The following is a 72,089-nucleotide window of genomic DNA, read 5'->3' as shown; positions in this document are numbered from 1 at the left end:
GGATTGGATCTACTCTTAAATGGGTGGTGGCCTAACCTGATGCTCTCGGTCAGAGAAGGTCGACGGCGACGAAGGTCGTTGGAGAAGCACGGAGGTCCCGTCGAGCGAAGAGATCTTCGACGGCGGTGGAGCTTGTGGCGAACGGCGAGATGATCGACGATGATGCAGAGTGGTCAATGGCGGCGGACGGACCGGCTGCAGTGCGAAGCTGGACGACGGCGAAGGCCTATGGGCGGCGCCGAAGCTTCTCGGGCGAAGGCGGAAAGTACGGTCGGCGGCGGAGCCCTCGGGAGGCGATGATATTTCCTCGCTGTGATAATGGGGGGAGATTGACGAGACTGGTAGGTGGGAAGCGTCAGTCCTGTCCCCCCCCCCTTCTATTTATCAGGGCGGGCGCTAGAATCGAGGCGCCGTGAGCGGGAACCTCCGGGGAATAAAAAGATTCGCTATAAATGCGTTCCGAAGATTTTGGGATAACGATGCACTGAGATCCGTTGGGGTTATGTCAGTCTTCCCGAAAATCGAGGGATAAGAAGAGGCCAACAAGAAATGGTTTGGCGACTTAAAGAGTTTTCGGTGCCAGATGGCGGTTTACAATTTCTGACGTATGAAGAAAAATGAGGAATGAATCGCCTTCAACTAAGCGGAAGTATTGGCGTGAAAAAGAAGTTCAAGTCAATTTGGGGCCTAATGTTGGGGATATTACCTGTTAATGACCCGCCCTAGTTGGGCCGGGTTACCAATCAGGCGATTCACCCAAACTATTATTTGGGCCTTATCCTGGCCGGATCAAGGTCGTATGACGGTTTGTGATTTCTAGAAGGTCTCCAAGCTTTGGAAGACGACGATTTAGAGACCATAGGGGTCACGATTTGTAGGAAGGAGAGCACCCTTGTAAACCCTAGGGGTTCGACCTGTATATAAAGGCGAGTCCCAGGGGAGGAGAGGGTAGGTTAGAAATCATCAAGTGCTAGGTTCGGCGAGTTACGCCCTCCTTGTAATCGAAACCACATCAATACAAACCAAAGCAGGACGTAGGCCTTTACCTCCTCACGAGGGGCCGAACCTGGGTAAATCGCCGTGTCTCTCCCGCTTAACCCCTTTGAGTCACCACCAAGGTGTGATGGCTCCAGTACTAAGTCCTTTCACGAGGACATCTACCGTGACAAACCCACGACAAGTCCCTTAAGTTTGTTCAAGGCCCGGTTGAGAGGAGTGTCCCACTTGGGCCTCATCAACGAAGACAGGCTTTCGGCTGCAAACTAGTGTTGCTTCTCCTGCAGAAGGAACGTGAACCGTTTACGAATGTGCAGATGACTTGATCAGAAGCTAAATGCAAGGTGGTAAAAGAATAGTTACCTATATTCTAATCAATTTCCTTGTGATCGGATCCGTGTAAAAAACCTTATTTTCCTTGTCCCACTTGTAGTGGGCCCTGATGAAGTCGCACTCCAAGGGGTTGGTGAACTTCGCGAAGGGGTCTAGGAGACCCGCGGCTTCACGTTTCGCGTCCTCCTTATCCCATATGTGCCTTTTGCCAAGGTAGACACGACTTTTGAGGCGTTGGTTCCGCGTGTTTCTTTGCTGAAGGCTCTTGAATTTCGCAGCCTTAGCCTTGGTTGCCTCAGTGGCCCAAGTGTCTTTGAAATTTTGGAACTCATCTTCCGTAAGTGTCAGTTTTCCTCCAGAATCTTGGACACGGGTTCCTCAGCCTCAATAGCTCGTTTCACCCTCCCTTTCCAGGAGGCCAAATCATTGTTGAACATGCCCATGGCGTGATTGTTAATCTTTTTCATCTTCAGATCATCCCACCGTTGTTCTATGTTGTCATCCCGGTCGGAGAACTTGAATCTCTTGTGCAACTTCGTCAGGAGCAACTGCCTCAAATGTTCTTTGCTCCTTATGTCATCGTCATTGATGCTCGCGCATTCCCGTAGGATGCATCCTACTTGGTTCCCATAGCACTTGCGAGGTTCTTCCGGCTCTAATGGCTTAAACTTGCTAGGGGCCATCTTTTTTATCACTAGTTGTCCGGCGTCGAGTTTGTTAGGTTTTCGTATCCTCACTAGAAGTAGCGTGTTCGAGGAAAACGCCCTACTACTAACACCAGTAGCTATAGCGCTTTTTTGAAACACGTGCTTCCACTATTGTTTTCATTTTTCCTTTTTCTTTTATTTTCTTCTTTTCTTTTCTTTTGTTTTTTTTTCTTCTTTCATTTTCCTTTTATTTTCTTCTTTTCCTTTCCTTTTCTTTTCTTCTTTTCCTTTTCTTTTCTTCTTTTCCTTCTATTTTTTTCCTTTTTTTCCGAGAGCTGGAACAAAGGGAAGCTGATACAATGTATATAACTAAGGCGATATATATTGCATCATGTGAACAATAATGGTTAAGTGTGATACACGAAATAGGAACATATATATTACATCATTCGACCCATAGTGGTTAAGTTTGCATACAAAATAGGAACATACATATTACATCTTTTGACCGATGATAGTTTCTCAGCTTCAACGTTTTCATTTTTTAGTGAGCTTCTTTCTCTTCTTGTTCGTTGACGAATAATTGAGCCCCTCTTGTGAATTTTCCTTTTCCATGGAGTACGTTCTTTCTTAGGTAATGTAGTATCGAATCTTCTTTTGATGTATACTTCATCGTCATCGTCATCTTCCCTCATTGGGTTGTTGTACTGGTCGTAGTCTTCCTAGTTGGCGACTCCATCCATTCCAATGATGTTCCTTTTGCCTCTCCTCATGACAACACGGCTGGGATTTCTCAGGTCAGTTATGAAGAAGCATTGTGTCACGTTCTTAGCGTGTATCCATGGCTCATTTTTTGCGATGGCGTTCACGGTAGCGCTCTTGACGTCGGGTATAGTCATGGTAGTGAAATACCGGTTTTCTATTTCGACATTCTTAGCCCATCTGACACGGAACATCATCGCGTTGTGCAGTACAGAGTAGTCAAGCTCCCAGATCTCCTCGACCCTTCCATAAAATCTCTTCGTTGCGCCGTTGTCGCTGCCGTTCATGCATTCCATCGTCACCCTTCAGTTCTGAAAATCATTGTTCATATCTTTGGCCTCCGTGTCGAATGTGTATCCGTTGATATCGTATGCCTGATAGGTGATGAGGTTACGCGAGGGGCCATGTGTTAAGGTGTGATGACCCACAAGTATAGGGGATCTATCGTAGTCCTTTCGATAAGTAAGAGTGTTGAACCCAATGAGGAGCACAAGGATCTGACAAGTGGTTTTCAGCAAGGTAATCTGTGCAAGCACTGAAATTATCGGTAACAAGTACTTGTGTGGTAAGATGATTCGCAGCAAGTAGCAAGAAGCAAAAGTAACAAAGGTGCAACAAAGTGGCCCAATCCCTATTGTAGCAAGGGACAAGCCTGGACAAACTCTTATAGGAGGTAAAGCGCTCCCGAGGACACATGGGAATTTCTGTCAAGCTAGTTTTCATCATGTTCAAATGATTCGCGTTCGCTACTTTGATAGTTTGATATGTCGGTGGACCGGTGCTTAGGTGCTGCCCTTACTTGGAAAAACCTCCCACTTATGATTAACCCCTCTCGCAAGCATCCACAACTACGAAAGAAGAATGAAGACAAAGTCTAACCATAGCATTAAACTAGTGGATCCAAATCAGCCCCTTACGAAGCAACGCATAAACTAGGGTTTAAGCTTCTGTCACTCTAGCAACCCATCATCTACTTACTACTTCCCAATGCCTTCCTCTAGGCCCAAATAATGGTGATGTGTTATGTAGTCGACGTTCACATAACACCACTAGAGGAGAGATAACATACAACACATCAGAATATCGAATGAATACCAAATTCACATGACTACTTATAGCATGACTTATCCCATGTCCTCAGGAACAAAAGTAACTACTCACAAAGCATAATACTATTAATGACCAGAGAGGTATTGAATAGCATCAAGGATCTGAACATATAATCTTCCACCGAGTAATCCAACTAGCATCAACTACAAAGAGTAATTAACACTACTAGCAACCTTACAAGTACCAATCGGAGTCGCGAGATGGAGATTGGTTACAAGAGATGAACTAGGGTTTGGAGATGAGATAGTGTTGATGAAGATGTTGATGGTGATGAGTCCCCTCCGATGAGAGGAGTGTTCGTGATGACGATGGCGACGATTTCCCCCTCCGGGAGGGAAGTTTCCCCGGCAGGACGACCCTGCCGGAGCTCTAGATTGGTTCTGCTCAAGTTCCGCCTCGTGGCGGCGGCGATTCCTCCCGAAAGCCTCCTCTTGATTTTTTTTGGAATGAAACCCTCCTTATAGCAAAAGAGAGGGGCCAGAGGGCTAACAGGGAGCCCACAAGCCCCCTAGGCGCGGCCAGGGGGGTAGGCCGTGCCTAGCAGGCATGTGGCCTCCTGCTGGCTCCCCTCTGGTACTTCTTCGGCCCAGTATTTTTTATAACTTCCAAAATAAATCCTCGTTGATTTTCACGGGTTTTGGAGTTGCGTAGAATAGGTATCTCAAATTTGCTCCTTTTTCAATCCAGAATTCCAACTGCCGGCATTCTCCCTCTTCATGTAAACCTTGCAAAATAAGAGAGAAAAGGCATAAGTATTGTACCATGAAGTGTAATAACAGCCCATAAAGCGATAAATATCAACATGAAATCATGATGCAAAATGGACGTATCAAGGCGTATATGAGCAATCCGCCCTTAGAGCTCTCTTCCGGGGGATTAGCAAGAATATGCTCTTTGAACCAATGCAGGAAAGTGGAGTTGTGCTCTCTACTAACTTCAGTGTCCGTCATGCATACTCCCCGGTCACGATACTTCTTGGGGATAGTTTCTTTGCGCAGTGTCACGAAAGGATCAACCTGGTCTAGGTTTTGTAGCACTACCAAGTTTTCTCTGACAAAGTCATTGCGTCGATCTGAGTAGGCCACATGCAGTTCCCTGCGACCGTTGGAGTGACCTTCTCCTTCGAGCCTCCCAACGTGCTTGTTAACGGGCAAACCAACACCAATCGGCTGGTCTGTGCCATATAGAAAATTCTCGCATAAAGAGATGCACTCTTGTGTCAGATAGACCTGGACGATGCTTCCATCCGGACGGGACATGTTACGAACAAATCCTTTGATGACCCCATTCATCCTCTCAAACGACATCATGTTGTGCAGGACTGACGGCCCCAGGTCTATTATGTCGTCCACAATACGGACACACAAATGTACCATGACGTCAAAGAACTCGGGCGGGAAGTACATCTCAGGCTCATTTAGTATCACAATGATCTCTTCTTGTAGCCTTCGGAGCTACTTCACACTGATCGACTTTCGAGGGATGACATCAAAAAAGTTGCAGAGACCAATAAGCGTGTCACGGACGTGCTTGTCCATTATCCCTCTAAGGGCAATAGTTAGTATCTGCATCATCATCACATGAAAGTCATGGGACTTTATCCCGCTGAACCTTTTTCTTCTTCGTGTCTAGAAATATGCTTATCTTCGCACAGTAACCGGAACTAACTTTGATTCCGGTAAGGCACTTGATGAATTGATCGATCTCAGCCGGACTTAAGGTGAAGCAAGAAGGGGGGCAATAATCCTCTTCCTTTACTTTCTGTCCCTTCTTCTCCCGCGCCTCTATCTCCGTATCTGTCTCCTTTGACTTTTTACACGGCGGCATGTGCAGATCTGCCCTGATTTCCAAATCTTCCAAGTCTTTTCTTGCCTTCGGCCCATCCTTGGTCTTATCCAGCATATTCATCAGTGTCGCAAGCAAGCTCTCAAGGATATTCTTACATATATGAATTTTATCAAGGCAATGAGGCGTGTTGAGTTTGTGTCGGTACTCCAAGTCCCAGAAAATAGACCTCGCCTTCCATACCTTCAGCAGCGGCTCTGACGCCTTTTTATCGTCTTTCCCGACACGGGGCACTCTTCCCAGTTTTTCAACACCTCATCGATTTTGGCGCCGCTCCGCTTACGTGAAGGTCCTCGATTCTCAGCCTGACCATTGAATCGATCTCCATGGTTTTTCCATGGTCGTATTTCTCGAGCCATCTTCGATGCCCCATATACACGATTTTCCCACATCCTCCATCTTTCGTTGACGTTAGCTGCTGAGACGTCGTATCATCCATGCACCGCATCCATCCGCAATATCCATGGCACACCCGGCCTGCGACATATCCGTAACCGAGATAGTCGTGCACCGTCATGATTAGTGTGGCTCTCATATAGAAATGCTCACCTTTGCTGGCGTCCCATGTCTTGGACGGTGTTTTCCATAACGTGTCTAACTCCTCTTGAAGTAGCCCCAGATACAGATTAATATTATTTCCCGGTTGTTTGGATCCTCGAATCAGCATGCTCATGTGTATGTACCTTGACTTCATGCACAACCAGGGGAGGTTGTACATCCATACAAACACGGGCCATGTGCTATGGTTGGTGTTCTGGTTGCCAAACGGATTCATGACATCGGTACATGCGCCGAGCATGATGCTCCTCGCATCACATGCGAAATACCAATATTCTCCGTTGAATGCTCTCCACTGGCTTCCATCCGCGAGGTGTCTCAGCTTCAGATCATCTCCATTGTCGGGCTTTGTCTTCTCCGCGTGCCAACTCATGAGCTTTGCTTCCTTGGGATCTACAAAATAACGTTGCTGACCGGGAGTGATCGGTAAGTACCATACAACTTTCTGGGGAGATTTCTTCCCGGCCTTCTTGTATCGAGAAGCATTGCACACCGGACAGCTGGTGTTTTCCGTGTGCTCCTTCCGATAAATTATGCAATCGCTGATGCATGCATGGTATCTAACGTGCGGCACATCAAGAGGGCACATGATCTTCTTGGCCTCATCCACACTAGTAGGACATAGATTCCCCGCTGGAAGAACATCCTTTAGATACTTGATAAGCTCATCGAGGCTAGTGTCGGTCCATTTTTTTTAGCCTTCATCTTTAGGAGTTCGAGCGTGAAACTCAAGCGGGTCACCTCGGGATCGCAAGCATCATACAATGGAGTGTTTGAGTCTACCACTAGTTGTTGCAGCTTGACCTCCTCTCTAGAAGTAGCTCTGTCAATACTCGTCTCCTTGCGAAGCAGTGCTTGAACATGAGGGTCCCGCAAGATTGAACTTAGTACCGACGAAGTCTGCGGCGTGGAGTCCATGTTTTCTTCGCCGCCATGTCCGTCCCCATCTCCACCGCCATGTCCAGCCTCTTCCCCGCCGCCATGTCCGGCCCCTTCTCAGTTGAAATTATCACCCATCTCTTCGTCTTGCCCCAAGACATCATTGTTTGCCCCATCGGCGCCCTCATCATCATCATACTCATCTTCAATTATCCACCGAGTATAGCCATCCATGAAACCAGTCATGAGCAGGTGCACCATCACACGACCATCATCATAGACCACTCCTCCTTAGCATCTTTGACACGGACATGAAATCTCAGTTCGGTTATTTTCTTTCATGTCCTGCATCGCCGACCGCAACCACCTCTCCACCATCGTTCCACTAACCATCATGAATGCATGCACAGTAATAATAAACAAACTGATTCTAAAAATGCATGCATGCATCAAAGTCATACAAAAATTCGGCATGACCTTCCCTAAAAATAGGACATATAGAGTTTGCCCGCAATTCGCCGAAACGGAAATAAATCGACATTTGGGCAAAACATAGGCAACTCACAAGCACAATTCGGCGGCAACTCATGCCACACACCACAGTTTCGATCACATCCTTTGATTATGTCATATCGCACACATACACATATTTCCATTCTTGCAAAAGCATAAATTTTTAATCACCTATCTCGAGATCGAGCACGGTGATGATGATCTCGATAGGTGTCGCCACACACAACTATGGAATGATCAAAAGTGGAAAAAGCAATTCTTGACAAGGCTAGATATAGTTAGGGAGGTACATAGGTCACTTCACTAAATGCCAGATCTACCTAGCTAGCTAGTTTGGGAGGAGAGAAGTTCAACTAGTGGAGGGGGAAGGAAAAAGAGAAAGGAGATGCATTAATGGAGAGGTGGTGTAGTTAGCTAGGAGTAATAAAGAGAGAGAAAGATAGGTACAAGAAGAAGAGTAATGGGGGAGACGAAGTGAGGAAGAAGCAAAGTGAGGGAGAGAGGAGGTGGGAGCTAGGGGGACGTGAAGGAAGAGAGGATGGGGAGGGGGAGGGGAGGAAAAAGGTGGTGGTTGCGGTTTACCAGTAGCGCTGGTTGTAAAAGACGTTGCTGCTAGTATGCTAGCAGTAGCGTGCTTCCGGCAGACGTGCTACTTCAAACCGGGCCCTCCATGTGGTCAGGTTCAAAATTAGCAGCAATGCCCTCCACAAAAAGTGTGCTACTACTATTGCAGTAGCAGTAGTGCAGTTAATGTGGACGCTCTACTTCTAAACCTCGCTTGGCGGGAACGGTCGGGCAATTTTACTAGTAGCGTTGTTCTAGCGAGCCTCGCTATTGCTAATTCTGTAGCAGTAGCACCTCTTTCTGACGCGCGCTGCTACTAATTAGCGGTAGCGCCCATTCTTGTCCACCGCTACTGCTAAGATTCTGTGTATAAGGTTTTCCCTAGTAGTGCAAAATCAGAGAACAAGGAAGATTTGGCTACACAATTGTTAGGACATATTTCCTCCTAAGTGATTTTGGTGATTGATGATAGTACCTCTATGGACTAACCGTGTGCATTGAGCATTTCAGATAATACATGGCAAGGCACAAGACGATTCGCCGCCCCTAGGTGGTTTTGAAGCACGTTGGATTCTACGGTTCTCTTTGGTGGTTTTGAGTCGTAGGAAAACCGTACTATAAAGAGGGGTCCGCGTTAGAAAGGATTGGGTGGAATAAACACACACACACACGCACACTTTTTATTTCTACCACCTTTTCCTTGCAGCAATGAAGCTCCCACATGTTCTCTCCCTGTCTGTGCAAAAAGGTCCAGCATTTAGTACCGCTCACTGAGCGGTAGTACCGCTTCGGGATGGTAATACCTCTCTCTCTCTGAGCGGTTGTACTTCGTCAGACTTTTTGTGAATACTTTTCCAGTGGTGGTAGGCCCGGTAGTAGTGTTTTTACTACCGTGGCTATGTGCCTACCAAGCGGTAGTACCGCTTCAGGCCTAGCGGTAGTACCGCTGGCACTAGTGGTAGTACCGCTCCCTACCAAGTGGTAGTACTTCTAGGGGCAGCGGTTGTACCGCTACCCCCCAAGAGGTAGTACCGTGATGCGGGTGTTGTAAGTGGGGGTAACGGTTGGATCTGTTCCCTCACTATATAAAGGGTTCTTGCACTCCAAGAACCCGTCCTTTGACCTTCCAAGACTCCATTGTTGCTCCTAAGCTCATTCGTGCCCGATCTCTCTCCCTAGCCAATCAAACTTGTTGATTTCCTAGGGATTGGTTGAGAAGGCCAAGATCTACACTTCCACCAAGAGACATTTGATTCCCCCCACCAATCCCTTGCGGATCTTGTTACTGCTGGGTGTTTGAGCACCCTAGACGGTTGAGGTCACCTCGGAGCCATATCCATTGTGGTGAAGCTCCGTGGTCTTGTTGGGAGCCTCCGAGCATTGTGTGGAGATAGCCCCAACCTTGTTTGTAAAGGTCCGGTCGCCGCCTTCAAGGGCACCAATAGTGGAATCACGGCACCTCGCATTGTGTGAGGGCGCGAGGAGAATACGGTGGCCCTAGTGGCTTATTGGGGAGCATTGTGCCTCCACACCGCTCCAACGGAGACGTACTTCCTGTCAAAGGGAAGGAATTTCGGTAACACATCCTTGTCTTCATCGATTCCACTTGCGGTTATCTCTTACCTTTACTTTATGTGTATTATTGTTGTTGTGTATTAATTGCTTGCACTAGTTATCATGGTAATTAGCATCATATAGGTTGCTCACCTAGTAGTTAATTTAGAGAACCTTTGTGTTGCTTTCTCTAACTTGTTAAGGAGTGCTAAATATTGATAGTTGACTATTCACCCCCCTAGTAAACCATATTGGTCCTTTCAATTGGTATCAGAGCCCGAAGAGTATGGTTGACGTTGAAGAGGGAGTCAGTGGACCATCCGAGGCCGTGGCCTTCAATTTGATCACAAGGGACGACTTGAATGAGGCTATGGCCTCCCTCAGGTCGTCCTTGATGAACGAAGTCAAGTCCATATTTAAAGAGTTGCTTGAGGGGTTGAAAAATTGTCCCGAACCGGCGTTGGTGGTTAAACCTACCAACACGGAATCGGAGGCCAATTCCACCAAGGAAGAGGCCAAAGGTATGCAACCTTCTTCCCCTCTCAACAAGAATGGGACAGGAACCTTTGCCTCGGTTCCACCTCCCCCGATCTATGGAGGACCGGTTTCTACACCGCATATTAATAATCTTGGTCCTCCTCCTAAGCTTGTTAAGGGAGAGTTTGCTAACTGGGTGTTTTGCATTAAGTCTCATTTGAATCACAGCTCAAGAAAGTTATGGAGAATCATTGAGCAAGGATTCTACCCGCATGACCCAAGCAACTTCACGCCAAGAAAAAAAGCAGACAATCGATATAATCATTCTGCATTGTTCATTCTTCAGACTGCGGTGCCTCGTGAAGATCCTCCTCACTTGCGTCCTTTCACTCATGTCAAGGACTGTTGGGAGCACATCATGGTGTTGTACAAGGGAAGCTCAAGCATTCAACGGTCCAACTATGAAGTGGTTCTTGATGAAGCTGATTAGTTTGTGATGAAGGAAGATGAGGACCCTCGAAATCTCTATCGAAGGGTGACTGCTCTTGCTGTTGAGCTCCAGGATCACGGGAGCAAGGATGTGGATGACACATGGATCAAGCCCTAGTTTCTCAAGGCCATCATGCCATTCAACAAAGCCATGTCATTTGTCATTCGTCAACGGCCCGATTTTCACACCTTGTCCTCCAGTGAAGTGTTGGATGAATTCATTGGAATGAGTACCATGAACAAGACTGTTGATAATGCTCTTTCTCGTGTTCGGTCAAAGACAGCTTCACCCAACCTTGCCTTAAAATCCAAGGTTGTTTCTCATGAAGAAGAGGAATAGGAAGAGGATGGTTGCCCTGAAGACACTAAGTATGCTTATCACGAGCCCATGGCTCTTGCGTCAAGGCAATTCTGGGGCAACAAGAGAAACTCAAGGCCCAACTTCTCCAAGAATAACTCGAGTGGGTCCAAGACTAAGCAGTGTGTAAGGACATGCTATAACTGCGGCAATGTGAGTCACTTCGTGGTAGATCGTCCTTATGAGAAGAGGGAAGACAATGTGGCAAGGTCATTCGCAAAGACAAAGCCAAGTCGTTCCCAAACAAGAACAACTTTGTCAAGAAACCCCATCCAAAGGTTATGGTGGCACTTGAAGAGTACACCTCCGATGATGACGATGATGATATGGTGGAAATGGCTACTGTAGCCATTGCCACCTCCTCTCCCAAGGTGTGTGACTTCGGCACCCCCAACGACAACTGCATCACCAAGTGCCTTATGGCCAAAGGTATCGATCAGGTAACACCCAACATGAAGACCACCATCACTACTGCTCCTTCATTGTTAAGTTGTGTTGATGATAGTGATGCTGTGGAAGTTAATGAGCATGATTTTGAAAAATTTCTGTGAAAAATAAAAGGAGAATCCAAGAAGCATTTTGTTTCTCTTTTGGAACAACTGGGTGAGGCTAATGACCTCATTGAGCCTCATGAGGAGACTATCTCCGAGATGCAAGGACATAGTCGTGACTATGCCGATGAGATTGCCGAATTATCTATTGTTCTAGAAGAAGAGTGCAGTCTTCGTTTGGCTCTTGAGGAGTCACACAACGATGATTATGCTAAATTACAAAAAGAGCTAGATCACGCAATTGTCCTTACGCGTGTGCTTAAGTCTGAAAAGGATGCACTTGGGGTTGGCCATCAAAGACTCAAGGGAGATTTTGATACACTTGACAAGGCGCGCAAGGTCTTGAAAGGTGCACATTTCTCCCTGAAGGAGTCTCATGATCAACTCCAAACAAAGCTTACCAAGGAGATCTCTACCTGTCCTCCTTTTGTTTGTAATTGATAATGCTTGTGCACCTAACCCTTGTTGTGATCATGTACATCTTGTGGAGGAAAATACTAAGTTAAAGGATCAACTTGAGAAGGGCCTTGTGTCATGCATCCAAGGCGAGAAGAACCTAAACGACCTTTTGATTAATCAAAAGGAAGTTGTAGGAAGGCAGGGACTTGGACTTACATCCAAGTCGAAAAGAAAAAGGAAGAACAGGAACAAGCGATCGCTTACTCTCAAGGACATTTTTGTCAAAGAGGGCGAGGCGACTCAGAAGGAGAACAAGAACAATGTAGGGGACGGTAATGCCAAGAAGGGAAAAACCATCCCTATCAACACAGCCGGCAAATTTAATCCTTCTTATGTTTTATGTCGTGCTGGTGATGGGCGTGTATATGCCAGATTTGTTGGTTCTTATTATGAGTCCATTGAATGGGCTATTTGGGTTCCTAAGACCCTTGTTTCTAACATCAAAGGACCCACTCAAGAATGGGTACCTAAAACCAAGACTTGATCTATTGCAGGAGTTTGCTTCCGGTGGGGTGTCATGGTTGCTCGATAGTGGAGCAACAAATCATATGACCGGAAGCAAGGACTTGGTGGTGGACGTGCATCCAACCCCATCGATGCCCACCCATGTCCAATTTGTTGATGCTACAACGTCTAAGGTACTGGGATTTGGTAAGGTGGTCATCTCTCAAGATTTATCTATTGAGAAGGTCATGCTTGTTGAGTCCCTTGCTTACAATTTACTCTCTATTCGTCAACTTGCAATTATGGGCTTTGCCACATTCTTTAATCTTGATATCGTGGCCCTTTTGTGGAGCAAGACTCTTCATCTAGCCTATTTTGGATATGTGGTGAACTTTTCGCAGCGACCCACTAAGACTGCGACTTGTCTAATGGCTAAAGTTGATGTGGGATGACTTTCGCATCGCCTACTAGCCCATGTCAATATGAGATCTTTGCAAAGTCTTCTCATAGGGGACCATGTTCGTGGACTAAAAAATGTGAGTTTTGCCAGAGATCGTACTTGAAGTGCTTGTATTAAAGGGAAGATTCATGAAACTGCTCATCGTCCCACGACTCTCATTTACACTAAGAGGCCCTTGGAGCTCCTTCATATGGATCTGTTTGGTCCTCCATCTTTTGATAGTCTTGGGGGCAGAAAGTACTGCTTGTTGATTGTTGATGATTACTCAAGATACACTTGGGTATATTTCTTCAAGAGGAAGAGTGAGAATCAATAGACCATCATCAACTTTGCTAATGAAGCTCAACGTCAACATGAAGCAAATATTTTGATGATTAGAAGTGACAACGGCACCGAGTTCAAGAACTACACCCTGGATGAGTTTCTCAGTGATGAGGGGATCAAGCATCAATATTAAGCACCATACACCCCTCAGCAAAATGGTCTGGCGAAGACGAAGAACCGGACGTTGATGGACGCGGCAAGAACAATGATGGCAGAATTCAAATCTTCATACAACTTGTGGGCCGATGCCATCAACACAGTATGTCATGCATCCAATCGGCTCTATATCCGCAAAGGCTTGAACAAGACTCCATATGAGATCCTCACCGGAAACAAGCCCAACCTCAAGTACTTCAGGGTATTCGGTTGTAAGTGTTTCATTCTCAAGAAAGGTGCATGTTTAAATAAATTTGATTCTAGAGCTTGATACGTCTCCAACGTATCTATAATTTTTGATGGCTCCATGCTATTATCTTGTCAAACTTTGGATGTTTTGTATGCCTTTTATATGTTTTTTGGGACTAACTTATTAACTCAGTGCCAAGTGCCAGTTCCTGTTTTCCCATGTTTTTGACCCTGTTCAGAGGAGAATACTAAACGGAGTCCAAACGGAATAAAACTTCCGAAAAGATTTTTTCCGGAACAAAAGATACGCAGGGGGCGTGAGAACCAAGGCAGAGGCCACCAGGGGAGGCCACAAGCCCCCTAGGCGCGGCCAGGGGGCGCGCCTAGCAGGCTTGTGGGCCCCCTATGGCTCGTCTGCCCTACCTATTCCGCCTATAAATTCCCAAAAAATCCAAAACTATGCGAGAGATCCACGAAAATACTTTTCCGCCGCCGCAAGCTTCTGTCTCCGCAAGATCCCATCTGGGGCACGTTCTGATGCCCTCCTGGAGGGGGATTCGGATACAGAGGGCTTCTTCATCAACACCATTGCCTCTCCGATGATGCGTGAGTAGTTCACCATAGACCTTCGGGTCCATAACTAGTAGCTAGATGGCTTCTTCTTTCTCTTGGATCTTCAATACATAGTTCTCCATGATCTTCATGGACATCTATCTGATGTAATCTTCTTTTGTGGTGTGTTTGTCGAGATCCGGTGAATTGTGGATTTATGATCAGATTATCTATGAATCTTATTTGAGTTTATTCTGATCTCTTATATGCATGATTTCATATCCTTGTAATTCTCTTCGAGTTGTCGGTTTTGTTTGGCCAACTTGATCTATGATTCTTGCACTGGGAGAAGTGCTTGGTTTTGGGTTCATACCGTGCGGTGACCTCACCCAGTGACAGAAGGGGTGGCGAGGCACTCATCGTGTTGTTGCCATCAAGGGTAAAAAGATGGGGTTTACATCATTGGTTTGAGTCTATCCCTCTACATCATGTCATCTTGCTTAAGGCGTTACTCTGTTCGTCATGAACTCAATACACTAGATGCATGCTAGATAGCGGTCGATGTGTGGAGTAATAGTAGTAGATGCAGAAAGTATTGGTCTACTTGTCTCGGACGTGATGCCTATATGTATGATCATTGCCTTAGCTATTGTCATGACTTTGCGTGGTTCTATCAATTGCTCGACAGTAATTTGTTCACCCACCGTAATATTTTCTATGTTCAGAGAAGCCTCTAGTGAACACTATGGCCCCCAGGTCTACTTCACATCATATTTTCAGCCTTACACTTTTACTTCGTTGCACTTTCCGCCTTCAGATCTCACTTTGCAATCAATCTTGAAGGGATTTACAACCCCTTTATAGCGTTGGGTGCAAGCTCGTTTGTGTTTGCGTAGGTACTCTGGACACTTGGCTTGATTCTCCTACTCGATTGATACCTTGGTTCTCAAACTGAGGAAATACTTACTGCTACTGTGCGGCATCACCCTTTACTCTTCAAGGGAAAAACCAACGAAAGCTCAAGAGGTAGCAAGAAGAATTTCTAGCGCCGTTGTCGGGGAGGATCAAGTCAAGAATAGTCTCCCGTCAACGTGTCAATTTTTGGCACCGGGGATTATTCTAGGTGAAGCTTATCCAAGTAAGTGTCGCCAACTCATCTCTTGCATTTATTTATTTTTTCCTCTCGTTTTCCTCTCCCCCACTTCTGAAAAAACAAATTTACCAAAATATTTGCCTTTTTCGTTCGCCCTTTTTTCGCTTGCTTTCTGTTCGCTTGTGTGCTATGTGCGTTCAATATGCTTGCATATTCGCTTGCTGAAAATCTATTGATATGGATCCTCATCCACTTGATAATCTCTTTAAGAGATCCAATTATGTTGAACCAATTGCTAGTGAGTTGAGTGCACTTGACTTTCTTTATGGAGTTTTGCTTGAGATGCGTGAATCTGAAAATCGTGATGAAGAAATTTATGAAGTGATTCACGAGGGCTCCTTGAATGAAAAGCATGATTGCAATGGTTTCACTATAAATCCTATTAGTGTCAATCATGCTAAAAATATGCAAAACCTAAGCTTGTGGATGCTAGTTTTGCTACGTCCACTACTTGTTGCAATGATCATGATTGGGGTAATGATTTTTCTTATGATCTTGAAAATTTGTCTAAGCCTCATGATGAATATGATTTTTGCAATATTATTGAAAGTGGGTTTGGAGAAGTCATGACTTTAGTTGATGATAATCCCACTATTTTTGAAGAGCGTCAACTTTCCATGCATGTGGACCATGAAAAGAATATCCTTTGTGATAGCTATATTGTTGAATTTGAATATGATCCCACATGTAATTATTTTGAGAGAGGAAAATATTGTGGTAGAAACTTTCATGTTACCAGATTACCTCTCGTTATGTTGAGATTGATATTGTCTCTTTCTTCTTCCTGGCATATGGTAACTATTGGTTTTCTTGACAATCTGTTTTCATAAAAAATGCCTATGCATAGGAAGTATGTTAGACTTAGATATGTTTGTCACATGTTTCATGATGCTCTCTTCGTGTCCGATTGCTATCTTTTATGTGAGCATCATTGAATTATCAATGCCTAGCTAATTAAGGGCGTTAAACAATAGCGCTTGTTGGGAGGCAACCCAATGAATTTATCTTTGCTTTTTTGTTTATGTTTTGTTGCGTCCACACCATCATAATTCTTTTATGATTGTGTTTCTTCTTGTGTTTAAGCCAAGTAAAACCTTTATGACTAGTTTTGGTGATGGTTGTTTGATCTTGCTGGAAAAAGACAGAAACTTTTTGCTCACAAAATTATATTTCATTTTTATTCAGAAAGAGATTTTGAGTTGATTCTTTTTGCTGCTGGTTGATATCCAATTTCCCAAACTTCCGTAATTGTTCAGAATTTTTGCGATAGCAGAAGTATACTAAGTATACATATTGCTACAGACTGGTCTGTTTTTGACAGATTCTGTTTTTGTTGTGTTGATTGCTTATTTTGATGAAACTATGGATAGTATCGGGGCTACTAGCCATGGAAAAGTGAGAATACAGTAATCTAACACCAATATAAATAGAAATTAAGTTTTCTACGGTACCTAAAGAGGTGGTGGTTTGTTTTCTTGTGCTAATGATATCATGAGTTTCAGTTTAAGTTTTGTGTTGTGAAGTTTTCAAGTTTTGGGTGATGTTCTTATGGACAATGGGATAAAGAGTGGAAAGAGCTCCATCTTGCGGATGCCCAAGGCATCCCAAGCCAAATTCAAGGACACCAAAAAGCCTAAGCTTGGGGATGCCCCGAGAAGGCATCCCCTCTTTCGTCTTCAATCCATCGGTAACATTACTTGGAGCTATATTTTTATTCGCCACATGATATGTGTTTTGCTTGGAGCGTCTTGTATCGTAGGAGTCTTTTCTTTTTGTTGTGTCACAATCATCCTTGTTGCACACCTTTTGAGAGATACATGCACTCATTGTGAATTTGCTAGAATACTCTTTGAGCTTCCCTTATATCTTTTGAGTTAGGCAATTCAGCTCACATGTGCTTCACTTAGATCTTTTAGAGCACGGCGGTGTCATATTTTGGAGAAATGAGAACTCTCGATCTTCACTTATATCTTTTTGAGAGTGATTGTAGCAACCAGACCTCAATCAGTCCAGTCTCTATGCATCTGTGTCATCCCTAGATCACTATGCTGACACGCACAATACTTCGATGGGTATTATAACAGAGTAGCAATCACACACATATTAGAACGAATTTCTCAAAGAGAACTTATTACAATAATATGGCCTAAGGCCATCTAAATATGATAACAGCGGAAGGCTTGGAAGATAAAGTAGATCCATCAACTCCAAAGGCATAGCTGAGTGCAAAACAACGACCTATGGCGCTTACTCGATAACTGGAAAGTTTGCAACATGAACGTTGCAGCCCGAAACGGGACAGCACATGGAATATGCTGGCAAGGTAACACATAGAGAGTGAACAGAAATAAAAGCTATATCTAGATGCATATTTGGCTGGTGGAAAGCTCTATGGTTAACAGTTTTGCATAAAGCCAAATTTCTTCCTATATTAGTGGAACAAAGTTTATTTAACTACGTTGTTAGTTATTAAACAATTAGAAGGTTCCTCCAACTCAAACCCAAGAATAATCATCATTAACCCGCAAATTAATTTAGAGTGTTGGGATACACATGAAAATCCAAGAACCAGATACTCAAGATGTCCATAACCGGGGACACGGGTAATCATGATTAGTTTGTACACTCTGCAGAGGTTGTGCACTTTTCCCATAAGACTCAAAATACATCCATGGTCGGAGATTCGAGACACAGTCTTTCTGAAGCATTAACTCTCTACTTCTGGGTAGACCGTACCACCTATACCCTCTACATCTGCTAGTCTACCACTTCGAGAGCTTCACGCAACTTACTCAACTATGTTAGAGCCCATAATAGCTTGCGGCTGCACACGTAAGTTTCAGGTAAGAATAGTCTTATGATCCCTTTGAAGATGGGTGGCGGACCTTAGGATGATCACACGGTTCCCCCGGGATATCCTGACAGCCATTGGGGATTCCAGGGTGCCTCAAGCAATCCACCCAGATGTGTATTTAAGTAGCCACCTTAAGTTAACCTTTAATTAACAATACTCACATCTGTCATGGAAATCACTCACCCAAATAGTCGTCTACGAGCATAGCATAGCAATAATAACATAACGTAGAAGTAACTCCCAAAAGTTTGATAGTAAATAGGTAATAGGTTCTACCTCTGTATCTACTTCCCACTACCCACATGTTAATTAGATCCTAACCATGCAATGTGTGAGGGTGGATCTAATGCAATAAAAATGGGGTAATAAGGGATATGATCAAAGTGTTACTTGCCTTGCTGATGATCCGCAAAACCTAGGGACTCGTAGTAGCACGCTTCACAATCCGGGTATTCTATCGCAACAAACAATAGCACACATAAGCAACAATATAGATGCACGGGTAAAATCGAATAAGATCTTACCAGAAAGTTCAAGTAAAGAACTCCGGTTTGCAAAAAGAATCAAATAAAACGGATCAACGAAACTCAAACTGCGAAAGAAACGAGATTCATTTAATAATCTGGACTAAAGTCAAAATTTTATTTATAAAAATCTTGTGCAAGTGGATTAATCGGAAAGAGATTTTCGTGACGAAAATCAGGGCGTTTGAATCACCTGATTTCGATAAGCGAGCGAAAAGATATACTAAAATGAAATTCGGATCAGGAATCGCGATCGAAATTAATCACGGAAAAATTCCCGAAAATAAATCTGACGAACAGATGGACGAACGAACGTTCGTCGTCTGAAATTAATTAACGAACAGTGTTCATTAAAACGAACATACAGACGAACGTCCTTTAATTAAATAAACCAAAAAAATTAAAATAAAAAAAATCTGAATATATATATACTTTTTTTCCTACCTCGGGCGGCGTGCTGTGGCGAGTGGCGGCGAGCGGCGGGCGGCGGCTAGGGTTTGTGCGCAGGGGGGGGCTTATAAAGGCCTTCGGGGTCGGGGGCTTATAAAGGCCTTCGGGGTCGGTTCGTTTTTCTTAAAATCGGACGAGATAGAAAATTAAAAAGGAAGTCCATACGAACTCCGATTTCGATGAAACAAATTTTGCCGGATTCCTAAAAATGAGCCCTACAACGTGGACATTTTAAAAAGGCCGAAATAATATTTTGAAAAACGCATATTTTCATAAATCCAATAAAATAGCAAATAAAATCCAAAAAAATTTATTATTTGGCTTTATTATTTCCTCTCAAATATTTCTAAAATTTGAGAAAGTCATTTTATCCCCTCTCTCATATTTTTATATATGAAATATTTGAAGAGAAAAATATTTAAAAACCAATGATCCTCTTTTCATTATTTGAGAAAATCCCAATATGAAAATAAATAAATTCCCAACTCTCTCCAAGGGTCCTAGAGTTTCTTAGAATTTTTAGGATCAGCAATTATGCAAATAAAATATGATATGCAAGATGCTCTAATGCAATAACATTCCAAATTGGAAATTTGGGATGTTACAAACCTACCCCCTTAAGATGAATCTCGCCCTCGAGATTCGGGTTGGCTAGAAAATAGGTGCGGGTGATCTTTCCGTAGATCCTCCTCTTGTTCCCAGGTGGCTTCTTCCTCGGTATGGTAGCTCCATTGAACTTTGCAGAACTTGATAACCTTGTTGCGTGTGACTCGGCTAGCATACTCGAGAATCTTCTCTGGTTTCTCCTCGTAGGTCAAATCGCTATCCAACTGAATTGCTTCCAGTGGTACTGTATCTCTTAGAGGAATATCGGCCATCTCTTTGTGGCACTTTTTCAACTGGGAAACATGGAAGACATCGTGAACTCCCGACAATCCTTCTGGCAATTCCAACTTGTAAGCAACTTCTCCCATACGTTCCAGAACTTTGTATGGTCCCACAAAACGTGGTGCTAATTTTCCTTTAACTCCAAAACACTTAACTCCTCGAAGTGGGGACACGCGAAGATAAACTCTATCTCCGATGTCATGAACTGTCTCCTTGCGTTTTGAATCTGCATAGCTCTTCCGTCTGGACTGAGCTACCTTCAGTCTATCACAAATCAACTTAACCTTTTCTTCAGATTCCTTAATCAAATTTGGTCTGAACAGCTGACGGTCTCCAACTTCGTCCCATAACAACGGTGTCCTGCACCTTCTCCCGTACAAAGCTTCGAAAGGGGCCATGTTTAAACTGGCTTGATAGTTGTTGTTGTAGGAGAACTCTACGTACGGCAAATTGTCGTCCCAACTAGATCCATAATCTAGTGCACAAGCTCTCAGCATGTCCTCCAGAATCTGGTTGACTCTCTCGGTCTGTCCATCTGTCTGTGGATGAAAGGCTGTACTGAACTCTAGCCTGGTTCCCAAGGTTTCGTGCAACTGATTCCAGAACTTTGAGGTAAACTGGGTTCCTCTGTCTGATACAATGGCTCTCGGAACTCCATGCACACATACGATCCTGGTCATGTACATCTTCGCCAACTTAGCACTATTGTAAGTAGTCTTTACTGGGATGAAATGAGCTACCTTCATCAAACGGTCGACTACAATCCAAATCGAGTCATAGCCTGAACGCGTTCGGGGTAATCCCGTGATGAAATCCATGCCTATCTTGTCCCACTTCCATTCGGGTATCGGCAATGGCTATAGCAATCCTGCTGGCTTCTGATGCTCTGCCTTCACTCTCTGACAAACATCACAAACTGCCACACACTCCACAATATCCTTCTTCATTCCAGTCCACCAGAAACTGTCTTTCAAATCCAGATACATCTTGGTATTTCCTGGGTGAATCGAATACGGCAAATCATGTGCCTCCTGCAGAATCAACTTCCTGATCTCAGGGTCATTAGGCACATATACGCGATCCTCAAACCATAAGGTATCATGCTCATCCTCACGAAATCCTTTGGCCTTTCCCTTGCTCATTCTTTCCTTTATCTCGAAAACCTCTGTGTCAGACTTCTGAGCTTCTCTGATCTTACTCATCAGGGTAGACTGAATTTCCAATGCTGCTACATAACCCTTAGGAACTATCTCCAGGCATAGCTCGCGAAGATCTTCGTCCAACTCCTCGGGCAATCCTTTGGTTATGAGTGTATTGACATGACTCTTGCGGCTTAACGCATCGGCTACTACATTTTCCTTTGCAGGATGATAGTGCAATCTCATATCATAATCCTTGATGAGTTCCAACCATCTCCTTTGTCTGAGATTCAACTCCTTCTGAGTGAAGATATACTTCAAACTCTTGTGATCCGTGTATACTTCATCAAGAGGCATTTCCTACAAGAGTCATCATTGTTCTAAGCATGTAAATTAAAGTGTGATGATCATCATTACTAGAGCATTGTCCCATGTGAGGAAATAAAAAAAAGAGGCCAAAGTTGCCCACAAAATATATATATATATATGGAAAGAGGCCAAAGAGCCCAAACAAAAAAAAGAGAAAAAGAGAGAAGAGACAATACTACTATCTCTTTCCACACTTGTGCTTCATAATAGCACCATGTTCTTCATGATTGAGAGTCTCTTGTTTTGTCACCACCATATGCTAGTGGGAATCTTCATTATATAACTTGGCTTGTATATTCCAATGATGGGCTTCCTCAAAATTGCCCTAGGTCTTCGTGAGCAAGCAAGTTGGATGCACACCCACTAGTTCTTCTTTTGAGCTTTCACATACTTATAGCTCTAAGTGCATCCATTGCATGGTAATCCCTACTCTTTCACATTGATATATATTAATGGGCATCTCCATAGCCCTTTGATACGCCGAGTCGATGTGACCATCTCCTCCTTTTTTGTCTCACAACCTCCACCACACTCTATTCCACCTATAGTGTTATATCCATGGCTCACGCTCATGTAGTGCGTGAAAGTTGAAAAGGGTTTGAGAAAGTAAGAGTGCGAAAACAATTACTTGGCCAATACCGGGGTTGTGCATGATTTAAATTAGTTATGTGGGGATGATGGAGCATAGCCAGACTATATGATTTTGTAGGGATAAATTTTTTGGCCTTGTTATTTCGAAAGTTCATGATTACCTTGCTAGTTTTCTTGAAGTATTATTGTTTTCATGTCAATAGCAAACTATTGTTTTGAATCTTACGGATCTGAACATTCATGTCACATGAAAGAAGTTACAAAGGACAAACATGCTAGGTAGCATTCCACATCAAAAATTCAGCCTTTATCACTTCCCTACTTGAGGACGAGCAGGAGTTAAGCTTGGGGATGCTTGATACGTCTCCAACGTATCTATAATTTTTGATGGTTCCATGCTATTATCTTGTCAAACTTTGGATGTTTTGTATGCCTTTTATATCTTTTTTGGGACTAACTGATTAACGCAGTGCCAAGTGCCAGTTCCTGTTTTTTCCGTGTTTTTGACCCTTTTCAGGGGAGAATATTAAACGGAGTACAAACGGAATAAAGCTTCCGAAAAGATTTTTTTTCCGGAAAAGAAGATACACAGGGAGCGTGAGAACCAAGGCAGAGGCCACCAGGGGAGGGCACAAGCCCCCTAGGTGCGGCCAGGGGGGCCGCGCCTAGCAGGCTTGTGGGCCCCGTGTGGCTCGTCTGCCCTACCTCTTCCGCCTATAAATTCCAGAAAAATCGAAAACTACGTGAGAGATCAATGAAAATACTTTTGCGCCGCCGCAAGCTTCTGTCTCCGCAAGATCCCATCTGGGGCACGTTCTGGTGCCCTGCCGGAGGGGGGATTCGGATACGGAGGGCTTCTTCATCAACACCATTGCCTCTCCCATGATGCGTGAGTAGTTCACCATTTTCCTTCGGGTCCCTAGCTAGTAGCTAGATAGCTTCTTCTCTCTCTTGGATCTTCAATACAAAGTTCTCCATGATCTTCATGGAGATCTATCCGATGTAATCTTCTTTTGCGGTGTGTTTGTCGAGATCCGATGAATTGTGTATTTATGATCAGATTATCTATGAATCTTATTTGAGTTTCTTCTGATCTCTTATATGCATGATTTCATATCCTTGTAATTCTCTTCAAGTTGTGGGTTTTGTTTGGCCAACTTGATCTATGATTCTTGCAATGGGAGAAGTGCTTGGTTTTGGGTTCATACCGTGCGGTCACCTCACCCAGTGACAGAAGGGGTAGCGAGGCATGCATCATGTTGTTGCCATCAAGGGTAAAAAGATGGGGTTTATATCATTGGTTTGAGTCTATATCTCTACATCATGTCATCTTGCTTAAGGCGTTACTCTGTTCGTCATGAACTCAGTACACTAGATGCATGCTGGATAGCGGTCGATGTGTGGAGTAATAGTAGTAGATGCAGAAAGTATCGGTCTACTTGTCTCGGACGTGATGCCTATATGTATGATCATTGCCTTAGATATCGTCATGACTTTGGGCGGTTCTATCAATTGCTTGACAGTAATTTGTTCACCCCCCATAATATTTTATATTTTGAGAGAAGCCTCTAGTGAACACTATGGCCCCCGGGTCTACTTCACATCATATTTTCAGCCTTAGACTTTTACTTCGTTGCACTTTCCGCCTTCAGATCTCACTTTGCAATCAATCTTGAAGGGATTGACAACCCCTTTATAAGGTTGGGTGCAAGCTCGTTTGTGTTTGCGTAGGTACTCTGGACACTTGGCTTGATTCTCCTACTGGATTGATACCTTGGTTCTCAAACTGAGGGAAATACTTACTGCTACTATGCTGCATCACCCTTTCCTCTTCAAGGGGAAAACCAACGCAAGCTCAAGAGGTAGCAGAGCTCAAGATGGCATATTTGTTGGTTATGCTACAAACTCTCATGCTTACGTGTCCTCAACAAGTCCACCGGACTCATTGAGGAGACGTGTAACGTAGTTTGATGAAAATAATGGCCCCCAGGTGGAGCAAAGTGGTCTTTGTGATGTAGGTGATGATATTCCTCCCCAAGCCATAAGAAGAATGGGGATTGGTCAAATACTCCCCATTGAGGAACCCCTTGTGGCTGAAGCAGAAGGACAATGCTCTACTCAAGTGGAGCCATCACCCTCGCTAGCCCCACACGCTTCCGATCAACAAAGTGAAGACCCTCAACCAGTTGAACAGGATCAAGGACGAGATCAATCACACGAAGATGGTGGTGCACCAAATGATGGCCAAGTTCTAACACAAGGTTCCGAATCTGCTCAAGATCAAGATCAAGTGCAGCCACAAGATCAAGATCAAGAGCAGCCACAAGATAAAGAACAAACCAATGAGCTTGCTCAAGATGAAACTCAAGTTGATCAGGTGATTGATCCTCAATTTCCTACTACGACACCTAAAAGGGGTCGCGGTGCCAAGGCAGGATCAGAACCCAATGACAAGGCCAAACAATGTGATCAAGTTGATGCTCCTCAATTAACTAGCACGGAACTCCTGGAGTGGCGCGTAGCCAAGATAGCATCCAAGCTAAGGGTCAAATCACATCTTATGAAGAATGTGCCTGGAAGCTTAAAAAGGGGAGTATCCACTCATCAAAAAAATTCAAATTATTGTGAGAATCACGCGTTTGTTTCGTATTGTGAACCTCACCAGGTACAGAGAGCGCTTGATGATGAGGATTGGCTTATGGCCATTCATGAAGAATTGAACAACTTCGAGCGCAATCAAGTTTTGGAATTAGTGCCAAGACCAAAGGAGGAACATAATGTCATTGGGACCAAATGGATATTCAAAAACAAGCAAGGTGCCAATGGGATTGTGGTTCAAAACAAGGCAAGACTGGTGGCTCAAGGCTACTCCCATGTCGAGGGTGTCGACTACGATGAAACCTTTTCCCGTGTTGCTCGTCTTGAACCTATTCGCATGATGCTTGCATTTGCTTCTCATCATGATTTCAAATTACAACAAATGGATGTGAAGAGTGCATTTCTAATGCTCCTTTAAATGAGTTGGTATATGTCAAACAACCCCCGGGGTTCGAACATCCCAAGCTCCCCAATCATGTATACAAACTCAACAAGGCGCTCTATGGACTTAAACAAGCCCCACGTGCATGGTATGAGTACCTTACCGAGTTGTTGCAAGATCGTGGGTTTGAAATTGAGAAGATCAATCCCACCCTTTTTACCAAAAAGGTCAAATGGGATTTGTTCATATGCCAACTATATGTTGATGATATCATTTTTGGTTCTCCTAAAGAATCTTTCAATGAAGAATTTGTTGCACTAATGAACGAGAAATTTCAGATGTCAATGATGGGTGAGCTGAAGTTCTTCCTAGGATTTGAAATTAAACAAGGCTTAGAAGGAACCTTCATCAAACAAGCAAAGTACACCCAAGACATGCTCAAGAGGTTCGAGCTAGAGGACGTCAAGCCGGTCAAATTTCCCATACCAACCAGATGATGCACTATGATCCCGATGGTAAAGCAATGGATCAAAAGGTATATCGCTCCATGATTGGATCCCTTCTTTACCTTTGTGCATCTAGACCAGATATCATGTTGAGTGTAGGGATTTGTGCACGGTTCCAATCTGCACCAAAAGAAAGCCACTTTGCGGCTGTTAAACGAATCTTTCGATATTTGGCTCATACCCCAAACTTTCTCCTATGGTATCCCAAAGGAGCAAGCTTCAATCTAGTGGGCTATTTTGACTCAGATTGGGCAGGATACTGTGTGGAGAGGAAGTCAACGTCTGGAGGATGTCAATTTCTTGGTCGTTCGCTGGTAAGTTGGTCTTCAAAGAAGCAAAATTGTATCTCACTTTCTTCCATCGAGGTTTAGTATGTTGCAGCTGCGAATTGTTGTGCACAATTTCTATGGATGAGGCAAACTTTAAAGGATTAGGGTGTCACTTGTGACAAAGTGTCTCTTCTATGTGAAAATCAAAGTACTATCAAGAGTTCCCTCGGTCCGGTGCAACATAGCAAAACCAAGCATATTGATATTGGTCATCACTTCATCTGTGAGCATATCAAGCGTGGAGATATTAAGGTCGAATTCATCAACACTCAAGAGCAACTTGCAGATATTTTCACTAAGCCCCTAGATGAAGTAAGGTTCCGGGAGTTAAGGCATGAGCTAAATATCATTGATTCAAGTAATGTGGATTGAAACTAGTCACTCTGTACCTCACTCTTCATTATATCTTGCTCTAGGTGTAGACATGGACATAGGGTAGTGTTGTTCAACCAATGAACATTCCCTCCCCCCATTATGCATAAATCGATCAAGTCTTTCACATTAGCCATTATTGATGGCACTTGTGCTTCAAAGATGAGCTTTGGTCAGGAACCCAAGGATAATTCTTCGCAGTGTCATACCGTTTGTCTGAAACATAGGTGGCTCCGACCACCGTCCCCTTCCTGCAAAAGATGGTTATGACAATACCAACCAGTATGTTTTGTTTGAGTTTCTGTTCTAATATTGTCTGGTATGTGTCCATAGTGATTTCTCGCAGTTTTGGCAATTTCTGGAATTTTTTGGCACGGTACTACCGCTCTGTCAGCGGTACTACCGCCTTCAGAGTTTGTACCATCTCAGGGGAGTGGTACTACCGCCGCAAGCAGTACTACCGCGATGACCAGCACGGTACTACCGCCCTGCGTGTGTCCTCGGGGTATTTAAGCATAGGAGGTAGTTTTTATGCCCCATCTTTTTCCTTTCCCATGGAGCTCTCTCTCTTTCTCTCCCTTCCTCCTCCTTGTGCCATGGATCCCGGTACTGCCCCTATTCTCCTTCTCTTGATTTGGTTTTCTTGGTTCTAGGGTTAGGGGCTTGGTTTATTGCCTCCATTTTTATGGCATGATTTTGTCTCCTTCAAGGATGGGAGGAGAGCTCCTGGGAGTATTCCATTGTGTTTAGTTGAAAATATTATGCATAGTTTGGGTCTCCGGTTGTATTAAATCTGCAGCAACATTGTTAGATATGTATTCTGCTCAGTGAGATCTGTAACCACGTGGTACTACCGCTCCTGGGGCGGTACTACCGCTCTACAACGAGCGGTACTACCGTTGTGCCTTGTATGCATGATCTAAATTGGTTCCGTCTGATTTTTCTCCTGTGTTCTGGATTTTGCTGTGGGGACCCCGACTAGCAAGTCGAGTTCGCCGTGCCCAGTGACCCCAAGGATCAATGTTCACTGAACACAGATACTGAATAATAGAGTCTTACATCCAAGTACCGAAATTATTACATCAAACGACCAGAAGGTCGGGTTCAAGAGCGAGGCCTAAAGCCAATTTAAACAGATACATCGAGTAGCGGAAACTCGTAAGGGCTAAGTGGTGCCCATGCCATCAAGCCTACACCGACAGGCATTCTGACTTGGAAGCGTCCTAGATCGCAGGTTCGTCTCCGACGGCGTACTCGTCGCCAAACTCCGGTCCTTCCATGTCTGGTCAAAAATATAACTAGTGGCAAGCCAATGAGTACTTTGAATGTACTCGTAAACAGCCCATGATATGAACATTGATAGTGAAGAATAGTAGTAACATGTATCTATGGTGGAATAATCATGTATGTGCAACAAGTTAAAGAACTACTCTTGAAGAACAGGTTACAGATATCAACATATCTGCTAAGGGTTGAACACACCGGGTTCACCCTATATGCCAAGTCATCGGACTTGTCATAACCTCAATGTATTAATGAGGGCTAAACCATCCGGGTTTACCCTATATGCCAAGTCACCGAACTTGGTCATATTGTTACTTTCATAACAACACCTTTTTAACACCACACACTCACACTTGGTTTATGCGGAAACGCTGGACATAGTTTAAGTAGCACCACCCAACTGTCCTTGACCGTGGACACGGCTATTCGAATAGTTTGACACTCTGCAGAGGTAGTACGCTGGACCCACGAGAAACTGGAAACTTCCGCGTCATCAACGACTCGCGGTATATCACATATACCCGAGGTAAGTACCCGATCATCATCTTTCCCCTGACGATACTAGACAAATAGGTCCACTCGATTGGTACCCAGCCCACATGTTGTACATCTTACGAGCACCAAATCTTGACTGTATCAACCATGCAGGGACCAACGGTGTGCCTGGAACTCATAATAATGGCATAGTCGTCCTACCTGGCACGACCCCATCACGAGAGTGACACCGATCACTCTCGCCACTAGTAATGTGGCTCTTTGCTAGCATCGACCAGAGTAATCAACAAAGCCCCGTCCCATAAAGGGGTATCGTGGTCGTACTGGTAAGGTTGGGATGGTCGACACATCAGAAATCTAATCCCATTTCCGAAACCATACTCACACAAAAACATCGGTGCATCACTTCACCAAAAGTGATCACCAACTCATCATCACCCTCGGGCATTAGTGGCACCCGACGGGTTTTCATAAACTCTTTGATTTAACTCATCATCATGCTTGTGATAATATGCTCTATCTTTACTTGTCAACATGGTATTAACATGACCCTCAAGGGGTAGGGTCAAGCTCAATGCAATGATCTTATAACTTTACTAGTCAACATGACAGTAGCATGATCCTCATAGATGGTAGGGTCAAGCTCATCATGCTTGTGCTCTGAGGAGCCATATGAATAACATTACTATCATGCAAGTGCTTCAAAGAAGCCTTCGGTACCGTCACCACAATGATGAACCCGCATCGTGATCACATGCAACGGGAAAAGTACTTGCTATTCTAGCATGCAACAATGTTTGTGCTCAAGTCATGGTCAAAGGGCTGCTTGCCTTGGTCAGCTAGGTATCCGGGGTCTTTGAGGTCTTCCGCTCCGGATCCTCCATCACTCGGTAACTCTACTGTCGAGAAAGGAATAAATAAATAATAGCTCACACCAAAACAGATCACAAGGTGCTTTTAAAAATGTTGCAAAGCTTGAATAAATTCAGTTTATTATTTTGGAAAATGTTTCCTATGGTTTTTATTAGCTAAGCATATTTATTTAAAAGCAAACAGGAGCAAACAAATGCTTTTAATATCATTTTATTATACCAAAACAGGTTCTGTTTTTGATAAATGTCAAACTCTACAGAATCAATTACTAGACATTTTTAGAAAATTGTTGGTGGAAGAATCATATTTTTCTACTGGCTAAATATTTTTATAAAAATCATTTAAGTTATAGGTTATTAAATAAAAGAAAAAGGCCAGGGGGGAAGACCCAGTCGGCCCAGCCAGCACACCGGCCACCAGGCGCGCGCGGGCCAGGTTCAAACCTGACCTGCGGGCCCCTGGGGTCAATGTCAGCGGCTGAGCGCGCTGGCTGCCCCAGGACACCGACAGGTGGGCTCCACCTGTCGGGTCCTTCTCCTACCTCCAGCCAGAGAGGTGGAGACGGACGCCGGCGAGGCTACCGTTGCCCTCAGGCCAATCTAGGAGCGGGAATGGGTCCCTCGTTCCTCCGCCTACCTGCTCGTGGTCGGAACGTCACGGAGGTGGTCTGGGTCGCCGGCGACGAGGTGATCATGGTGGAAAGGTTTCGGGTTGGCGTCGAGCTAGTGGCTAAGGGCACGGATTCGCTCGGGGGAGTTGGGGGAAATGGTCCTGGCGTCAAGGGGAGTGCAATGGGTGGTCAGGCGGCGTAGGAGCCGGCGTGTAGCCGGAGATCGACCGGAGCTCCGAGGCGGAGGGGCCTCGGTCGATCTCGAGCACCGGGGCTCTGCGAGCTCGATTGGGCGGCTAGGGGAGTCTAGTGGTTGTGCTGAAGCTGCTTGGAGGGTGCTGGGGTGCCGGGGGGACCTATTTATAGGCCAGCGGCGGTGAGCCGACTCGGGCGCGCCGGTGACTCACCGTGGCGCGCGTGCGAGCACAGTGAGGTGCTGGCCGCAAAACCACGGGTTCGGGACGTGGTTTAGGACCTCCTGGTGCATCGGCCGAAGAGGGAAAGCGAGTGGGGTCGAGCCGCAGCGACCGTGCATGCTCGGCCGCGTCGGGCACGCGCGGACACGCATCGCCTGAGCTCTTGCACGAGGACAGGGGGCCCCTGATGGTAGCTTTGCACAGAGTGGGTGTCGGGGAAGTGTTTGGACATTACTCGGGGGGTTGGAACTGGCCGGGGCAACGTCCCCTCGCTGGAGGTTCTCTGTAGCGCGTCCAGAGCGCGGTTTTGGCATGCCACGGCATGCTGGCGCGCTCTGGGGCCCTTTGGGACGTGTCCTCCATGTCCTGAGTGTTGCTGGGAGTGTGCCTAGCCGTTGTGTGTTAGTGGGAGCACGAGCTGATCAAAGAGGCAAGGAACACTAGTGTTGCCAGTACTGGCCTGTGGCTCAAATTGAAGATCTTGGCACTAGTGCTTGGAGTTGGGGAGGGGCTGGTTGACTGGGTGCTCACGGTGTTCTGGGGCTCTACCTCACCAAGTTTGGGGCTTTGACATTGGGTAAAACAGTGGCTAGGAGGGGTTTTACCTTCCTGTCAGTAGGTGTTCGACAGTGGTTTGGGGTGCTTCCACTCCACCACTGGAACTAAAACTTAACAGGTTTGGTCTTGGGGTAAAAACATGGGGTTTCACCAAATTTGAGCTCCATTGAACAAGTTTAGCTTTGTAAACTTGAAAATGCCTCAAAATGACCAGTACTGTCCTTTACAAAGGAAGTGTGGCCAAACAGAGTCTCACAAATCCCATTTTTGGTGTGGAGTCCTCATTTGGGGTGTCAAACACCTGTGCAAAGTTTCAGCTCCATTGGAGAAACTTTGCAATGTAGAGTTGTTCCAACTCTGCTCTGGATAGAGAGGGTTTTGGGCTCATTAGGTGCACTTCCCCACCTTGGATCAAGGTGAGATTTTATGTGAGCTCCTAATATGGCTTGGGAGGGCTCCTGTAATTTAATGGGAATTTATTGAGATCATTTCCTTTGGAAACATCTCAAAAAGTTAAACAGACAGAAATGATTTTCAGGGTTTTACTCAAATAGTATTAATATAAAATAGGGTTGAAAATCTTATATATGGAAAATATATGTCCTTCTGAGCTTCCATGAATTTACTCAGAATTTTCTAAGGCAGGAAAGCAATTTTCCTTGTGGGAATATCATTCCTGGCCTTAGAAACAGACATAAATATAAAATAGAAAAATAATATTTTGAATCACCAATTAATGTTTTTAATGAATGAAAATAATATCTGGATCAGATCACCAACTTTGGTTGGAAGTGCCACTTGGCTTCATGAGCTAGTAGTGTATCCCTACATGATGAAGGTGATCTTGATATAAAGGAAAAAGGGTTTTTGAAGAGAGAAAAATAATAAGTTTTTCATGGGTTTGAGTCATCAATCAAGCAAGCATTCACTCATACAAGGGCTGACATTGCATTCACAACATTATTTGAAAAAGTTTTAACAAGCCCTGATTTTTGCAACATAAAATACTTGTGATGAAAAACAGGGTGTGACAGACCTATCCCTCTTACAAGAATCTCGTCCCCGAGATTCCTAAGCTAAGCGTTAAATAGCTCGGGAAATTCTGATCGGAGATAGTCTTCACGTTCCCACGTGGCTTCTGCTTCGGTATGGTTGCTCCACTGAACCTTGAAAAACTTGATGGTGCAGCTTCTGGTGCAACGTTCGGCTTCATCCAAAATGTGGATCGGTTTCTCGCGGTAGGTAAGGTCCGGTTGAAGGTCAATAGCTTGATGATCAATTTCCTTGTAAAGATCAGGACGGTTCGGCACTTGTAAACACTTCCGGAGCTGTGACACGTGAAACACGTTGTGTACACCCGAAAGCTCAGGAGGTAGCTCCAACTGGTAAGCTACTTCCCCGCGCCTTGCCGTGATCTTGAAGGGTCCAATGAACCTGGGAGCTAGCTTCCCCTTGACGTGGAAACGCTTGGTCCCCTTGAGAGGCATGACTCGCAAGTACACCTGGTCTCTGGGAACAAACTCCACATCTCTGTGGCGAGGGTCCGCATAGCTCTTCTGCCTTGACTTAGCTTCCTCCAAGTTCTCTCGGACAAGCTGAACCTTGTCCCCTGCTTCCTGCAGTGCTTCTTGTCCGAAAACTAGTCCTTCACGGACCAATTGAGCGGGGTGCGGCACTTCCGCCCATATAACGCTTCGAATGGGGCCATCTGAAGACTGGACTGGTAGCTGTTGTTGTAAGAAAACTCAGCAAGTGGCAGGCAATCTTCCCACTTGGCACCATGAGCCAAAACACAGGCGCGGAGCATGTCCTCAAGCATCTGGTTTACCCTCTCGGTCTATCCGCCCGTTTGCGGGTGGAAAGCCGTACTGAAGGAGAGTTTGGTTCCGAGAGCTTCCTGAAACTTCTTCTAGAATCTTGAGGTGAATTGCGTGCCGCGGTCGGACACGATCTCCTTGGGAACTCCATGGAGACTCACCACCCGATGAATGTATAGACTGGCCAGCTGGCTGCCATCGTAGGTGGTGTTAACGGGGATGAAATGGGCCACCTTGGTCAAATGATCGACTATGACCCAAATGGAGTTATGACCCTTAATCAACCAGGGAAACCCGGTGATGAAGTCCATACCGACTTTATCCCACTTCCATTTCGGCACTTGAAGAGGTTGCAGCAATCCAGCAGGTCACTGGTGTTCAGCCTTGACTCGCTGGCATACATCGCATTTAGCGACATAGGAGCCTATTTCCCTCTTCATGCCATGCCACCAGAATCGTTCTCGGAGGTCTTGGTACATCTTGGTACCACCTGGATGGATAGAGTACGGTGTGTCATGAGCCTCTTGCAGGATCAAGTCCTTAAGTTCGGCCTTGTTAGGTACACATAAGCGCTTCCCGTACCACAGTACTCCTTGCTCATCAATCGAGAATCCTGGGGCTTTGCCTTCTCGCACCTTCCTCTTGAGGCCTTCGATACTCTTGTGTCCCTTCTGGGCGTCCTTGATGTCGTCTGCCAGAGTAGGCTTGACTTCGAGGTTGGCCAGGTATCCTGGTTCAACTATCTCAAGCCCGAACCCTTCCATCTCTTCATACAAGACGGGTAACCTTTCCTTGAGCGCGACGTTCAAGGAGCCTGCCTGCCGGCTTAAGGCATCGGCTACCAAGTTTGCCTTGTCGGGATGATATTGAATGCTGAGGTCGTAATCCTTGATTAGCTCAAGACATCTCCGCTGCCTCATATTCAGCTCCCTTTGAGTGAATATATATTTCAGACTTTTGTGGTCTGTATATATCTCACATCGCTTCCCCAGAAGGTAATGTCGCCACGTCTTCAGAGCATGCACTACAGCTGCTAGCTCGAGATCATGGGTGGCGTAGTTCTCCTCATGCGGTCGCAGTTGCCATGACAAGTACGCCACGACCCTGCCATCTTGCATCAGGACTCCACCGAGCCCGGTTCTAGAGGCATCACAATATATTACGAATTCCTTGTTGATGTCTGGGGTAGCCAATACCGGGGCAGTAGTTAGCCTCTTCTTCAACTCCTGGAAACTTGCTTCACACACCGGTGTCCACTCGAACTTTCGGCCTTTCTTCAAGAGTTGAGTCATAGGTCGAGCGATGCTGGAGAAACCTTCTACAAACTTGCGGTAGTATCCCGCGAGCCCGAGGAAACTCCTGACATCCTTCACGTCCTTTGGTGATTCCCAGTTGGTCACTGTAGTAATCTTGGACTGATCTACGGCCAAACCGTTTGCCGTCACGGTATGACCCAGAAATCCAACTTCGTTCAGCCAGAACTGACACTTGCTGAATTTGGCATAAAGTTGGTGCTCTCGAAGCTTTCCCAGAATTAACCTCACGTGTTGCTCATGCTCCTCTTCGGACTTGGAGAAGATTAATATGTCATCGATGAACACGACGACAAACTTGTACAAATATTCCATGAAGACCTTGTTCATGAGGTACATGAAGTAGGCTGGGGCATTTGTCAAACCGAAGGGCATGACAGTGCATTCATATAGACGGTATCGGGTCACGAATGCGGTCTTGGGTATATCTTCGGGTCGAATCTTCAACTGGTAATATCCCGATCGAAGATCGATCTTGGAAAATACCCTGGCCCCGTTTAACTGGTCAAACAGGTCTTCGATCTTGGGGAGCGGGTACTTGTTCTTAATTGTGACTTCATTAAGAGAACGGTAATCGACGCAGAGTCGAATGGTACCATCCTTCTTTGAAACAAATAGAACAGGTGATCCCCAAGGTGATGCACTTGGACGGATGAACCCTTTCCTGAGTTGCTCATCCAGCTGCTTCTTCAGCTCTGCCAGCTCTTCGGAACCCATCCTGTATGGCTTTTTATATATAGGCCTTGATCCGGGCATGAGCTCGATGATGAACGTGATGTCTCGGTCGGGAGGCATTCCGGGTAGCTCGTCAGGAAAGACGTCCGGGTATTCACAGACTACAGGCACTTGATCAAGCTCTACCTCGGATAGACTGTTGACTCGAGGAGCTTGAGCCGATACTGGCTCGGAGACAAACTTGACCTTGACCCCTTGGTTGCTTGTCATGGTAATGGCCCTGTTGGCACAGTCCAAAAGACTCTGGTGCTTGGCCAACCAATCCATGCCGAGGATTACTTCTACACCTTGCGATTTAAGCACAATGAGGTCTGCCAAGAAACTCGATCCATTGAAGCACCGTGGCGCGCGTGCGAGCACAGTGAGGTGCTGGCCGCGAAACCACGGGTTCGGGACGTGGTTTAGGACCTCCTGGTGCATCGGCGGCTGAGGGAAAGCGAGTGGGGTCGAGCCGCAGCGACCGTGCATGCTCGACCGCGTCGGGCGCGCGCGGGCACGCGTCGGGCGCGCGCGGGCACGCGTCGCCTGAGTTCTTGCGCGAGGAGAGGGGGCTCCTGATGGTAGTTTTGCACAGAATGGGTGTCGGGGAAGTGTTTGGACATTACTCGGGGGGTTGGAACTGGCCGGGGCGACGTCCCCTCACTGGAGGTTCTCTGTAGCGCGTCCAGAGCGCGGTTTTGGCATGCCACGGCATGCTGGCGCGCTCTGGGGCCCTTTGGGACGTGTCCTCCATGTCCTGAGTGTTGCTGGGAGTGTGCCTAGCTGTTGTGTGTTAGTGGGAGCACGAGCTGATCAAAGAGGCAAGGAACACTAGTGTTGCGAGTACTGGCCTGCGGCTCAAATTGAAGATCTTGGCACTAGTGCTTGCAGTTGGGGAGGGGCTGGTTGACTGGGTGCTCAGGGTGTTTTGGGGCTCTACCTCACCAAATTTGGGGCTTTGACATTGGGTAAAACAGTGGCTAGGAGGGTTTTTACCTTCCTGTCAGTAGGTGTTCGACAGTGGTTTGGGGTGCTTCCACTCCACCACTGGAACTGAAACTTAACAGGTTTGGTCTTGGGGTAAAAACATGGGGTTTCGCCAAATTTGAGCTCCATTGAACAAGTTTAGCTTTGTAAACTTGAAAATGCCTCAAAATGACCAGTACTGTCCTTTACAAAGGAAGTGTGGCCAAACAGAGTCTCACAAATCCCATTTTTGGTGTGGAGTCCTCATTTGGGGTGTCAAACACCTGTGCAAAGTTTCAGCTCCATTGGAGAAACTTTGCAATGTAGAGTTGTTCCAACTCTTCTCTGGACAGAGAGGGTTTTGGGCTCATTAGGTGCACTTCCCCACCTTGGATCAAGGTGAGATTTTATGTGAGCTCCTAATATGGCTTGGGAGGGCTCCTGTAATTTAATGGGAATTTATTGAGATCATTTCCTTTGGAAACATCTCAAAAAGCTAAAACAGATAGAAATGGTTTTGAGGGTTTTACTCAAATATTATTAATATAAAATAGGGTTGAAAATCTTATATATGGAAAATATATGTCCTTTTGAGCTTCCATGAATTTACTTAGAATTTTCTAAGGCAGGAAAGCAATTTTCCTTGTGGGAATATCATTCCTGGCCTTAGAAACAGACATAAATATAAAATAGAAAAATAATATTTTAAATCACCAATTAGTGTTTTTAATGAATGAAAATAATATCTGGATGAGATCACCAACTTTGGTTGGAAGTGCCACTTGGCTTCATGAGCTAGTAGTGTATCCCTACATGATGAAGGTGACCTTGATATAAAGGAAAAAGGGTTTTTGAAGAGAGCAAAATAATAAGTTTTTCATGGGTTTGAGTCATCAATCAAGCAAGCATTCACTCATACAAGGGCTAACATTGCATTCACAACATTATTTGAAAAAGTTTTAACAAGCCCTGATTTTTGCAACATAAAATACTTGTGTTGAAAAAGAGGGTGTGACATTTGCCATGACTTCTTTTTGTCGTTTTCGCGTGTTTGTGTTGCGTGTCACAGGTGGTGACTCCCGTCGCTCAAACCCGGTTCGTAACACCCAGTCCGAGATGTTTCGCAACTCTCACGTCCTGGAAGGTTCCAATCCCCAAAGCGCAATATAAAGCGGACTGCATCAAAGTACAAGGAGGCCAACATTGACTATGACACTATGCCTCTTAAATAGTTTGTGAAGCGCCATAAGTGCAACCCTTATGTCACTCAGAGGGCTCAGCTCAGGGGTTGTGAGCTGTTCTGGTCCAAGCAGCAAGCCCTGATCTATCAAGAAGTCGTCCTGACTCGAAAGAAAAACTATGTCCCGGTGCAGTGGATTGATCTTAACCATCTCTAGAGGTATCCTGAATATGTTGGACAGGCCGTGCATATGATATAGCAACTGGGTATTGAGGACCTCATCACCATTCGCTATGACTTCGATCCAGAGATAGTGGCACAATTCTATGTCACTGTCCACTTTCATTCTGATGTGGGTCGTACTATGACCTGGATGACTAATGGCGAGAAGATGTGTGGCTCTTGGGTTGAGTTCATGAAGCTTCTGCATGTCCGTGACGAGGGGCTGCATAAACCTGTTGGTTTGCACCCTCATGCCCACCCCGGTGCTACCCCCAAGGAACAGCTGATGCCTTACTATCTTAGGAAGAATGTTCTCAACTCCTTCTTGGATGTCATGCTTAGGATCTTCCGCAACACTCTTTTCCCTCGGGTTGGCAACAAAGACCAAGTACATTCTTATTTGGTGGACATGCTCCTTATGTGTGAGAAGGTACGGACGAAGGATTTTGGCCCACTCGATGTGTCGAATGTGATTTTTTGCGAGCTTCAGATGGCAATATACAACCATAAGGTTCCCATCTATGGGCCTTACATGTACTACTTCATCAAGACAAAGTGGTCTGAGTCTTTTCCTTGCGTGCCCTTCCCTGCTGCCACTAGGTGTATCAGCCATTAGCCCATCAAGCTGGGCCAGAAAAACAAGTGGGCCAACACCTCCACTTCACGTACTGCTGAACGCATGGAGATTGAGGAGGAGGCTGCTGCTGCTGAGGAAGAGGGCAGCCCTTCCACACATACCCGTTCTTCTGCTGAGCCATCTTGGGCCAAGAAGCTGAAGGACCAGATGAGGACCTTGTTCTGCATGCAGGCGAAGGGGCAGTATCTGACTCATGTGGCCCAGAAGGAGAGCCGTCAGAGGGATAAGCGTATCATGAGGAAGCTTGACGTGCACATCTCGAGCGGATCTGAGGAGGTCATCACTCCAATGGCTCATCGGATGCAGGCGAGAGACTTCAAGTGGGCTGAGTCTGATCAGCAGGAGCCTAATGAGGAAGTTGAGGAGGAGACTGGTTCGGAGGCTACGGAGGAATCTGATGATGAGTCCGATGGCTGAGCTACCGCTTGTGTCGTATGTGTCCTCTCTTCCTTTTTGGTGTCCCGATGCCAAAGGGGGAGAGAGATTAGGGATTTGCTTTGGTTTTCGTATTTTTTGAGTCTACCTTTGCTGAACTTGGCTGGTTTTATCTTGTCGAATAATTTATCATGTGTGTGAAGACTCTTAGTCATATGGTGTGAGACATATGCTATCCCTATACTATCTCTATTGTCCCTCTATATGCTTAGCCGGTGAGTTCTTTTATCCTGTGCCCTTATCTTTATGCTCACATGCTATACCTTGCTTCCGTACTCAGCGTTGTATCAGGTCATTGCAAGGAGTATACGTCTATTATTTCTAGGGGAGTGCTTCTCCTTGGATTGTGTGCCTTGTTGTTCATAGCACTACTTTAAACATGCATACGTCCAGGGGGAGGCAGACTCTAATTCATAGACTTTGGGTTTGCATATGTCTTCATTACATTCTCTTTTGTGCAAATCCGGTGTTGTTATCAATTCACCCAAAAGGGGGGAGATTGTTAGGGCATATTTCGTCCTAAGTGATTTTGGTGATTGATGACACTACCCTTGCGGACTAATCCTGTGCATTGAGCATTTCAGATAATACATGGCAAGTCACAAGATGATTCGTCGCTCCTCGGTGGTTTTGAAGCACGGTGGATTCTACGGCTCTCTTTGGTCGTTTTGAGTCGTAGGAAAGTCGTACTATTAAGAGGGGGTCCACGTCGGAAAGGTTTGGGTGAAATCAACACACACACGCACACTTTTTCTTTCCACCACCTTTTCCTTGAAGCAATGGAGCTCCCACATGCTCTCTCCATGTCTCTGCAAAAAGGTCCAGCGGTAGTACCGCTCTGGATGGGCGCTAGTACCGCTTCGGGACAGTAGTACCTCTCTCTTTGAGCGGTTGTACTTCATCGGACTTTTTGCGAATACTTTTCCAGCGGTGGTAGGCCCGGTAGTAGTGTTTTTACTACTGTGGCTATGTGCCTACCAAGCGCTAGTACCGCTCTAGGCCTAGCAGTAGTACCGCTGGGGCTAGCGGTAGTACCGCTCCCTACCAAGCAGTAGTACCGCTAGGGGCTGCGGTAGTACCGCTACCCCCAAGCGGTAGTACCGTGCTGCGGGTGCTGTAAGTGGGGCTAACGGTTGGATCTGTTACCTCACTATATAAAGGGTTCTTCCACTCCAAGAACCCTACCTTTGACCTTCCAAGACTCCATTGTTGCTCCTAAGCTCATTCGTGCCTGATCTCTCTTCCTAGCCAATCAAACTTGTTGATTTCCTAGGGATTGGTTGAGAAGGCCAAGATCTACACTTCAACTAAGAGATATTTGATTCCCCCCACCAATCCCTTGTGGATCTTGTTACTGTTGGGTGTTTGAGCACCCTAGACGGTTGAGGTCACCTCGGAGCCATATCCATTGTGGTGACGCTCTGTGGTCTTGTTGGGAGCCTCCGAGCATTGTGTGGAGATAGCCCCAACCTTGTTTGTAAAGGTTCGGTCGCCGCCTTCAAGGACACCAATAGTGGAATCACGGCACCTCGCATTGTGTGAGCGCGTGAGGAGAATACGGTGGCCCTATTGGCTTATTGGGGAGCATTGTGCCTTCACACCGCTCCAACGGAGACGTACTTCCTGTCGAAGGGAAGGAACTTTGGTAACACATCCTCGTCTTCATCGGTTCCACTTGCGGTTATCTCTTACCTTTACTTTATGTGTATTATTGTTGTTGTGTATTTCTTGCTTGCACTAGTTATCATGGTAATTAGCATCATATAGGTTGCTCACCTAGTAGTTAATTTAGAGAACTTTTGTGTTGCTTTCTCTAACTTGTTAACGAGTGCTAAAGATTGGTAGTTGCCTATTCACCCCCCCCCCTCTAGTCAACCATATCGATCCTTTCAACAATCTGCCTCGAAATTAGTTCTTCTAGTCTCATAGGTGAACTCAAATGCATCAAAGTAATTCTTTCGGGCATTCAATTCATTGAAACCCGACCCATGTATCCCTCCAAAATTATCAAGAATATCCTTGATTACCGACCTTTAATTAGAATATTAAAATTTTGTCATACCGTAAGATCACAGGCGAGCGCCTGACCCTCCCGACAAGCCAAAGCTTCGAGTGTAGGTCCATCAGTGATTCCTCTGAAAGTGATTGATGACGATCAAAGAGAAGTTATGTTGTTGTGTCAACTTACCGTAACAAACGATCGTCGACCTGCATGCCTTTCACCAACACCATCTAAATTGATTTTAACAAAACCTTGTGGCGGCGGTGACAATGGTAGGCACCCACACTCTTGCCTACTCAGAGTGTTCGTGTTTTCCCCATCCTTCAAGATATACTCGAGATCACGAATGAAGCTTTGCACGAACATATAAGTATACATTGGTGTCTAACATGTGTTCTCGTAGATCGCTTTGCGCCGTGCTACCCAAATCTCCCATAGGGTCACTATTACTACGATGAAGTCCGTATGCGGTAATGAGTCCTTCAAGGTAAACACCCACTTCTTTGCAGTGCTTTCATATGTAGATATCATATGTTCCACCACTTCATCTTTTGCTAGAGCCTAAACGCATCTTGAAATCGAACATTCAATTACAACATGTCGCCACGAGTCTTCATACACAAGGATCATTTTAGGGAGGTAGCCATACTTCCGTTCTCAAGTATATCGTATGTTTGGAGAGTGTCTCGTGCTAGATGCCACAGGTGTGCCTAGTTCTTTGCTTGAACGTGATTTAAACATACCGCTTCATGGACAAACATGCACTACACATGGGCCTAGCCCAGCCACCTATAGCACCCACGTCGAGTGACTTCTTTTTTTGATCCTTTGTTTTCCTTGTGTTTCTTTTGTTCTTTTGCATAAAACACAATAACATATTTTGGACATAAATGAACCTTTATTTATTTTAAATTTCTGTATACCTTAGAAGTATGTTTTCAAATATGCTTTTATACTTAGTTTTCAAAACCATTCGCCCTATTACAAAAACAACGTGGACTGTAAAAGTTTGCTCGTGCAGTTTAACAAAACGTTCATAAAAATGTAAAAATATATATCGTAATTTAAAAAATGTTCATGATATATTTTAAATGTTTCTTGAAGATGTGAAAAATAATTTAACTTGCTCATTATGTAGTTTGAAAATGTTCAAGGTGGGTTTAAGAAAATCATCATATACTATAAAATGTTCATCACATATTAAAAAAATTCCACCATGCATTCGACAAATTTTCTATGTGTATTCAAAAATATTTTATGTGTAGTTAAAAATGTTTGACTTGTAAATGGAAAATGTTTCACATGTGTTCATAACAATGTTCAATGCCTATTTCTCAAAAAAAAAGTACACGTGTATAAAAAATCAATGTGTAATTTAAAAATATTAATGTGTGTTTAAAAATTTACTAAATTTTTATTTTACAAAAGCTTTAGCATGTAACTGGAAAATGTTTACCGCGTGTTAAGTATTTCTTCCAACATATATTAGGAAAATGTTCAGTGTCAATATGAGAAATATTTAATGTTTTTTAACAAATGTTCCACATGCATCTAAACAATGTGAACATGTGCTTAATTGTTTTTTAGTTTTTATCAACTTTGCGATTAGTTGTGTCACACTAATTAATTCATCCATTACAAGTTTCAACTAGTCACATATACCATCCTTCCAATAAGCACATGCTAAAGAATGCCACTTGGAACCATTACCGTCTCGTCAAAGGCCATTGGTTTAGGTGAAGTGGCCAACATACACCTCGATCCCACTTGTCAATGTTTTTTCTACAACTCACTACAAAATTTAAAGACAACACAGAAGCAAAGAAACAAAGAAACAAAGAAACAAAAAAATAGAAAACAAGAAAACAAACGGAGAAGAAAAAAGAAAATAACATGAAAAGGAACATAAAAATAAATATGAAAATAAAAACAAAAAATGAAAATAATAAAAATGGAAAAGTAGATATCTGGAAGGAAAAAAGAAAGATGAGAAAATCTAATCTAAAGCGTGTGCACGCCTGCGTTCCCGTGCGGCGGGCTCGTGGCCCAGGATTTTGCTACCGTCGCTATCCCGCTAGAGTACTTTGCTACAAGGTGTTATAGGATGGATACTTGTGGATCACATTCTGAACATTACGTGCGGCGGGTCATGCATGTATGCATGCATGATGTCATCAGATTTATTCTAAATGACCAAAATTCAAAAACTTTTATCTCTTAAAAACTAGATCCCATGTTTACATGTTTCGACAACTTTTTTTAAACTGGTGACCAAAATGGCAAGCACAAACAACTTTTTTAGGCGATTACGGGCAAAAATATGACAACTCAACAAATTTTAAACCGGTGACCACAAGAAATCTTTTTTGTTCATCGTTTGTAAATATGATAACTCGGCATAGTTAAACTAACAAGCATATAAAATAGTTTTCTGGCAAAGTTGCATGTAAACATGACATGTTGGCATATTTAAATTTGCAAACACAACCCATGACATATTTTTATATCATGTATAATGAAAAACTGCTACAACGCTTTATACGAAACAACATTAAAAAGTGTCAATCAAGTTATTTTTCTTAGGCAAATAAGTGGTTAGTAATATGGCAAGTCGGTCAAAAAATTGTGGCAAGTATGAATAGAAAAAAATAGTTGATGAAACATGTCGACATGGGATCTAGTTTCGAAGAACTCGTCGCGAGAAAGTCAATGGTGAAAACGGATCATTGATTGAATTAACGGTTTTGTAGATAAAACTTTTAAATTTCAAACATTAATGGAAATCTTGTTGACTTCGTCCCATGCATGCATAGGAGAGAGAGAGAGAGGGGGGACTAGACGCATTATGGCAATACTTAACTTACTTTTTAAGTGAAGGCAATACTTAGCTTAGTAGTACTAATGGATCATACCTTTTTTATTTTTTCTTTACCCATGTTGTGCATGTCGGGGTGGAGTTGCAATGCATGTGTACTGATGCACTACATATGCATGTGATGCGAGCTCGCATGTGAGAGAGGATGAAATGATGGGCATCCATGCATGCATGGACACGGCCCACCAGCGCATGCCATTTTTGCGTGAGACAACTGCTAGCGGCCGCCGCACTGGAGTGCTAATATGTGGCATCGTTAGGCGGTGTAGTCCAAGAAAGATTAACATTGATCATAATCTGTGTGTCTCTGGTGCCATATTTTAACTAATGAAAGTTGACCGGTCTTCTTGCAGCATTGCTGATGACCAAAGCTATATCCGCATCAATGCAGGCAAAGTTATAGCTCTTGAGGTGCAGTTCATCAACCAAAGACTAGCAACCTGAAGCAATGGATTTATGCGAGATAGGCATGGTATGTTTTTTTACACAATCACACAAAGCTTTTATTCAACCGTCACAAGGTTTACATGGACGAAAGAAATATTTCCGGGTGGCCTAACCAAACATGGCAGCGAGCCCCCAACTTTAAAAGCATGCTTCGCTAGATTGTGAGCCTCGATATTCGAGCTCCTAAATTCATGAATGAAATTACACCTACTAAATGAACTCCCATATTCTATTATTTCTTGTATAATGGCTCCATACGTAGCCATGTTCTTCTGCTTGATGTCGTCTGATACGTCCATTTTGCATCATGTTTTCACGTTGATATTTATCGCTTCTTTTGCTGTTATTTCACTTCACGGTACTATTCTTATGCCTTTTCTCTCTTATTTTGCAAGGTTTACATGAAGAGGGAGAATACAGGCAACTGGAATTCTGGCCTGAAAGTGGAGCAAAGTTGAGATAACGGAGATTTTTTTTCCGAATATATAAAAAATACTGGGCCAAAGAAACGCCAAAGAGGCACCAGGGGGTGGCCACACGTCTGCACGGCGCGGCCACCCCCCAGGCCGCGCCATGGGGACTTGTGGGCACCCTGCTGGCCCACTTGCCCCCCTCTTTTGCTATATGGAGGGTTTCGTCCAGAAAAAAATCAGATGGGAGCTTTTTCATGGTTTCGCCGCAGCCACGAGGCGGAACTTGAGCAGAACCAATCTAGAGCTCCGACATGACGATCCTGCCGGGGAAACTTCACTCCCGAAGGGGGGAATCATCGCCATCGTCATCACCAACACTCTTCTCATCGGAGGGGACTCATCTCCATCAACATCTTCATCAGCACCATCTCATCTCCAAACCCTAGTTCATCACTTGTAACCAATCTCCGTCTCGCGACTCCGATTGGTACTTGTAAGGTTGCTAGTAGTGTTGATTACTCTTTGTAGTTGATGCTAGTTGGATTATTTGGTGGAAGAGTTTATGTTCAGATCCTTGATGCTACTCATTACACCTCTGATCATGATTATGATTATGCTTTGTGAGTAGTTACTTTTGTTCCCGAGGACATGGGATAAGACATGCTAATAATAGTCATGTGAATTTGGTATTCGTTCGGTATTTTGATATGTTGTATGTTGTTTTTCCTCTAGTGGTGTTATGTGAACGACTACATAACACTTCACCTTTATTTGGGCCTAGAGGAAGGCATTGGGAAGTAGTAAGTAGATGATGGGTTGCTAGAGTGGCAGAATCTTAAACCCTAGTTTATGCGTTGCTTCGCAAGGGGCTGATTTGGATCCACTAGTTTAATGCTATGGTTAGACTTTGTCTTAATTCTTCTTTCGTAGTTGCGGATGCTTGCGAGAGGGGTTAATTATAAGTGGGATGATTGTCCAAGTAAGGGCAGTACCCAAGCGCCGGTCCTCCCACATATGAAACTATCAAAGTAACGAACGTGAATCATATGAACATGATGAAACTAGCATGACAGAAATTCCCATGTGTCCTCGGGAGCGTTTTTCCTCCTATAAGACTTTGTCCAGGCTTGTCCCTTGCTATAAAAGTGGTTGGGACACTTTGCTGCACCGTTTCTACTTTTGTTACTTGTTGCTTGCTACGAATCATGTCACCACACAATCACTTGTTACTGACAATTTCAGTGCTTGCAGATTTTTCCTTGCTGAAAACCACTTGTCAGATCCTTCTGCTCCTCGTTGGGTTCGACACTCTTACTTATCGAAAGGACTATGATAGATCCCCTATACTTGTGGGTCATCAAGACTCTTTTCTGGCGCCGTTGCCGGGGAGTGAAGCGCCTTTGGTAAGTGGAACTTGGTAAGGGAACATTCATATAGTGTGCTGAAATTTGTTGTCACTTGTCACTATGGATACTAATCCTTTGAGGGGCTTGTTCGAGGTATCTCCACCCCGAACAGAAGCACGAATGGTTGCTCCTCAACCTGCTGCACCTACTGAAAATATTGTCTTTGAATTTCCTTCGGTTGTGCTTGAGAAACTGCTGGCTAATCCTTTTACAGGAGATGGAACATCACATCCAGACTTCCTTCTTATCTATGTAGATGAAGTTTGTGGTTTATTTAAGCTTGCAGGTGTGGCCGAGGATGAGGTCAAGAAGAAGGTATTTCCTTTATCTTTGAAGGATAAGGCGTTGACATGGTATAGGTTATGTGATCATACTGGATCATGGGACTACAATCGGTTGAAATTGGAATTTCATCAAAAGTTTTATCCTATGCATTTAGTACATCGTGATCGAAACTATATTTACAATTTTTGGCCTCGTGACAGAGAAAGCATCTCTCAAGCTTGGGGGAGGCTTAAATCAATGCTATATTCATGCCCCAATCACGAGCTCTCGAGAAAAATTATCATTCAGAACTTCTATGCTCGGCTTTCTCATGATAATCGCACCATGCTTGACACTTCTTGTACCGGTTCTTTTATGAAGAGAGATATTGACTTCAAATGGAATACGCAACTCTGAAGATTGGGAGCTTGAAGAAGGTAAGGAGTCAGGTATGAATTTCACTTTTGATTGCGTTAAATCCTTTGTTGAGACAAATACTTTTTGTGACTTTAGCGCTAAGTATGGACTTGACTCTAAGATAGTAGCTTCATTGTGTGAATCCTTTGCTGCTCATATTGATCTCCCCAAAGAGAAGTGATTTAAATTTCATCCCCCTTTAGAAGTCAATGTAGTTAAACCCACTCCAGTTGAAGAGAAATTCATAGCCTATAATGATCCTGTTGTTCCCAGTGCTTACATTGAGAAACCACCTTTCCCTGTTAGGATAAAGGATCATTCTAAAGCTTCAACTGTGATACGTAGAGGCTATATTAGAACACCTACACCCCCTGAGAAAATTAGAGTTGAACCTAGCATTGCTATTATCAAAGATCTTCTGTTTGAAGAAGTTGAGGGACATAATATTCACTTTTGTGAAGATGCTACTAGAATTGCTAAACCTCACGCTAGAGACAAACATAGGCATGTTGCTGGCATGCGTGTAGTTTCTGTCAAGATAGGAGATCATTCCTATCATGGCTTATGTGACTTGGGTGCTAGTGTTAGTGCAATACCTCAATACTTATACGATGAAGTCAAAGATGAGATTGCACCTGTTGAGATAGAACCTATAGATGTCACTATTCAGCTTGCCAATAGAGATACTATCTGCCCTGTGGGGATTGTTAGGGATGTTGAAGTCTTGTGTGGTAAAATGAAGTATCCTGTTGATTTCCTCGTTCTTGCTACCGCACAAGATAGCTTTTGTCCCATCATATTTGGCAGACCTTTTCTCAATACTGTCAATGCTCATATTGATTGTGAGAAGCAAACTGTCACTGTTGGCTTTGAAGGAGTGTCACATAAGTTCAATTTCTCTAAGTTTGGTAGACAACCTCATGAAAAGGAGTTGCCTAGTAGGGATGAAACGATTGCCTTAGCCTCTATTGCCGTGCCTCCTACTGATCCCTTAGAGCAATACTTGCTTGAGCATGAAAAGGGTATGCATATGGATGAAAGGGATGAGATAGATAGAGTTGTCTTAGAACAATATCCTATCCTTCAGAATAATCTGCATGTTGAACTGCTTGGGGATCCACCCCCACCAAAGGGTGATCCTGTGTTCGAGCTTAAACAGTTGCCTGATACTCTTAAGTATGCCTATCTTGATGAAAAAGAGATATATCATGTTATTATTAGTGCTAGCCTCTCAGAGCATGAAGAAAAGAAGTTACTAAAAACTCTGAGGAAGCACCGTGCTGCTATAGGATATACTCTTGATGATCTTAAGGGCATTAGTCCCACTCTATGCTAGCACAAGATCAAAACTAATCCTGAATTCAAACCAGTTGCTGATCATCAAAGGAGATTGAATCCTAAGATGAAAGAAGTAGTAAGAAAAGAAATACTAAAGCTCCTGGAAGCGGGTATTATCTATCCTGTTGCTCATAGCGATTGGGTGAATCCGGTGCATTGCGTTCCTAAGAAGGGAGGCATTACTGTTGTCCCTAATGATAAGGCTGAGTTGATCCCACAGAGGATTATTACTTGCTATAGGATGGTGATTGATTTTAGGAAGTTGAATAAGGCCACTAGGAAAGATCATTACTCTCTGCCTTTTATCGACCAAATGCTAGAAAGGTTGTATAAACACACACACTTCTGCTTTCTAGACGGTTATTCTGGTTTCTCCCAAATACCAGTTGCACAATCTGATCAGGATAAAACCACTTTCACCTGCCCTTTCGGTACCTTTGCCTATAGACGTATGCCTTTTGGCTTATGCAATGCATCTGCCACCTTTCAAAGATGTATGATGGCTATATTCTGTGACTTTTGTGAAAAGATTGTTGAGGTTTTCATGGATGACTTCTCCGTTTACGGGTCCTCCTTTGATGATTGCCTCAGCAACCTTGATCGAGTCTTGCAGAGATGTAAATACACCAATATTGTCTTGAATTGGGAGAAGTGCCACTTTATGGTTAATGAAGGCATCGTCTTAGGACACAAAATTTCTGAAAGAGGTATTGAAGTTGATAAGGCTAAGGTTGATGCAATCGAGAAAATGCCATATCCAACAGATATCAGAGGTATAAGAAGTTTCCTTGGTCATGTTGGTTTCTATAGAAGGTTAATTAAAGACTTATCTAAGATTTCTAGGCCTCTTACCAATCTCTTGCAAAAGGATTTTCCTTTTGTCTTTGACGATGATTGTGAGGAAGCCTTCGAAATACTTAAGAGGGCTTTGATAACTGCACCTATTGTTCAACCACCTGATTGGAACTTGCCTTTTGAGATCATGTGTGACGCTAGCGATTATGTTGTTGGTGTTGTTCTAGGGCAAAGAGTTGATAAGAAGTTGAATGTTATTCACTACGCTAGTAAAACTCTAGACAGTGCCCAGAGAAACTATGCCACTACGAAGAAGGAATTTTTAGGAGTCGTATTTGCATGTGAAAAGTTCAGGTCTTACATAGTTGATTCCAAAGTCACTATTCACACTGATCATGCTGCTATTAAGTACCTCATGGAGAAGAAGGACGCTAAACCCAGACTTATGAGATGGGTTCTCTTGCTACAAGAATTTGATTTGCACGTTGTCGATAGAAAGGGTGCTGATAACCCCGTAGCAGATAACTTGTCTAGGTTGGAGAACGTTCTTGATGACCCACAACCTATTGATGATAGCTTCCCCGATGAGCAATTTAATGTCATTAATGCTTCACGTAGTGCATCGTGGTATGCTGATTATGCAAACTATATCGTTGCCAAATACATACCAACCAGTTTCACGTACCAGCAAAAGAAGAAATTCTTCTTTGACTTGAGACACTACTTTTGGGATGATCCTCACCTTTATAAGGAAGGAGTAGATGGTGTTATTAGATGTTGTGTACCTGAACATGAACAGGGACAGATCCTACAGAAGTGTCACTCCGAGGCCTACGGAGGACACCATGCGGGAGATAGAACTGGACACAAGGTATTGCAATCAGGTTTCTATTGGCCCACTCTCTTCAAGGATGCATGTAAGTTTGTCTTGTCTTGTGACGAATGTCAAAGAGTAGGTAATATCGGTAAACGTCGGGAAATGCCTATGAACTATCCACTTGTCATTGAACCATTTGATGTTTGGGGCTTTGATTATATGGGAACTTTTCCAAAATCCAATGGGTATACACACATCTTAGTTGCTGTTGATTACGTCACTAAGTGGGTAGAAGCTATCCCCACTAGTAGTGCTGATCACAACACTTCTATCAAGATGCTGAAAGAAGTTATCTTCCCTAAATTTGGAGTCCCTAGATATCTAATGACCGACGGTGGTTCACACTTCATTCATGGTGCTTTCCGTAAAACGCTTGCTAAGTACGATGTCAACCATAGAATTGTGTCTCCATATCACCCTCGGTCCAGTGGTCAAGTAGAGCTAAGTAACAGAGAGATTAAACTAATTCTGCAAAAGACTGTCAACAGGTCTAGAAAGAATTGGTCTAAGAAGCTCGATGATGCATTGTGGGCTTATAGAACTGCCTATAAGAATCCCATGGGCATGTCTCCGTACAAAATGGTGTATGGGGAAGCATGTCATTTACCTCTTGAGCTAGAGCATAAAGCTTATTGGGCAATCAAAGAGCTCAACTTTGATTTCAAGCTTGCCGGTGAGAAGAGGTTATTTGATATTAGCTCGCTTGATGAGTGGAGAACTCAGGCATATGAGAATGCCAAGCTATTCAAAAAGAAGGTTAAGAGGTGGCATGATAAAAGGATACAAAAGTGTGAGTTCAATGTAGGTGATTATGTCTTGCTATATAACTCTCATTTAAGATTCTTTGCAGGCAAGCTTCTCTCTAAATGGGAAGGTCCCTATGTTGTTGAGGAAGTATATCGTTCCGGTGCTATCAAGATCAACACCACGGAAGGTAATTGTCCGAGAGTGGTAAATGGCCAGAGAATCAAGCATTATATCTCAGGTACTCCCATAAATGTTGAAAGCAATATCATCAATACCATAACTCCGGAAGAATACCTAAGGGACATTTATCACCCTGTTTCAGACTCCGAAAACGAAGAGGTATGAGATTCCGTAAGAAAACAGAGTCCAAAACGTCCCCCATAGGAAATTTTCTCCGTTTTGGAATATTTGAAAAAATACAAAAATTGGAAGTAGTCCCGAAAGTGCGCGAGGAGGCGACGAGCCTGCACGGCGCGGGCCCACCCCTTGGTCGCGCCGTGAGGGCTTGTGGCCACCTCGTGCGCCTCCCGGACTCCGTTTTCGTGCAGGGGACTCCTTGTGGTCTAAAAAATCATTGTATATACTTCCGTTTGGTCTGACCCCTGCATCACGCAGATTTCCTCTATTTTTCATTTCGAGCCTGTTTCTGTTGGAGATCTAGATCGCCATGACTTCCCCAAAAGCTCCAAAGGACAAGATCTTCGAGAAAGTCATCAATCCCTACCTCACAGAAGTGCTGCAACACCCTCAATCTATCGAGATGCGTGAGGGGATGTTTCACATCTGTGATGTTGAGGGGCCCAAGAAGACCGGAAGCGTGGAGACGAGACTCGAAGCAATGGAGCAACAAGTCTTCAAGTGCCAAGGGATGGTGGAGCTTGGACTCACCGCCAACCACATGATGATCACGGAGTTCACCAACAAGCACAGGATTGATGCCAATGATATTGGGAAACACCTCTCCAGGCTCTATGATAGGGTTGATCAACTCCAGGGCTAGATCTATGACCTGCAGAACCAAAACTGTGAGTATGAGTATAGATCCACATCAATACGGTTGGCTGCAGATTTGAGGATTCCGGAGACTCGTTCATCTTTCCATGGTGGAGCACCTATGCCTTGGAAGACGGAGGATCAAACTCATGTTACAACAACACCATCCTCACCACCAAAGTAAAACAACTGAGCATTGGTATGGGCAATCCCCTTGGCTTGTGCCAAGCTTGGGGGAGTTACCCCGGTATCGTATCAGCATCACATCTTTTGCCTTTACCTTTGTTTTAGTTTTCCTTTTCAGTTTTCTCTTTTTCTATTAGTTTAAAAGTCTTAGTGTTTTAGTCTTGAGTTTTGCTTTGTGTCACCCCCGATGTATTCTTGCTCGTGAGCCATATAATAAAGAGTGTCTTAGTTGAAGGGCTTTGCCTCTTGCCATGATCAAAAGAGTGAGAATAGAACAAAAGCACGAAAGATCATGTAGTGATCTTATGGGAAGTGATGGCTTCACATATAAAAAGAATGAGGATTGAAACTTGTTGAGGGTAGGCAAACGTAGACCTTGGTCATTGTTGCAATTAATAGGAAGTGATAAAGAAGGAGAGGTTCACATATAAATATATCATCTCTGACACCATCTATGATTGCGAACACTCACTAAACTATTGCATGCCTAGAAGTAGATGTTGGAAAAGGAAGACAACGTAATGAATTGTGTTTGCTTAGCTCTGAACAATGTTATATGATTAGAGATCCCTTAGCATGTGACGATTGCTTCCACCTCATATTAGCCCAAACTCCCGCACCAAGTAGAGATACTACTTGTGCATCCATAAACCTTCAAACCAGTTTTGCCATGAGTGTCCACCATACCTACCTGTGGATTGAATAAGATCCCTCAAGTAAGTTGTCATCGGTGCAAGCAATAAAAATTGCTCTCTAATATGTATGATCTATTAGTGTGTGGAAAATAAGATTTATACGAACCTGTGATGAGGAAGACATAAAAGCGACAGACTACATAATAAAGTACTTTATCATAGGAGGCAGTATAAAGTGACGTTCCTCCACACTAAGAGGACACGCATCCAAACCTCAAAAGTGCATGACAACCTCTGCTTCCCTCTGCGAAGGGCCTATATTGTACCTTTACTTTTTACCCTTGAAAGAGTCATGGTGATCTTCACCAATTCCTTATTTCGCCTTTGTCTTGGCTACCGTCACATGCTTGGGAAAGATCTATATTCATATGTCAACTTGGAGGTAGGCATTCATGAATTATTATTGTTGACATTACCTTTGAGGTAAGCAGTTGGGAGGCAAACTATAAGCCCCTATCTTTCTCTATGTTCAGCTGAAACTTTGATCTCATGAGTACCGCGTGAGTTGTAGCAATTGTAGAGAACGAAAGAATGGTTGAGTATGTGGATTTGCTTTACTTTCTGATGTTGTGATAAATTGCAATTGCTTCAATGACTAAAGGCTACCGGTTATTACTTCTCGGTAAGTTTCTTGATCCATGTTTTACTTTGTGAAGGAATTATCACTTTAGCATGACAGATTATATGTTAGTTTTCTGTTCTGATCATGATCATGATGCATGCATGTTCGTATCTTTTTTTGTTGACACCTCTCTCCCTAAACATGTGGACATATTTATTGAGCTCGGCTTTCGCTTGAGGACAAGCGAGGTCTAAGCTTGGGGGAGTTTATACGTCCATTTTGCATCTTGTTTTCACGTTGATATTTATCGCTTCTTTTGCTGTTATTTCACTTCACGGTACTATTCTTATGCCTTTTGTCTCTTATTTTGCAAGGTTTACATGAAGAGGGAGAATACCGGCAACTGGAATTCTGGCCTGAAAGTGGAGCAAAGTTGAGATACCTATTCTGCGCAACTCCAAACGCCGTGAAAATCAACGGAGATTTTTTTCCGAATATATAAAAAATATTGGGCCAAAGAAGCGCCAGAGGGGCGCCAGGGGGTGGCCACAAGCCTGCACGACGCGGCCACCCCCCCCCCCCCAGGCCGCGCCATGGGGGCTTGTGGGCACCCTGCTAGCCCAATTGCCCCCTCTTTTGCTACATGGAGGGTTTCATCCAGAAAAAATCAGACGGGAGCTTTTTCGTGGTTTCGCCACCGCCACGAGGCGGAACTTGAGCAGAACCAATCTAGAGCACCGGCAGGACGATCCTGCTGGGGAAACTTCCCTCCCGGAGGGGGAAATCATTGCCATCGTCATCACCAATACTCCTCTCATTGGAGGGGACTCATCTCCATCAACATCTTCATTAGCACCATCTCATCTCCAAACCCTAGTTCATCACTTGTAACCAATCTCCATCTCGCGACTCCGATTGGTACTTGTAAGGTTGCTAGTAGTGTTGATTACTCTTTGTAGTTGATGCTAGGTGGATTATTTGGTGGAAGAGTTTATGTTCAGATCCTTGATGCTACTCATTACACCTCTGATCATGTTTATGCTTATGCTTTGTGACTAGTTACTTTTGTTCCTGAGGACATGGGATAAGACATGCTAATAATAGTCATGTGAATTTGGTATTCGTTCGGTATTTTGATATGTTTTATGTTGTTTTTCCTCTAGTGGTGTTATGTGAACGTCGACTACATAACACTTCACCTTTATTTGGGCCTAGAGCAAGGCATTGGGAAGTAGTAAGTAGATGATGGTTTAATAGAGTGACAGAATCTTAAACCCTAGTTTATGTGTTGCTTCGCAAGGGGCTCATTTGGATCCACTAGTTTAATGTTATGGTTAGACTTAGTCTTAATTCTTCTTTCATAGTTGCGGATTCTTGCGAGAGGGGTTAATCATAAGTGGGATGCTTGTCCAAGTAAGGGCAGTACCCAAGCACCGGTCCACCCACATATCAAACTATCAAAGTAACGAACGCGAATCATATGAACATGATGAAACTAGCATGACAGAAATTCCCGTGTGTCCTCAGGAGCGTTTTTACTCCTACAAGACTTTGTCCAGCTTGTCCCTTGCTATAAAAGGTATTGGGCCACTTTGCTGCATCGTTGCTACTTTTGTTACTTGTTGCTTGCTACGAATCATGTCACCACATAATCACTTGTTACCGACAATTTCAGTGCTTGCAGATTTTTCCTTGCTGAAAACCACTTGTCAGATCCTTCTACTCCTCGTTGGGTTCGACACTCTTACTTATCGAAAGGACTACGATTGATCCCCTATACTTGTGGGTCATCATCGTCCACTACTATTTTGCAATCAGATGCAACATGGATCTATTGCAAGTTTAGGTCCTCCGCTAGTGCAAGGGCCTCTCGAACCACCAGAGCCTCCAGAGTCGGTGGGTCATGGATTCCTCCAAAGACAATTACTGAAGCACCTAGGAACAAACCATCGTGTGATCTGCAAATTGCGGCAACAGATCCATAGCTCTGGTTCCTACTAACTATTGCATCACTGTTGAGCTTGGAGAAGCTCGGCGACGGCTGCTCCCAACCAGTTGGTTTGTCCATAGGAGACCTGGCTGTTGACGCTGAGGTGCCGAAGTTGTTCACCGTTTCAAAATCCCCCAGGAAAGTAGTGATGGAGTGATGGGTGGATAAAGGACTATGTTATATATCTTCATATATGGCCTTCCTTGGAGCTCTCCAAATAGACCATAAAGTTACCAAACAGCATAGGAACTCCTTCTCAGACAGCTTCTCTTGGATTGCAAAGATCCAGTTTCTAGCATTACAATCTTGATTCAAACTGATTAGTTGAACAAGGTTCTCGTGAGCCAAAGACCAAATAGAATGGGACATGGTGCAGCTCAGAAGTGCATGTCTCCAAGAGTCCTGCATTCCGTAAAGCGTGCAACGAGAAGAATCGGCCATATGCCAGTGATGAAGCACGTCTGCCGAAGGGATAGAATGTTGAGCCAGGCGCGAGCAAAAGACTTTGAGTTTGGACGGGACTTTGACTTTCCACATAGATGCTCATGCCTTGCCCTCGGTTGCAATGTTGGAGGGGCCACCATTTCCCTCAAGCTAGTTCTCCCTATGAAACTTAGTGTTCATGATCATACGATAAGCCGATCGGACAGTAAATACCCCTTTCCTTTTGCAACTCCAGGACCAAAAGTCATCAACATTCCTAGTGCAAAGTGGTATAGCGAGGATTGCTTCCACATCAGTTGGTAAAAAAGTAGACCGAATCAAATCATACCCCCATGTTGCTGAAGTTGCATCAATAAGCTTTGAGACCAGCCTAGGCGGATTATCAACCAATGATGCAATAGGTCTCATTGGTCCCGCTCTCGGAATCCATTTTGTGTCCCATATATTCGTAGTTGTTCCGTTACTGATCATGCGGATCAAACCTTGCTTCAAAATATCCCTTCCATCCAAAATTGCACGTCAAATTTGCAAAGGGTGGCTACCAAGCTGATCCTCTAAAAGGGTGCTATGAGGGAAGTAGACAGCTTTCAAGATACGAGCACTTAGAGAGTTGGGTTCTTGAGAAACCCTCCAAGCCTCATGGGCAAGAAGCGCTAAGTTAAAAATCTCCATGTCCCAAAAGCCCAATCAACCAAGGTTTTTCGATCATGTCATGACGTCCCAAGATACCCATGCCGGCTTCCTTTTTCCTTGTTTACTCCCCCACCATAATTGCCGAATGCTTGACGCTATGTTTTCACATAGGCCTCAAGGTAGCCTAAAACATGACATAGAGTAAACTGGGATCAACTGGGTGACCGATTTGATGAGGACTTCCTTCCCCGTCGAAGATAGAAATTTTTGCATCCATCCTTTGATTTTCTCCCAAACACGATCTCTAAGGTATTTGAACGTTCCCATCTTCGAGTGCCCCACATCCATTGGCATCCCAAGGTATCTATCACTTAAGGACTCATTGTGAACTTGCAATAGATTTTTGATGTTATATCTCTTCACCTGGGGACATCCCTTACTGAAGAAGATGGAAGACTTTTCATGATTAACTCTGTGTCCGGATGCATTGCAATATATATTCAATAGGTTTGACACCTTGGCCGCCCCTCAACACTTGCCTTGAAAACCAGCAGTCTATCATCAGCAAAAAGGAGGTGGCTCACAGATGGAGCTGTTGGTGCCACCTTAACCCCTTCAAATTCTGATGATTGAGAACTAGATCTTAAAAGGCACGAAAGGCCCTCTGCTGCAATCAAGAAAAGGTAAGGAGAGATAGGATCTCCCTGTCGAATACCTTGTGATGGAGTAAATTGTTGAAGCTTCTCACCATTGAACAGGACTGAGAAAGATACGGAGGAATCATACCCATGATTAAATGAATCCATGATTGGGCAAACCCCAGATTTTCCATGATAGCTCGAAGATACGGCCATTCCAGCCTGTCGTATGCCTTCATCATGTCAAGCTTTAGGGCCCACAAGCTGTTTAATTTCGCCTTGCTCTGTTTCATAAAGTGTAAGAACTCATATGCACAAATAATGTTGTCAGTGATAAGCCGCCCCGGTACAAAAGAAGACTGCTCATCCGAGATGATATCTGGGAGGCTTAGTTTAAGTCTATGTGCCACTACCTTGGAGGCAATTTTGTATATTACGTTGCACAGACTAATTGGGCGGAAGTGAGATAGCTGTGTTGGGTTCAATACCTCGGGTATAAGTACCAGCACCGTATCATTGATGCAATCGACCACATCTTCGCCCCGGACAATTCTCAAGACTGCATTGGTTACCTCCTCACCACAAATATCCCAATGCCTTTGGTAGAAGTGTGTCGGAAATCCGCCAGGGCCCGGCGCCTTAGTTGGAAACATTTGAAAGAGAGCAGTTTTTACCTCCTCGGTAGTATATGGCGCCGTGAGAATTCCATTCATGTGTTGAGTGACCTTGTGAGGTGCATTTTGCAAGACTTCATCCATGCCCTGAACCCCCTCTGAAGTATAAAGGGTTTTATAAAAATCCTGCACCAACGATTTTAGCTCTCTTGCATCCGATGTCAGCACCCCAAGAGAGTTGGCCCATGCTTTAATCATGTTTCTCTTTCACCTTTTCCTGGACCGCATATGAAAAAACCTTGTATTCCGATCACCAGCCGAAAGCCACTCCAGTCTTGATCTCTGACGCCACATGAGTTCCTCCCTATGGTAAAGTTCAAGCAGTTTCTCATTGATTTTCATCTCGACGCGGGATGGTCCAGTCCTCCCTGGTTCCCCTAGAAGTTTATCCAATTCAGTGTTCAAAGTTTTGATCTCCTTCCTGATAGAACCGAAGGTATTCCTGTTCCAGCTGCCCAGATCCAAAGAAACTGCCCCCAACTTGGCTCGCAGTTGTTCGACCTGCATAGCTTGTCCGCCCGATGACTAACTCTCAAGAAGAGTATCTCGCCAGGTATCCTGCATTTCACACATTGTCTCGTATTTAAAGCAGAATGGTATGCGTGATGCACCTCCTTCCCTCAAAGTCAGCATAATCGGGCTATGATCCAACGATGCAGCTGTCAAATGTGATAGTTGAGCATCCGGGAACCGCGACGCCAAGTTTGATGATACAAGAGCCCTATCGAGGCGTACCCTTGTATACCTGCCTCCCGCCACCGTTTTAATAAAAGTCCAGAACCGGCCTTGGTACCCGATGTCCATCAACATACAAACGTGAACCGCATCTCGAAAACCCTGTATTTGTGCATTACTTCTTTCTCCTATTCCTTCTTGCTCGTCTGGTTGTAACACTTCATTGAAATCCCCTATACAAAGACAGGGCGGCACTCAAAGAGCTTATCCCCTTCATTACATCCCAAGTTTGATGTCTCATTTGGGTTTGGGCCTCCCCATAGATTAGAGTCAATCTCCAATCATCAACATCAATTTCCTGAACCAGACAATACATATGATACTTTGAGTAACGTAAAATATCAATCTTTATTGGATCGTTCCAAAAATGCCTAAGCCACCGCTTCTGCCATGGCTGCTTACAACAAATGAATTGTCAAAGCCTAGAGTACCAGCTAAACTTTCCACGCTCGTTCTATAAATTTAAGTTTCAACAATACACAGGAAGGTGGGGGGAAAATTCTTCGCGATGTCACGAAGTTCTCGAAATGTCACCGTGTTTCCCGTGCCATGATAGTTCCAACAGATGATACTCATTGGGCACGGCGACGCCCATCAACAGGGCCCGCCAAAGTTTGTTTTGCCGTTCCAAAAGGATCCTTTCATGCTGCAGTTCTCGCTTTCTTCAAGTCTCTGTTGGGAGTAGGGCTTTGAGGATTTCGGCTATGTGGCACAGTAGCACACCCGTGCCTTTCATAAAGAGAAAAATAACGTGTTTTCTATTTTCTTGAGAGGCACGGTTTTTTCTGCATGAGGCACGGTTTTTTCTTGTGAGAGACACGGCCGTACCTCTCGGAAAGGGAAAAAACGCGAAAAATGTGTTTTCTGGGTTTTTTCCTATCTCGAGAGGCACGGTTTTTTTGTCCAGCTTTTTCATAAAAAAATTGTCAAAACCTATCAACATGGGATCTAGTTTTGAAGATGTCGAGCGAGAAATTCAACGATGAAAACGGTTCAAGATTTGGACGCACGGTTTAAGAGATAACACATATTGAAAATATGAATATATTAAAAAAGTGATAACTCCCAGGTTAAGACAAGTGACACGCATGCAGTACGCCACTTGTCGCAACCTATAAAGATGGAAGTGATCTTTGAAAGGAGTACTCTCTAATTAGTAATTCTGCACACGACTATTTGTTGCTTTAACCCTTTGTTTTTTTAGGGGTGAAAGCCAATTAACTTAAATAACAACAAGATCAGGGATACACATAATGTGAGGTAAGATAGAAAGCCAAATATGGCGGCCAAAAGCTAAGGTAGTTGCTGCTTTTGAAAGCTTGTGAGCTTCAAGATGCATCTCCTGCTTCTCATGGATGTAATCAACTAAAGTGAAGTCTTGCATCCTTTGCTTAATATCTTGGATCATTACTGCTCAGGGTCCCTTGTACACACACTTCAGATCTATGATAGTTGCCTCATAGTCTGTAGCAACAACAATTCGCTCACAGCCCAAATCAGCAGCTGAAGATAAGGCCTCCAAACTCGTCATTGCTTCTAGGATTTCTGGATCGACCAAATCCTGAAAAGTAATAGCAGAAGCACCCAAGTAAGCACCAGACTCATCTTGACAGATTACTGCCAAAGCCCCCCTATCGTTGTTTCTGCCCACAGCAGCGTCGACATGAAGTTTAACACTCGTAGCAGGCGGAGCAATCCATTTAGGACTCTGACCGTTCACCATGGGTTTGTGCAAACGAGTTTCATCCTTTAAAATCTGTAGATCTAGCATGTATCTTTGGATGAACGGAAAAGTGGTTAGTAGAAACTGAAATTTCTCTTCATGGACAACCTTTCTCCGCATCCACCAAATCGACCACAAGGTAACAATGAGTTTCACAAAAGTCTCATGCCCCATCAATTCCTGAAGCTCAAAAAGATAGAGCTTAGCATCACTGTGATTGCAAGCTATCATTTGTTCTGCCAGATCATCATCTACTAAAGACCAGATGCTTTTTGCCATGGGGCATTGAACAAGAGCATGCTTCCAAGTGTCTTAGCTGCATTACAAAATGGACAAACATCCAATTATGTCATATTACATTATGACGAACAACTTCTGTCGGAACCGAATTCTTGGTTAAACGCCAAGCAAAATTACAAAGCTTTGCTAGCAGCTTTACATTCCAAAGCTTCTTCCTATGCTGCATATTACCTCCAATGTCGGAATTCTCTGGAACTTCATATAGCCAATTTTATCAAACTCTCTTCATTTCCATTAGAAGTCTATACGCGAATTTGACAGAAAATAATCCAGATCTCTCATAATGCCAAGCCCACTCATCTGTTTTGTTATAAGAGCTCAGTGGGATGTTGACAACCCTCTGAATATCAATCTCCTAAAGATGTTCATGCAAAAGATTCTTGTACCATCTTCTGTTTATCGGATCGATAAGATCTGAGATGAGCTCCGGCGGGTTATTACTTCGTGGATGTAGTGCACGAAGCATGTGATCCCTTGGGATCCAATTATCATTCCAAATACTTGTACCGAGCCCGTTGCCAATTCTTTGAATAAGACCCTGCTTTAAAACAGAGGTGCCCTCGCATACCGCCCTTTAGATCTGAGACGGATGACTTCCAACCTCTGCTTCAAGCAAATTAGAGTGAGGGAAATACACTGCCTTTAGTCTTCTTGCGCTGAGAGACTCTGGGTCTTGCAGCAATCTCCATGATTGTTTATGTTAGAGCATATATCTCCATATGTGGTTTTGGTAATTGATGACAATTCCTATGGACTAATGGTTGCCTTAAGTTATATTTATAGGATTTATCCATAGGCACTTCTGGAAGTCCATCTGTTGGGTTCAAGGAGTTTATATGATGACCGAGATGGTATTCAAGGTATTATCCAAAGAATGGTCATAGAGACACAAGGTTGATCAAGATCTCAGACAAAGAGTAAATCAAGATGATCAACACACAAAGCGTACAAGATGTACCGAGAGGGATCAAGTGATCCCATGGTATGGTAAGCGTTGTCCATTACGTGTTTGTGTACTAACCCATGGTCTTCGTGAGAGTTCTATGTGGGGGTTAGGTGTGTTTCCATGGACTTGCGTCAAAAGGAAGATCTCATACAGCCCATGAAGGATGATGTCAAGTGGTGATCGTCATCAAGATTGCAGTGTGCAAGTTCAAGTGGATCAGCATGAATATATCATGCTTGAAGCTAGCGGTCCATTGTGGTGGCAATGGACTTGTGAAGATATGTTGAAGAGTGGCTCACCCATAGTGAGTATGGGGGATCAATCAACTAGTCTTCATCAAGCCAACGCAATCAAGAAAGGTGGTCCATCTTGAGGAAGCCAAGATCATCATCATCTAGCTCAGGAGGTCGAGGTGTAAGGTATAGGTTTGCCCTTGATAGGTTTTCTGTTTTAGGATAGAATGTTGTACTGTCAAGGGGGGCTCTCAAGTGAGTAGCTTCATCGTATCGTTCGTTGAGAGCTCAAACCATTTGCATCCTTGCATCATACTTCTTGGTTATTATTTGGTGTTTCTCTTTGTGAGTTCAAGAGCTTATGGTCATCTTCATGACAAGCTCGAGTTCATCGAAAATGGAGTCCATATGCATCTACTATGATGTTTTCGATGTTGGAGTTTTTGCCGGTTCTTCATTCATAGAGGTCTCACATCTCTATATCATTGGCATTTTCATATATGCATGGTCGTTGTTTAGATAGCTCTTCTCATCCTGAATCCAACAAGCTTGGGTTTGCTCGATTCGGAGCTCGTATGCGAAAGTTATGGTTGTTTCAGTGGCGAGCGGTAGTACCGCTGGCCCGGCGGTAGTACCGCCCCTGGTTAGCGGTAGTACCTCTCTAGGCGGTAGTATCTTTGCGGCTGTGCTACATCGGAATTTTTGCATAGACTTTCTTGGCGGTGGTTGGCTCATAGTATCTTGCGCTACCATGGGCTCAGTGGTAGTACCGCTACAGCCAGCGGTAGTACCGCTGGAGGTTCAGCGGCAGTACCACTGCAGCCAGCGGTAGTACCACTGGGCTCGGGCTGTAAGTGGGGGTAACGGTCTGATTCCTTCCCCCACTATATAAATGGGGTCTTCTTCCCCTTGGATTGATCCATCTCTTTAGCTCGTGTTCTTCCCCCATTGTTGATCTTCTTCGAGCTTGCTAACTCACAATCCCTCCAATGATTATTGCTAGTTCTTGAGGGAAAAGAGAGACGAGATCTAGATCCACATTTCCACCAATCACTTTCTCCTCTAAGTGAGGGGAACCCCTTGGGTCTAGATCTTTGAGTTCTTCGTGTTCTTCTTCGTTCTTCCTCTCATTTTCCTCCCTAGCATTAGTTGCTTTGGTGGGATTTGGGAGAGAAGGACTTGGGCACTCCGTGTGCCCTTGCCATTGCATTAGTTGCATCGGTTTGAGTTCTCCACGGTGATACGTGGAAGTGAAGTTTGAGAAGCTTATTACCTTTGGTACTTAGTACCCTAGATATTGTTCTTCGTGGATGCTTTGGCGTCCTAGAAGCTTGGTGGTGTCTCGAAGCTCAATCATTGTGGTGTAAAGCTCCGGGCAAGCGTCGGGGTCTCCAATTAGGTTGTGGAGATTGCCCCGAGCAATTTGTACGGGTACCGGTGACCGCCCCCAAGATTTGCCATTTGTACGGGTTCGTTGACCGCCCTCAAGGGTCCCTTAGTGGAATCATGGCATCTGGCATCGTGCGAGGGCGTGAGGAGATTACGGTGGCCTTACTGGCATCTTGGGGAGCATTATGCCTCCACACCGCTCCAACGGAGATTAGCATCCGCAAGGGTGTGAACTTCGGGATACATCATCGTCTCCGCGTGCCTCGGTTATCTCTTACCCGAACCCTTTACTTAGGCACATTACTTTGTGATAGACATATTGTTTATTGTCATATATCTTGCTATCACTTAGTTGTTTATCTTGCTTACCATAAGTTGTTGGTGCACATAGGTGAGCCTAGTTGTTTTAGGTTTTGTGCTTGACAAATTAAACGTTAGTTTGATTCCTCATTTGTTCAAGCCTAAACCGTAATTATTTTAAAGCGCCTAATCACCCCCCCCCCCTCCTAGGCGACATCCACGTCCTTTCAGTTTAGCTAACATTGCAAGATTAAAAACATGATTGTCCCGAAAACCCAAACCTCCCATATACTTAGGCATGGTTAGGGTCTCGCACGACACCCAAGCAACCTTCCTCTCTCCGTTCCTGCTGCCCCAAAAAAAATTCCGTAGCATCATGTCAATGTGTTGGCACAAACCTCTGGGAAGCAAAAAGCGGGACATAGAGAAATTGGGTATAGCTTGTGCCACTGATTTTATGAGTACTTCTCTTCTAGGAGACGCCATGTACTTCATAATCCCCCCTTGTACCTTGGCCCAAACTCTATCTTTGAGGTACTTAAAAACTCCATTCATAGATTTCCTAACATCAGACGGTAACCCAAGATACCGTTCAGCTAGGGACTCATTTGGGACGTCTAGAATGGTTTTTATACTCATCATCATACTGTTTGGACATCCTTTTCCAAAGAAAATGCTAGATTTTAACAAGTTCACCCTCTGGCCCAAAGCACCACAAATAGGTGCTAATGGCATCTCTGATTATTATTGCCCCTTCCTCATTAGCCTTGAACATCAGCAAATAATATGTGGTTCATAGGGGGGCTGTAGGGGCCACCACCACCCCTTTGACATTCACATTTTCACTTCTCGCTCTCAGCAAGCAAGACAACCCTTCCGCTGTCAACAAAACTAAGTATGGGGATATTGGGTCTCCTTGTCGAATGCCTCTAGATGATGAGAATTCATCCATCTTCACACCATTAATGAGTACTGAAAAAGTGACAGTGGACATACAAGACATGACTTTGTTTACCCAGTTAGTATGAAAGCCCAGCTTCAGAATTACAGCCTCTAGATAGCTCCATTCAACACGGTCATACGCTTTCATCATGTCCAATTTCAAAGCACAATGAGGGTTAGTTTTGCTTCTGGACCTTTTCGTAAAATGCAGGCACTCATAAGCAGCTATGATGTTATCCGTGATCAATCTACGAGGTATAAATGCGGATTGCTCATGTGAAATAATCTCCGGTAAAACCCTTTTCAGCCGGTTGGCATGTACTTTGGAGATAACCATAAAGATTACATTGCACAAGTTTATTGGTCGAAATTGAGAGAGAGAGAGAGAGAGGTTGGATTTGATACCTAGGTTTCCCTCCACTTGCGTCATATTGGGCTGGCCCATTGACGATGTAGGCATTAAAAATACAGGAGAGTAAACGGGAGAACCAAGCTTCATTTTCTCATCTCCACGCATTTCGGTGCTTCCGCTCCGCTTAGATCCTTCTCACAGTAAATTGTAGAGCACGTCCTACTTAAGGCTATTCGAGCCTTTTTTTCTTCTTTTTTCTTTTAATTCTTCTATATATTTTTATATTTTCTCTTGCATTTTGTTTATTTTTTTGTTTTCTTGCATTTTGTTCCATTTTCATTTTTGTTTGGTTTTCCTTTTTCTTCTTATTTTGTTTTTTCATTTTTATTTCCTACATTTTTTTGTTTTCTCTCTGCATTTTTTATGTGTCCAAAATTAATTTTTAGTAAGTGATCAATATTTTGTGTATACTTGTTTAAAATTCTATAATCACTTATTTAATATATTTTTAAATACTTGTTTAACATTTGTAGAGTATTTGTTTCATATATTTCAATACTTATGCAATATTTTTTTAATACTTGTTTGACAATTTAAATATTTATTCAACATTTTCAAATTGATGGTCAGTATTTTTCAAATACTCGGTTCATATTTTTAATATGTATTCAATATTTTTAAATAATCACTCAATATTTTATTAAATATGGTTTCGAGAGTGTTTTTAATATATTTGTATGGGTATGTGTGTGTGTGGAGGAATATTTTGAAATATAAATAAAAATACATAACTAAAGCAAAAAACGAGCACAGAAAAAAAAGAACAGGCCACACGAGGATTCACCAAGAACAACTAGTTAGCGAGCGCTTTTTTGGGAGCGTCTAACGAGCACTCTTACGCATCGCCATTCGGCCTGTTATCCGCCGCCTCCACGTGTCGAGCACTTCATTAGGATTATTTTTTTGTCACGCATTTTTTGTTTTTCTAGATTGAATTATTTTCAGTTTTTTTGGTGTTTCAATTTTTCCCCAGTATTTTTTAATTTTTTGATGAAAAAAAATCAAAAACAAATTGCATGAAAAACAAATTTTCTGTTTTTTCTGAGAGGCACGGTTTTGCTTCCATGAGAGGCACGGTCGTGCCTATCAAATACAGAAAAAACACGTTTTCCGTTTTATTTGCGAGGGGCATGATTTTGCTTCCGCGAGAGACATGGTTTTGCTTCCGCGAGAGGCACAGTTTTGCCTTCGCAAAAGCCACGGTCATGCCTCTCGGAAAGGGGAAAATGTGTTATGTGTTTTTTGTGAGAGGCACGTTTTTGCATTCGTGAGAGGCACACCGTGCCTCTCGGAAAGGGGAAACACGTTTTTCCGTGAGAGACACGAATTTGCTTTCGCGAGAGGCGCGGTTTTGCCTTCGTGAGATGCACGGTTGTGCCTATCGGAAAGGAAACAAAATGACAAGAAAAACAGGTTTTTTATTTTTCTATCCTATTGCGAGAGACAAGTTTTTTTATCTTTTTTTTGTGAAAAAATTGTCGAAACCTATCAACATGGGATCAAATTTTAAAGATCTCGATGAGAAACCGAACGATGAAAACGGTCCAAAATTTGGACGCGCGATTAGAAGATAAAACATTTTAAAATACAAATCTACGAAAAAGTGAAGACTTCGAGATTGTGATAAGTGACACGCATACAATGTGTCATTTGTCGCAGCTAGGAAGATAAAAGTGATCTTTAAAAGATGTAACCCTCAATTAGTGAGTTCGCGATTCATCCTCGTCTTGCCTAACGCACGGAATAGGCACGGGAGAACCCTATTTGATGTATTTTACGTCAAACAGTCGGAGTATCGCACAGGCAAGACAACCTAGCTACGATTTGGGCTAGCCCAACTATAGTGTATGAGTTGTTCTTCTTGTCTTGTGAATTTCTAGAAGATTTCGAGCCGGTTTTGCCTGATTTTGGGTTCCTTGTAGAAGTTTTTGAACCAGTTTTTATTTTCTTTTCCATTTTATGATTTTCTTTTTCTGTCCTTTTTCTTTTTCTATTCTTACTGTCTTTTTGTTTTCTTTTCTTTTCTTTTCTTTTCTAATTCTCTATCATTTTTCTTTTCATATTTATTTCTTTTTTCAACAAACTTTTTGGATTCAAATTTTTTTCATATTTCAGAAATTTGTTCATTTTTTCAGGTTTTGTTCCTGTTTTCAATTTTCTTTATTTCGTTATCTGTTTCTTTTTTTATTTTCCTTTTTCTATTTCAAGATTATTTTATCTTTTTTAGTTTTGCAAAATGTTCTTGCTTCAAAAAATGTTCTAAATTTCAAAAAATGGTTGCCTTTAAAATATTATTTATAACATAAAAAAATTCAAGATTTTAAAAAAATATTCTTGTTTCTCACAAAAATTTTCTCCTTTCGTTTATATTTTTCTCTCTTTTTTCACTTTTTTCTTATCCTATAATTGTTTTGGCATTTTTTTCTTCTGAATTTCCAAATATGTTCTCATGCTCGAAATTTTATTTATATTATTTATTTAAATGTTTTTCCTTCAAAAATAATCAGGAATTGCAAAAAATGTTCTTGCTTTCAAAAATTTGTTCATACTTTTCAAAATGTTCATGTTTCAAAAATTGTTCTTGTATTAAAAAACAGCATGCTTTTGCAAAAATGTCCATATTTTGAAAAAAAAATCAGGGATTTAAGGAAATGTCCCTGTTTTAAATATAAAATCATGATTTCGTGAAAATATTTGTTCTTCAAAAATTGTTCTCCTTTTAAAAAAAATTCATGATTTTCATAACATGTTCAAGTTTAACAAAATTGTATCATTCACAAAATTTGTTCACGGTTTTCATAAAAATGTTTGTGTATCTAATAGTGTCTAGGAATTTCAGAAAAATATCACTTTTTCAAAAATTGTTCACAGTTCAAGAGAAATGTTCGTGTTTTAGAAAATTTTATGAATTTCAAAAATGTTTGTGTTCTCATCTTTTTTTCAAAATTTAAAAAAGTTTCGCCATGTATCAAAATTTGTGTTCTTTTACGAACAATGTTAAGAAAATTTCAAAATCTAACGAAATTATAAATTCCTCGCTCGCCCAACTTTTAGAGGAATTTTATGCCACCGGAAATGAATCTTAAATGCTTGCACTCCTTATTAGTCATAAAAGGTCATTGGCTGAGGCTGCGAGGGACAGAAAGTTAGGAGTCGCACATCGCGATTTCGAATTCTCTTATAGCACCCACATCCCCCCCCCCCCTATTTGTTTTGCGCAATGCGGGATTCCTTACGTGGGCCGGCCAGTTAGCTCGATACCTTGTGCGAAGCTCCAACATTTTTTCACAGAACGCAACATATAGGAGTAAACCTGGGCATACCCCGGAGTGGGCCGGGTTTCAAAAAGCCCGAATTGAAAATCCCAAGCCTAAGTCTGGCATGGCCCGACCAAAAAATCAAATATTCAGGCCGAACCCGACCCGAAGGGACTAAAAACATGAATTTCCGACCGATCCGGGCTGGGCCTCCGTGTAAATTGACTATTTTCTTAAACCCAAACCCGGCCCAAAATGACTACCGAGCCTAGTTTTCAAGCCCAAGCCCGGTCCAAACATAAAGCCCGACCCAGCCCAAAGTGACTACTGGACCTAGTTTTCAAGCCCGAGCCCGTCCCAAACATAAAGACCGTCCCCGCCCTGACCGGGTTTTTTAGGTCGGGCTCAGGCCTGGTCACCGGGTCGGGTTGACCAGGCCGAGGTTTAGCCTCGAGGCCTGAATGGCGAGTTTGCAGGCCGACATGACAACCCATGCAAATTCATTGAGGCCTACAAATATAATATATCAAACCTTAAGAACACATATATATACCTACTATTAAAGGACCGATGGCTTATACCCGTGGCGTATGTCATTTTGCAAAAGAGCCCCTACAGTTTTAGGTAACCAACCCGCAATACGTTTCTAAGTCAAAACGATTCGTTTTCTATTTTTACCAGAAGCCCCCTGAATTTTAAAATAATAAACCCGCAGTCCAATTTTAAGTCACACTCGACCTTTTTTATTTTTAGATATAACACCCTAATATTTAGGTTAAACAAGCTACAATCCATGTGTAATAGGGATTTTTTTAAATAATCATATCTTTTAAACCTTAACTTTAATTTTTACATATTATATATGAAATTTGACTAGAAAAATGTGTAGAATCTGAACATGGTGTGATTTTTTATCTATTGGCTATTTAAAAAATAATCCATTTAGGATGCAACCTAAATCAATGGTACATGTTTCATCATTTCTGTGTAACGACGTCAATTCGTAATGCAAATGAACATGTCACACACATTACTCTGTGCTGCTTGACAAGAAATGAGCGAGGAAAATAATTACAATGAATCAACTAAAATTCATAGGCATGTTGTACTTCCACCAGCATGTCGCATGATGGAAGATACCACGTACGTATTTTTTTAGCCAAATCCATGCACGTACTTACCAACGGATTATATAAATATTTTATAGTGAATACACAAATAATTTTTATAGCATATATATACACTTATAAAATTCATGAAGATTGGAACTACATGAAGATTTATTTTAAAAATATCCAAACAATTTTTGTGATAGTAATGGACATTAATATTGGAACTCATACATAGGATCTTATTTTGTGTTTCATGCACTGTATGTGACGATGACACATATAAACTTTTGTAAATAGGCTTAGTTTGTAGAAGCAGCCTTCTTAATTAGTGTCGAACGGCACCGATGGGTTGCTATCTGAATGACTCGGAGAAAAATATTTACAGTTTCTTGCAACGCACGAACATGTTTGCTAGTAATATATAAAAGTCATAATTGAATCCCACATATTAAATCTGTACGGTTGCGTGCATGGCTGTATTAGGCCTCAAATTCAAGGTTTCAAACGTCAACTTTTCCGAGAAAATGTAAGGGTCAAACAGCGAATACAGTAAATTGACGCTGAAGAAATTAAGAGGTAGGCTGAAAATATGCAGCGAGATAACATCGATCGTTGTCTCACCAAACCCAAATTTCATTGCACACAGTTGCACATCTCACATCGATTCCCCCCTCAACATTCGACAGTACTGTCCAAGCGGGATAACGTAAGAGCTCGACATCTCGTCACATCGATCGTCAGTTTCACTCATGTATGTGGCAACCAACATTTCATTGATCGTTGATGCCGTTCACTTGCTTAATACACCTGTGTCCCATCCTTGGAGCAGCTGGCACATGCAATAGTTTGGGCGCTCAAGATGCAAGGCGCAAGGATGTCGATCGAGAAGGATCGCCCCGCGGCCATCAGCTTTTTTTTTCTCCTAGTACCTTTTCCGGCAATAATTTTCCGCCAAGAGCCCGCGACCAGCCAGTGGAGCAGAGCGGCCGGCCGGCCGGCGTACGTGCGTCCCTCCAACGAGTTATCTCCAGCGGGGAGAGGATATGCCGGTCGATCGAGAAGGACGCGCACGCGCCCAAACCCTATCACCGGTCCCACGTGATCCCCTCCCATTGAGGCAAAATTTCATGTTTTGACTTTTTTTGATAGTTAATTCAGATCTAATCCTAGTTTGTAAAAAATACGAAATCTGATCATTTTTCTATCGTCAAGGACCATGCCGGTATATTTTTTCTAGAAAAGAAGGAAGGACCATGTCGGTATATGATATAACAACCTACCGTTAAGAACCCCGACGGTAAGAAACTTAACGACGTCAGGGCGACGCACTCCTATCATCAAATATGCTAACAATAGACTATACAACCCTACCTTCAAGGTGTTAGACGGTAGGTATGAACACATATTCAGTGGCGGAGCCAGCTATCTGGCTAGCTTTGGCGTTCGTCACATCTAACTTATCACATTTACTAAGGTAATACAGTATATATGTTATACATATTTGAAGATTTGAGCCAGCACATTGTATAGATCGGTGGATAGACGCTTGTGTGTCGTGACCTGGTTTGCTGGTTACTACAAATGATAAATTGACGACCAGTTGTCATCATCCACGTGTAAATGCTAACACAAAGTGATACATTTGTATATATTATCTAGTGAGCTTTCGTATTATATGTAGTTTTTTCTTTCATATTCGTCACATCTAAAATTTATTCCTGCCTTTGCCACTGCACGCATTGTGGCTAATTTTATTTTTTACGATAGAACATGCACACTTATAGATAGGCTTCTTGACGATAAGAAAATGACCAAATTTCAAAGTTTTTACATACTGGAATCAGATTCAGATCAACTTTCAGAAGATTCGAAACACGAAATTTAGCCCCATTGATACAGGAAAGGCCGGTGTTACCGTCGGCGCGCGTTACGTCGGGTTTGGTGGCCACATGACCAGGGGCATCGTACGTTCAGACGATCTCCACTGAGACATACGTTGGCTGGTGTGAGGCCCTGAGCGTGACGTGAAAGCCGCAAGTCTCTTTACCTATCAGGCTCGGTCTCATTTTCTTTTCTGGGAGGAAAATGATGCTCCCGTTTTGGACTTTGGTGCCTCTGAGATAACAGACGCTGGTCACGTATGCCGTTCTAATGGTCATACTTTAAAAAACCGAACCGGACATCGTACCGGAAAGGTTATCGGTTTAGGTTTTTACCGTAGGACCGTCGGTTCATCGATTTGATTGTCGATTTTAAGCAAAATAAATAAATGTTGAGTAATATATGTGTTAATATAGTATGAAACAATGGTTAAATAAAATTATTTTCATGTAATGGACAACAAAGTAGCCTAGCTAAGTTGGTTATCAGAACAAGGAGACGCCCCCCCCCCCCCCCGCGTCGTCTCCTCGGGCGACTCAGGGGCGACCTCCAGCGCCGCCACTGGCACCCCTCTCCGCCCCCCTTCCCGCTTCGCCGCTGCCGGAGGGGACGTCGGCGAAGCCGCGCGTGCCCCGTGGATGGCGGCGGCGGGGCCCCTCGCGTCGGCCCTTTGGATTTGGCGGCGGCGCCCAGCGTCGGCGGCTGCGATCCGGCGAGAGCTCGCCAATCGGCGACGCCGGAGGGAGGATCCAGGGCTCCATGGCCGGATGCGGGGCGCGCGGCCATGCTGGAGGCGCGACGGGCGGGCGCGGATGTGCTGGCAGGGCCTGTCGGCTGGGCACGAGCATGTCCAGGACGTGCGGTGCAATGGCCCTGGCTGGGGGTCGTGATGGTACGTGGCGGCCATGCTCAGCGGTCGGTGGCGGTGGATGTCCAGCGCAGCTCCGGGAGAAATCCTTGCTCCGGTCTGCATCGGAGCCGCGACGGCGACGCCCGCGGGTGCCGCTATCTTTCTTGGAAGCGTCGTTGTGGAGGTGTGCTGCTCCCCTTCGTCGACCGCTGCCCGCACCGCCACCTGCACCCCCCAGGTCCTGATCTGTGGGCCTCTCTCCTGCGGATTCTTGGCGGTGCCGGCGTGGTTGCCGGGGCCCTACCTGCGGGTGAAGCCCGTGGAGGAGATTCGGATTGGGGGAAACCCCTTGGTTGGCCCAGGCCGGCCGCGCCGACGACGACGCTCAAGGGCGATGTTATTCTTTTTGGAGACGTCGGTATACATCTGCTCCTCTGCTCCCCTTCCGGTGGGCGGCGGTGGCGTCCTTGACGTCGTGACCTTCCTGAAGGCGTCGACTTGAGGGCTGAGTGGTGGTGGGCATTGTATGGGTCCTGAACGGTTGCTGGTGGTGGGCACTGCTTCGGGGGAAACCCTAGGATCTGGTCTTCCAGATCGGACGATGGCGATACTGCGGTGCCGTTTCCCTCTTGGGAGCATCGTTTGTGGAGCAGCGCTCGCAGACTGAGGCAAGAGGTGGATCGGCTTCGTCTTGCTCGGAATTTCGGTGGAGCTGTCAAGTCATGCCTGGCCGACAGGTGCTACGCTGAGTCATGCTTGGTTGGCACGTGCTACGCACGACAGATCTCCCGGAGTCTTCGTATCTGGACGGATGACCGCAGGGCGGTGGCGCCGTTGGGCGCCGTGGTGGCCTCGACGGATGATTGGACTGGCAAGGATGATGCGGATCTCTTTCCTGAAGATGGGTCAGTGGTTCGATGATGATGGCGGCTTGTAAAACGTGTGAGTGAGGTGTGCATTTTAGGTGTGCTGCACCGGCTGTTGTTCGCGATACGTTATGTGGATGGATTAGAAACAGCACCGGTCTTAGATATGTGGAGTGAGAGCACTCCACATTATCGAGTTTGTTGATGTGAGTGGTGGCTTTGGGTGGATTGATGTATACTCTTGTTAGACCTTTCTGGAATAATTAATAAAGATGGCTGCATGCATCGATTGATGCAGAGGCCGGGGGTTTAACCTCCTTTTCCAAAAAAAGGTAAGTTGGTTATAGGGTTGTGGGTAGGCCTCGCGTATTGCTCACACGACTTGGAATTGAATCCCACTTCTCTCAAATTCTAATAAAATGTTTTCCTGGTTTTTTCCGGTTTAGCGACCCGGTTTTTTTACTGGTTTTCCAGAAAACCGGTAGGTTCGACCGGTTTTCTTCGGTTTGATTGCAGAACGGTCTTATTAGCTTATAAATCCGATGAGGCTCTCAGTTCTGGTTTTTTCGGTCTGACCGCCGGTCCGGTCCGGTTTTTAAACTAGGCTAGTAGTACATATATGTACCTATATTAACTGTTGTTGCTCAAAAGGATGTAGATAATACGGGATATCAAAATATCCAAATCCTGGCCTGACACCCTAACGATCGACAAAACCTGAAGTATCTAGCGTATATTTAACTGCTATGCGTAAGTATGTATGTATTTGGCCCCCCTATCAGCGGCCATATCCAAATCCTGGCTCCGTCATTGGGGATATCAAAATAAACTTTCTCAAGATCACACACAAGA

The sequence above is a fragment of the Hordeum vulgare genome, chromosome 1H, assembly GCF_904849725.1.
Source record: "Hordeum vulgare subsp. vulgare chromosome 1H, MorexV3_pseudomolecules_assembly, whole genome shotgun sequence".
Lineage (NCBI taxonomy): Eukaryota > Viridiplantae > Streptophyta > Magnoliopsida > Poales > Poaceae > Hordeum > Hordeum vulgare.
The sequence above is the reverse complement of the archived record's forward strand: the minus strand, read 5'-3'. Positions refer to the sequence as shown.